This window comes from Erinaceus europaeus, chromosome 1, assembly GCF_950295315.1.
Source record: "Erinaceus europaeus chromosome 1, mEriEur2.1, whole genome shotgun sequence".
In the NCBI taxonomy this organism is placed as follows: Eukaryota; Metazoa; Chordata; class Mammalia; order Eulipotyphla; family Erinaceidae; genus Erinaceus; species Erinaceus europaeus.
The window spans coordinates 115,787,053-115,857,844 of record NC_080162.1 but is presented as its reverse complement, the minus strand read 5'-3'; the positions used below and the strand labels follow the sequence as shown (position 1 = coordinate 115,857,844).

Here is a 70,792-nt window from a genome sequence, read left to right as displayed (position 1 = left end):
TCTCTGTCCTATCCAACAACAATGACATCAATAACAACAACAGTAATAACTATAACAATAAAACAACAAAGGCAACAAAAGGGAGTAAATAAATAAATATTAAAAAAAAAAAGTGCAAGCCTTCTGCTGGACATTAGCCTGTGGGCTGGTTACCCCTGGGGCCTTGCCCAGTGCTGGTGCATCAGGTCACCTTTCTCTGCCTGACTCTCCTAAGACCTTAACCTCTACTTGCAGCCCATCCTGTCTGCCAGCCCCTCCCTGTAGGAAAGGTGTCTTGCAGGTTCGTTCTTCTGTTCCTGACAAACAAACATGGTTTCAACCTGCCGAGGTGTGTTAGTTCTGCTAGGGTAGGACCTGGTGTCCATTGTGCTGACCTGGCTACCTTAGGGACTCCCCAGAGTCTGCTTAATAAGGGGAGAAAGTCTTGACAGATCTTAGTTCATGCCAAACACTTGACACTTAGTTCTCTTACTCCGATGAGGCTCATGGGCCTCATTTTGTAGATAAGAAGACTGAAGTTAGAAACAACTTACCTTCCAACTGCAGGAGCATCCTGTACCTTGGAACACCAAATAAAAGCTAATGGTTCTTTCCTTTCTAAGTATAATAGATGCTCTGATATCTCTTTCCTCCATGCCAAGTCTCTCTCTCTCTCTCTTAAAGATTTTATTTTTTATTAATGAGAAAGATAGGAGAGAGAAAGAAGCAGACATCACTCTGGTACATGTGCTGCCAGGGACTGAACTCAGGACCTCATGCTTGAGAGACCAATGCTTTATCCACTGTATCATCTCCCAGACCACCCTCTATGCCAAGTCTTGCTCTGGAGTCTTCAGTTTTACTCTTCTTTCTCTCCTGTAGGACTCCCCACAGTTCCTTGACCTTAGGCCCAGATGGTTATCCATGTGTGTCCTGGTGCTTCCAGACCTGGTGCTGTTCAGGTCTTGTCACATCTGGATGTTCATCTGTCTGGATTCCCCCACCCTCCACCTCTCACCCCAAGGAATGCTCTAAACTCAGGAGCTGGAGCCTATTCTGGAAGGCCTATACCCAGTCCCACTTCACTGTGCCCCTCCTGGGACACCTAGTGTCTCTTATGTCTGGTGGGTGGACAGGAGGGCACAGAGGAATTACACTGAGAGCACCAAGGCTCGTGGGACACTGGGGAAGCTGTTAAAGATGAGCTCTATTGGTGGTCTGTCCTCTACTGCCGCCCAGTGTCTGTATGGGGAATTAGTACCTTTTTCTATTTGCTGGAAGCATCTTCAACCTAGAATAGTGCCTGGCACAGGGCAGGTTCCTGGTAATCCCCTACCCCCTGTAGAGAGACCAGATGAGAAAGTTTGTGAGGATGCACCGGGAAGAGGATTGTGGAGGGGTGCAGGAAGGAGCTAGGACTCCCAACTTAGGCGCCCTCTCTCCCGGCCTGCAGCTCCCAGGAGCCCACGTGCTGCGCTGGCTGGAGGCAGCAGGGCGAGGAGTGTGGGATCGGTGAGTGGGGCATCCTCGGGACCTAAGGGTGGGCTGCGCAGAGGAGGGGACAGCGTGGGCGCTGGACGCGCGGCGACTTGGGCCTCTCTCCTCCGCAGCGGTGTGCGAAGGCAACTCCACGTGTTCGGAAAACGAGGTGTGCGTGCGGCCGGGAGAGTGCCGCTGCCGCCACGGCTACTTCGGTGCTCATTGTGACACCAGTGAGCAGGGGTCCCTGCGGGTGCTGTGTTGCAGGGCGGGACCCTGGGGAGAAGGACCCGGCTTGAGCAAGGGGGGCGGCACCCTGGAAGAGCGGGGCTTGGGATAGGGGCGGGGCCTGGTCCCGGATGGAGCTCCAGCTTGAGGGCAACAGTCACCAAAGGTGGGACTTGGGGGTAGGAAAAAAGGACAATTTCCGTCTAGGTACCCGCTCCCTCTCGAGCACCCCTGCTTCCAGCCCTCATTGCCCCCCCCCACCCCCGCGCAGAGTGCCCGCGCCAATTCTGGGGCCCCGACTGCAAGGAGCTGTGCGTGTGCCACCCGCACGGGCAGTGTGAGGACGTGACAGGCCAGTGTACGTGCCACGCGCGGCGCTGGGGAGCGCGCTGCGAGCACGCGTGCCAGTGCCAGCACGGCGCCTGCCACCCACGGAGCGGCGCGTGTCGCTGCGAGCCCGGCTGGTGGGGCCCGCAGTGCGCCAGTGCGTGCTACTGCAGCGCCACCTCGCGCTGCGACCCGCAGACGGGCGCGTGCCTGTGCCACGCTGGTTGGTGGGGACGCAGTTGCAACAACCAGTGCGCCTGCAACACCTCGCCCTGTGAGCAGCAGAGCGGCCGCTGCCAGTGCCGCGAGCGCACCTTCGGGGCGCGCTGCGAGCGCTACTGTCAGTGCTTCCGCGGCCGCTGCAACCCAGTGGACGGCACGTGCGCCTGCGAGCCGGGCTACCGCGGCAAATACTGCCGGGAGCCGTGTCCCGCGGGCTTCTACGGCCTGGGTTGCCGCCGCCGGTAAGCGCGCCCCCGCCCCCACCTACCGCCCCCCCAACCGTGGAGGAGGGCGGACCCCTAGTCGATTCGCGTTCTTTCTGCAGATGCGGCCAGTGCAAGGGCCAGCAGCCGTGCACGGTGGCCGAGGGCCGATGCCTCACGTGCGAGCCCGGCTGGAACGGCACCAAGTGTGACCAGCCGTGCGCCACCGGTTTCTACGGCGAGGGCTGCGGTTCCCGCTGCCCGCCATGCCGTGACGGCCATGCCTGCAACCACGTCACTGGGAAGTGCACGCGCTGCAATGCGGGCTGGATTGGCGACCGGTGAGCCGTCCGAAGCCGCTCCCCACTCCACTCCCTTTCTCGACATGCATTCCACTGTGGGTTTTGGGTCCATTTAACCGCGTTTTCGTTGATGTCCCCTTTCTGAGGTGTGAGACCAAGTGCAGCAATGGCACTTATGGCGAGGATTGCGCATTCGTGTGTGCGGATTGTGGCAGCGGCCACTGTGACTTCCAGTCGGGGCGTTGCTTGTGTAGCCCTGGTGTGCACGGACTTCAGTGAGTGGGGACCCCCGAGGGGACCTAGGAGTACACACCCGACACAAGGTTCCAGTGAAACCTCAGCTTCCACTGTGTAGGCTAGGGATGTGGGGTCCAGACTTATCCCTCAAGCTTGACCCCAATTACCCCAGCTAGAAAGTGAAGCTGGGGCTGGTGGGGTAGGCAGTGGAGCACCTGGTTAAATACATTAATGAGTGTGCAGGGACCCAGCTTCAAGCCCCTGGTCCCACTTGCAGGGAGAAAGCTTCACGATAATGAAGCAGTGCTACAGGTGTCTGTCTCTCTATCTCCCCCTCTCCTCTCAATTTCTGTCTCTATCCAATAATTGCATATATATGTGTATACACACACACACACACACACACACACACACACACACACATATATATATATATATATATATATATATATATATATATATATATGAATAAGTGACAGCAGCAGGCTCTTTGGTGCCATTTCCTGCCCTGGTGTGAAGTTGTACTCCTCAGAGAAGGGTCAGGTGGTCAGTTCAGTCTGTGATCAGTGGGGCTCCTGCAGTTCAGAAGTGAACACCACCAACACGGTGGGTCCTCCACTTACAGACAGAGACCTGTTCCTTTACCTATCTACATGAGTCAGCCCCAAGAATGAGCACTACAGCCAGGTGACTGGCGGGTCCTAGCCCGCAGACCCCCTTCATTCCAGACACACATTCATTTCCAAACTGCAGGCCATCTGGTGTGTGCCAGGAGGTGGGGAGTGGGGTGGGCTTCAATCCCTAGAGAATGTCTCCAGAACCAGTTTTGCTATCAGCAGGGGCGAGGGCGGGAGCCATCTCCCTGACCCCACGCCCCTGCAGCTGTAACCTGACGTGCCCACCTGGACTCCATGGCGTGGACTGCGCCCAGGCGTGCAGCTGCCATGAGGACTCATGCGACCCAGTCACTGGTGCCTGCCGCCTGGGTGAGTAAATAAGGAGACACTGGGAGTCGGGAGGTAGCGCAGCAGGTTAAGCGGGTTAAGCACAAGGACCAGCGGAAGGATCCAGCCCCCAGCTCCCCACCTGCGGGGGGGGGAGTCGCTTCACAAGCAGTGAAGCAGGTCTGCTGGTGTCTTTCTCTCCCCCTCTCTGTCTTCCCCTCCTCTCTCCATCTCTCTGTCCTATCCAACAATGACGACATCAGTAATAACTACAACAATAAAATAAAAAGGGCAACAAAAGGAATAAATAAATAAAATATTTTTAAAAATAAGGAGACACTCCTTAGGGGTGCAGGCAGGGTCATTGGGTATCCACACTGATCACATTCCCCCTTGCAGAGACTAACCAGCGCAAGGGAGTGATGGGTGCTGGAGCGCTGCTCGCCTTGCTTCTTGGTCTGCTGCTCTCACTGTTGGGTTGCTGTTGCGCATGCAGAGGCGAGGATCCAGTGCGTCGGTAAGGACCCGCCACGTTCCTCCCCCCTGGAGAGTTCAGAACAGTGTTTTGATGTCTTTTAACCTGAGGAGGGAGACCTGCCCTCTCCAAGCCCGCCCTGCCCCTCACTCGGGCCCCGCCCCCACAGAGAGCTATCGCTGGGGAGGAAGAAGGCGCCCCACCGGCTGTGTGGACGCTTCAGCCGCATCAGTATGAAGCTGCCCCGGATCCCGCTCCGCAGGCAGAAGCTGCCCAAGGTCGTCGGTAAGGATTCGGCCTGTGGTTGGTGGGTGAAACACATCCGGACGTAGAGGCTGCTAGGAAATAGTTGTGAAGGAATCAGTGTAGGGGATGGAGGCTTTGAATTTTGATGTGGGAGAGACTGGGAGAAAGGCAGGGGTCCCAGGTATTCAGTGTGAGCGGTCGCCATCTCTGAGTGTGATTGAGTGCATCCATCAGGGCGGGGCTGGGGCACTGTGAGGCCTGGGGACCTGCAGGTCCACCAGGGCACCTGTGCACAGAAATGCAGTGGTCCAACACCCATCCTCAGCCCTTCCCCACCTGGATCCGCTGCAGCATCCTAGCTCCTTGCTGGAATGTGGGCATGCTGGTCCCCTGAGCACCTACCCTACCTTGGTTGCCTGTGTGGCAGTGCTGCTCCTCCTCTCTGTCTGCACTGACACACACAGAGGTGTTCTCTCCCTTCCCTCCCCCAACCTTATTCCCATGATGAGGGGGCAGCAGGGGGAGTTGAAGATGGCAAAGCTGAGAGACCTGTTGGGCCACCAGTAGAATGGGATCTATAGACACAGGTGTGTGGGGGCCAGATTCTACATCCCAGTCTGTGAAACGGGATAGACTAGCCAGCTTCTGGGATTTCCTCCACTATGTGTTCTGCATTCTTGGAACCCAGGCCTGGGGCTACAGCCTGATGAGGTGGGTGGGCTGCGCTAATGGGTACCCAACCACTGCGTATTTGGACTCAAAGCTGCGCCAAGGGCCCATAGGTTCCATGCAGCATCTGAAGCATGTTTTGGAGACTTTGGTGGCCTGTGCCAGCCAGATGTTCTCTTCAGCAATATCTTTTTCCAATACCTTAACCTCTTCCAGGACCTGGGCTCTCATACTAACTTGTACCTGTGTATTGTGTTATCTCATTATTGGGTTCACCTCTGCTCAGTCTTAAGTCCTGGCTTAGTGTTGCTCTTTGGTTGAATTACTTGTGTCCCCCCCCCCACCCCCGCAGTCTTGAGTAAGGCTGGTGTGGCCAGGAGTGCTCATGAGGGCACAGACCAGAGTAGGCTGAGCCTGCTGGCAGCTTTGCCCCTATTTTTCCTCAGTGGCCCATCACGATCTGGATAACACGCTCAACTGCAGTTATCTGGAGCCACCCTCGGGTCTGGAGCAACCCTCACCATCATGGTCCTCCAGGGCCTCCTTCTCATCCTTTGACACCACAGATGAAGGTCCTGTGTACTGTGTACCCCATGAGGGTGAGTATCATTGTGCCAGAGCCTTGAAGCATGGAGGTGACCAGTGGGGGTGGACATGCAGCTGAGGCTGTCAAATAGGGTTCTGTGCTGTTTAGCAAGTCTGGGGTGTGGTCTAAGGACACTGGTGGGCTCCCATCTATAGCCACAGCCAAGTTAATTTCTAGGGGAGACCAGGTGAAGTTTCTTTGCCTGGGTAGGAGGTGACAGAAGGGACAAGAGGAGGGGGTTTTCGACATGATGTGGGAGCACACCATTGCCCGAAATTTGGACCACAAACATCAGGAAGGAAGGAGCCTGACTGGCTGAAGTTCTAAGCATTCTGCATGCCTAAAGTGACCCAGGGTAGTGTCAGAGAAGTTGAGGTTAGTGATGCTGGGGATTGAACTGGGAGACTTGTGCTTGCACATCCATTGCTCTAGCCACTACTCCACTTCCTAGATCGATTGATTGATCTCTCCCTCTCTCTTTCTCCCTTTCATTCCCATCATCATCTCCCTTTCATTATTGCTGTGATTTGATGTCTTAATGGCTCCTAGTGGCCTTTCTTCTCCTTTTTCTAAGTGAGAGAGAGAGGGAGAGAGAGGGAACCAGAGCCATGTAATGATGGGGACCAAAATCAGGACCTCATGCTTGAGAATCCAACACTATCCACTGGGCCACTTCCCAGGCCAAGGCCATTTATTCCCCTCTAAATAGAGGGTGAGAGACCAAGGAGAGACACTGCAGCAACACTCCATCAGTGGTGAAGCTTTCCTCCTGCAGGCACTCACCTCACATGTGTTGGCTCAGGGCTCCAACTCTACCCCTCCCTTGTGGTAACATGGACATTTTACAGATCAACCAACCACCTGCTGCCCCTACAAGCTTTCTTTCTTTTTTTTTTTTTTGTTTGCCTCTAGGGTTATTGCTGGGGCTTGGTGCCTGCATTATGAATTCACTGCTGTTGGAAGCCATTTTTCCATTTTGTTGTCCTTGTTGTTATTATTGTTATTGCTACTGTTGTTGTTGGATAGGACAGAAAGAAACTGAGAGAGGAGGGGAAGACAGAGAGGGGGAGAGAGACATCTGCAGACCTGCTTCACCGATAGTGAAGCAACCTCCCTGTAGGTAGGGAGTCGGGGGCTCCGAACCGGGATCCTTACACTGGCCCCTGTGCTTCATGCTATGTGAGCTTAACCCACCACACTACTGTCTGGTCCCTCAAGCTTTATTTCTTAAAGGACAGTCAACTCCTTGGAGGTGTTTTGAAGGTCAAATCTGATGTATGTCATACCTTCCTGATGTGGCTGGTGAAGGGTAGGTGGAGGCTGGGACTTCAGTGGGTGTGCCTCTCACCACTCAAGTCCTATGCCCTGCAGCTCTGAGCTATTTTTATGGTTGCTGAATGGAACAAGTCTGAATACTAAGGCAAAATAAGGCGATAGGGCACTTGTAGGGGCTGGGGGAGGAAAAGTGAGATCAGTTAAATCTTTTTGGAGGGGGTGGTGGTACACTAGGTGAAGTGCACATGTTAAAATGTGGGAAAAGTAGGAATTTAAGGCCCCAGTCACACCTGCAGAGGGGAAAGCTTTATGAGTAGTGAAACAGTGCTGCAGGTGTCTCTCACAATTTCTTTTTTGCCTGCAGGATTATCGCTTGGGCTCCATGCCGGACTATGAATCCACTGCTCCTAGAGGCCATTTTTTCCATTTTGTGTTGGATAGGACAGAAACTGAGAGGGGAGGGAAAACTAGAAATGGAGAGAGGCACCCCTGCTTCACCACTTGTGAAACGACCCTTCTGCTGGTGGGGAGCTGGGGGATCGAACCGGGATCCTTGCACTTGGAGCTACGTGTGCTTAACCCGCTGCGCCACCGCCAGTGTCTCTGTCTTTCCTCCCTTCCCCTCAATTTATCTGTCCTATCAAATGTCACTAAATGAAAAATATGGCTACCCAGAGCAGTAGGCTGAGCCCCAGCAATAACTAACAAGCCAGCCTACGGAGAAAGTGACTGCTGTGCTCTCTCCGTAGAGGCGGCAGGCGAGAACCAGAGTTCCGAGCCCCCGGCAGCCCCGAGGCCCGCGTCGGCGGAGGAGGCGGTGGCCCCGCTCGCGTCATCAGACAGCGAGCGCTCGGCGTGCAGCGCGGAGGGGCCCGCGGGGGCGCTGTACGCGCGCGTGGCCCGGCGCGGGGCGGGGGCGGGGCCCGGGGCCTGGGGGGAGCCTGGCGGCCTGTCGCTGTCGCCCTTGCCAGAGCGCAGGAAGCCACCGCCACCTGACCCGGCCACCAAGCCCAAGGTGTCCTGGATCCACTGCAAGCACAGCGCCGCCGTGCGCTCGCCCACGCCGCCACCCCCGGGCCTGGAGGCGGCGCCCAGTCCCAGCAAGAGGAAACGGACGCCCAGCGACACGTCGGCGCGGCCGGAGGAGCCTGGCAGCCCCCGCGCCCGCGCCCCGACGCCGCGCACCCCGGGGCTGGCGGAGGAGCAGCCGGCGCTTGCCGCAGCCTCGCCACCCCGGGCTCGGGCACGTGGCCGTGGGCCTGGCCTCTCGGAGATCGCCCCGGAGGCGGCCTCCATGCTGGCGGCGGAGCTGCGCGACAAGACTCGCAGCCTGGGCCGAGCCGACGGGGCCCCGCGGGAGAAGCCGGCGCCGCCGCAGAAGGCCAAGCGCTCCGTGCCGCCCGCCTCGCCCGCCCACGCCGCGTCCGCGCCCGAGGCCCCGGGCCCTGAGAGGGCGAGGGCCGGCGCGCCCGGGCCCGGACCCGGGCACGACACTCCGCGGAAGAAGACTCCCATCCAGAAGCCGCCGCGCAAGAAGAGCCGGGAAGCGGCGGGCGAGCTGGGGCGGGGCGAGCTGGGGCGGGGCGCGCCCACCCTGTAGCGCCCGTAGCCGCTTCCGCGCCCGCAGCAGCGCCCAGGCTTTGCAGCGCCGCTTTTCACCCCGCCCCGCACGCACTGGGAGGCTCCCGCGGCGTCTGATTGGCTCAGCAGCGCGGGAAGGCCCGTCCCATTGGCCCAAGCCTGGCAGGCTCCTCGCTGGCCACGCTTTTCCGGTCCAGAGAGCGAGTTGCTCAGACCAGCATGGGTCTCCACGGAGGGTGCTGTGTCAACCCTGCGCTTGGCTGGGGCTCTCCACTCACTGGCTGAGGCCAGAAGCACTTCTACCCCGGTTGCCTCTTGCCGGCCGCGGCCTGGCGCCTCTGGCTGGAACATTCTTCCTTTGACAGTATTCCAAGCCTGTTCCCACTGACCAGGCAGCTGGTTGACCGCAGCCTGAGGAGGAGGGCTGGTCTCTGCTCCTCAAGAGGCTCAGTGCCTCCAGGCTCGGCTGTCCCTCTCCTGCACTCCCCAGCCCTGGCCCTTCAGCTGTCAGCTGGTTTTGATGGCCTCCTAGCACGCCACACGTGTGGAAACCCGAGGGGCAACTCCAGTGGCCAGAGGAAATGTATTTATAGGCCCCTGGCAGGGCTGCTCCCACCCCACCAGGGTACCCCAGGATAGGCTCATCCCGTCAGGAGCTTAGCCAAAGCTTTCTCAATAAAGTGCCTTCTTGTGTTTCTGAACTGCTTCCTGTCTAAGGGGCCTTGGACAAGAAAGGTTTGGGACTACTCGTGACCCCTTCTGGCATAACCTCACAGTCCTTAGACCCTGAGCCTAAGCAGAATCTGGGAATCCAGGTGTAAGTCTCTTATTGGGAACTGTGTTCGTTTGCATAGTTGTCAAACTTAGTGTGCACCTCCCTTGACTTGCCCCATTCGGGACTGATAATCAGAGACAAGAGCTGGACCAGAACAGAGGAGGTGGAGTCAGTCCTTTTTTTTTGTTTTTTTCCTCCAGGGTTATTGCTGGGCTCGGTGCCTGCACCATGAATCCACCGCTCCTGGAGGCCGTTTTTCCTCCTTTTGTTGCCCTTGTTCTTGTAGCCTCGTTGTGGTTATTATTATTAACATTGTTGATATTGTTCGTTGTTGGATAGGACAGAGAGAAATGAAGAGAGGAGGGGAAGACAGAGAGGGGGAGAGAAAGACACCCGCAGACCTGCTTCACCGCCTGTGAAGCGACTCCCCTGCAGGTGGGGAGCCAGGGGCTCGAACCGGGATTCTTACGCCGGTCCTTGAGCTTTGCGCCACTTGCGCTTAGCCCTCTGCGCCACCGCCTGACCCTGAGTCAGTCAGTCTTTAACCACAGCATGCTGCTACTTCTGACCTGTGTTTTCCCTACTGGTCTCTGCTGTTACACTTAGGGGCTCCAGGCTGTTTGGTGTGGCTGGGGAGAGTCAGAGGCTGGGGCCAGGGGGCAGTGGACCATGGATACAACCTCCAGCAGGGCCTCATCTGGCACAAACAAGACAGTCTGGCACTACACAGAGCTCTGCTGTCTGCCTCAATGGGCTCCTTGTCCTCAGCCGGAAACTCTCACCCCCCTACTCACCAACCCCTGACTGATGGAGGTGGGGCGAGAGGAAAGGGAGCAAGCCTGGCCTGGAGCCCTGGCTGGCTTTCTAGGCAGCTCCTTGCTGCCCAGCCTCTGCTAACATCCACTCTTGCCTGGTTGTCTGTAACTGTTCACCTCCCAGTGTCTCCATTGCTCCTGCACCTCTGGGAGGCCTTCCAAATGAGCTTTTGAAGCAACGGCCACATTTCTGTGGTGCCTACTGTCTTCCATGGTAGGTTCCAACAACCACATCCATCTGGGCTTCTCCTGTCTCTGCCTTTATCCAGGAGGTCTCAACTTCATCATTTCATGCCAGGCACTTTCAAACAGGTTATGCAAACAGACTCCCATGCCTGAGGCTCGGAAGTCTTAGCTTCAATCCCCCCCTGCCGCACCACCATAAGTCAGTGCTGATCAGTACGCTGGTAAAAAAAAAAAAAAAAAAATTCTGGGAGTCAAGTGGTAGCGCAGCAGGTTAAGCGCAGGTGGTGCAAAGTGCAAGGACTGGTATAAGGATCCTGATTCCAACTCCTGGCTCCCCCACCCGCAGGCGTCGAAGCAGGTCTGCAGGTGTCTACCTTTTCTCCTCTCTGTCTTCCCCTCCTCTCTCAATTTCTCGCTGTCCTATCCAGCAATGATGACATCAATAACAACAACAACAAAAAACAACAAGGGCAACAAAAGGGAAAATAAATAAATATAAAAAATTTCTAATCATCTCTGCATCCCTGCCCTCTAGCCCACAGCATGGCAGGGTCAGGAAGTGATTAGACTAGCACTGGCAGCTTAGAGATCTCACCAGGAACCCCCTCCCTCCATTGCCAGGGCTTTACTGCTCTAGGTGGACTTTTTTCAGGCAGACCATAGCACCAAAGCTTCTTCCATTGTGGTGGGGACTGACCTTGAACCTGGATCATGTGCATGCTAAAGCAGGTGCACTATTCAGGTGAACTGCTTTGCTGGTCCTCACCTGGAAACCCTGGTTTATCAGGCGGTGCTGAAAATCAAGCCTGGGTCCTCCAGGCATCAGGCATAAAAATCTTGCATGACTAGGAGTTGGGTGGTAGCACAGTGGGTTAATCGCATGTGGCGCAAAGCACAAGGACAGGCTTAAGGATCCCGGTTCGAGCCCCCGGCTCCCCACCTGTAAGGGAGTCGCTTCACAGGTGATGAAGCAGGTCTGCAGGTGTCTGTCTTTCTCTCCCCCTCTCTGTCTTCCCCTCCTCTCTCCATTTCTCTCTGTCCTATCTAACAATGGCATCATCATCAACAATAACTACAACAACAATGAAAAACAACAAGGGCAACAAAAGGGAAAATAAATATAAAAAAAATTTTGCTCGACCATTATGGTACTGCTCCAACCCTACCTGGCAAGTCATACTTTCTGGCCAGACACCACACTAAGGTAAACATCATTGATCTACACAGGGACTCATCCACCTGGTTGGGGCTGCCGTGGTGCCATGGGCAAGACAGACCCTGTCTCTGGCCTGGTCAGGCAGTGAGTGTAAGGGGAACTATGTTCCTCACCTCTGGCAGGCATCCTTGCAGCAGCAGCCTGGCATCTGGCAAGCCTCCTTTGGATTAAGGAACGCAACCATGTTCCTGCTGGGGTTTAGTACAAGAACTCAGAGCCAGTCAGGGGCAGAATCCTAGCTTGGTCCAGTAAAAGCAAGGCAGTTACTGAGGGGTGTGGGTGGGTGGTGCAGAGATTCAGGCTCACACTAGTACCACCGCACCTCCCTACCCCCACTCCGACTCTAATCCTAACTCTGTCTCCCCCCATATCAATGCAGACAGACCCAGGTTGTCACTTGGTGTTGGCCTTTGCTGGGCATTCTCCAGAATGGGAGGCCCTGCTCCTCGGGAGCCCCTCTGTGCCGGAGCGTTGCAGAGCAGGGCACTTTCAGCTATCCTCCAGGCCATACCCTGATGCCTGTCCTGCCTCGGCCAATTGCTGGAGTCTGAAGGCAGGATCCAGGTTGAGAAGCTTCCACCCCCATCTTGGTGATCTCCGTGGCAACCTGGGAGGGAGCTGCTGGGACCATTCAAGATCACTCAGCCCTAGGCACCCCCAGCCTCCCTTCCCCACCCCCTCGGGTCTGCAGTGGTGCCAGCTCCCAGGGCAGGCGCCACAAAAGGGAACTGTGGCTGCTGGAACCTCCGTTGCCATGGGGATGGGGACCACAGGACCCACATCTGGTAGCGATTGAGGAGGAAAAATTGTGAGTCGTGGAAAACGCAAATATTTTTTTGTAGCACAGAGCACAAAGGAACAGGAGGAATGTGGGACTGGAGACGGCCTGAGCCTGAGCCTGAGCCAGTTTTAAATGGGAGCACCACACACACACACACACACACACACACACACACACACACTACCAGAATCATGGAAACTCCAAGATACACACACACATACAACAATGTGTAACCACTCATACACTCAGACTCAACACAATCAAGACACACCCTCTCTACATACATAGAAGTGTCGAGACAGAAGCTCACCCTGTAGCCCTGCACATGTGTACACACACACACACACACACACACACACACACACACACACACACACACACATACACATCCAGAAACACCTGCAGGTGGGGAGTAGTGGCTCAAACCTGGATCCTTTTGAGGGTCCTTGCACATAGTACTATTTGTACTTAGCCGGGTTCACCACCTTCTGGTCCCCTTAGCTGATTTTTTCAGATAAAGAGACATAAATGCTGCAACACACAGCTCATGGAAGTGCAGGGCAGCATGCCCACCCTTTGTGTCAGTCACACACACACACGCACACATACACACACTCTTCAGTAGGGTTACAGAGACAAAAGATAAACAGTGCACACCATGTACCCCAGCCCCAGGGATGACAGAACAGAATCATGATCACTACAACACATCATAGACTGTGTCAGGACAGACACAGGCTACACCACAACAGTACATGGCACCAACTTACAGAACCAGAGGGAGAGATGCAGCCCCTGAAACATACATGCTCACATATGTTCATATACACACATGTTCACTCACTTGCACATGTGTGCACACAGTTGGACCCATAGAAACACTGAGCATCACCTTACAGTCACATACAGCTGCTACCAGATACACAGACACACAATTGAAGCACACATAGTCATGGTCTGGGAGGTGATAAAGCATTGGATTCTCAAGCATGAGGTCTCAAGTTCAACCCCTGGCAGCACATGTACCAAAGAGATGTCTGGTTCTCTTTCCTCCTACTTTTCTCATTAATAAATAAATAATTTTTTTTTAGTTTTAGGGTTATTGCTGGAGCTTGGTGCCAGCACTACGAATTCTCTGTTCCTGTTGGCTATTTTTTCCATTTTGTTGGATAGGACATAGAGAAATTGAGAAAGGAGGGGGAGACAGAGGGGAGAGAGAGAAAGGTAGACACCTGCAGACCTGCTTTGCTGCTTGTGAAGCATCCCCCTGCAGGTGGGGAGTAGTGGCTCAAACCTGGATCCTATTGAGGGTCCTTGCACATAGTACTATGTATGCTTAACCGGGTTCACCACCTTCTGGTCCCCTTAGCTGACTTTTTCAGATAAAGAGACAGAGAAAGGAATGGATGAAAACCACAGCACTGAAGCTTCCTCCAATGCTGTGGGGACCATGCTTGAACCTGGGTTTTGTACACTGCAAAGCATGCCTACTATCCATGTGAGCTATTTAAATGGAGGTGGCTAGGAGATGGCTCACTTGGTAGACTGACCACACACACCTTTCTTTCTTTCTTTCTTTCTTTCTTTCTTTCTTTCTTTCTTTCTTTCTTTCTTTCTATCATAGCTGCTCACTTCTAGCTTATGGTGGTGTAGGGGACTGAATTTCGAACTTTAGTCTCAGGCATGAAAATCTTTTGCATAACCATTATGCTGTCTCCCCCACTCCTGAGCCGAGCACTTTCCTGTGCACAAGGAACGGGTTCAAGCCCCTGACCACCACATGAAGCACAATGACAAGGGGGAAGCTTCACAAATGGTGGAGTGGTGCTGTAGTGTCTTTCCTCCTCTTCCTGTCTCTCAACCACTACTTGGGAAAGGAGGAGAAAGGGAGAGGAGGAGGGTGCACCACCACCTGGCCCCCCTTCTCTCCTTCCTTCTTTTCTCTAAATCTCTCTATATTTCTCCTTTTCTCTTATTTTTTTCTTTTTATTTTTTAAAAATTATTTCTTTATTGAGGAATTAATGTTTTACATTCAACAGTAAATACAATAGTTTGTACATGCAATAGTTTGCAAAATGTTTGTACATAACATTCCCCAGTTTCCCATTTAACAATACAACCCCCACTATGTCATTTATCACCCTTCATGGACCTGTATTCTCCCCACCCACCCACCCCAGAGTCTTTTACTTTGGTGCGATACGCCAATTCCATTTCAGGTTCTACTTGTGTTTTCGTTTCTGATCTTGTTTTTCAACTTCTGACTGAGAGTGAGATCATCCCATATTCATCCTTCTGTTTCTGACTTATTTCACTCAACATGATTTTTTTCTCTTATTTTTTACTCATTTTTTTTTTTTGCTAGGACAGAGAGAAATTGAGAGGGGGAAGGGGAGGCAGAGATGGAGAGAGAAAGAGAAGCACTTGCAGTTCTGCTTTATTGCTTGTGAAGCTTCCATCTGCAAGTGGGGATCAGGGGCTTGAACCTAGGCCCTTGCACTTGGTTAACCTGATACCACTACCTGCTACCTGCTTCTTAAGATAAAATAAAATAATTTATAAAATAAGATGAAGGACCACTCTGCTCTCAAGATGCCAAGACCCACCTCCACCCATCCTCTTGATGCCCCAGGGTACTAAAGAGTAAAACCCAGGTCCTTACTTTTCTTACAGATGTTCCTAATTAGTGAGCTTTCTTCCTGTCACTGTAACCAGAGTAAAGCCCTTTCTTAGTTTATGGATTCCCCTGCCATGCTATAGCTCATCATGGACTAGACTTTGCACGTCAGATTATTTTATTTTATTTATTTATTTTGGTGAAGCAGAGCTGTAGGTCTCTCTCTCTCTCTCTCTCTCTCTCTCTCTGTGTCTCTCTCCCTCTCTATCTCCCTTTTCCTCTTAGTTTCACTGTCTCTATCCAAAATAAATACTTTTAAAGAAGGAAGGAATGAAGGAGGAATGAAGGAGAAAGGAAGGAAGGAGAAAGGAAGTAAGGAGGAAGGAAGGAGAAAGGAAGGAAGGAGGAAGGAAGAGGAAGGAAAAGGAAGGAAGGAAAGAAGGAGGAAGGAAGGAAGGAGGAAGGAAGAGGAAGGAAGGAAAGAGGAAAGAAGGAGGAAGGAAGGGAGAAAGGAAGGAAGGAGGGAGGGAGGAAGGAAGGAAGGAAGAAGGAGAAAGGAGGAAGGAGGAAAGAAGGAGGAAGGAAGGAAGCCATCAGATTCTTATTTCGTGTGTGTGTGTGCGTGCGTGCGTGCGTGTGCGTGTGCGTGTGCATGTGTGTGTGTGTGTCTCCAGGGCTTTAAGCTTACACAACTTTACCACTCTGGGCTGACTGTTCAGATCTGAACTTTGGGTGGTAAGATGTAGGCTCATCAACTGTAACTTTCTGCAGGAGTGACCTCCCAACCATTTCAGGGTCTCTGTTAGTGTCTGATATAGTTTGAGAGCCTAGGTGGGCACACAACGATACTCATTTCAGAGAGCTCATGTAGGGTTTTCCCAGCACATCCCTCCCTGCCTTCTGATAGATCAACATATCTCAGAGAGGCAGAAACAGAACTATGGTGCCATCTAGAGGTTGGCTGTGGCAGCCAAGGGAAACGTCCAAATAAACCTGTCAATAGCTCAGTTACCTTGTTAGAATGTGAGTGTTCCAGGTCCAGATAGTTCCCCAAAGTGGGCTCAGTCACGTGAGAAAAGCCAAGTGGTGAAGTCAGCCTATCTGAAGGCGTTGGTGCTAGGAAACCACCTGCAGTGGCAGACCCATCCTGATTGGCATGGACATAACGTGTAAGAATTTAGGAGCTGGAGAAGTAGCTCAGTTGTGGAGTCATATTTATATCTATAGGATCTTGGGTTTTTCTTTCTTTCTTTTTTAAAAATAATCTTTATTTATTTGATAGGGACAGCCAGAAATTGAAAGGTAAGGAGGAGTTAGATAGGGAGAGAGAGACAGAGAGACACCTGCAGCCTTGCTTCACCACTCGTGAAGCTTTCTCCCTGCAGGTGGTGATCGGGGGCTTGAACCTGGGTCCTTGTGCACTGTAACATGTGCACTCAATCAGGTGCGCCACTGCCTGCCTCCTATTCTTTTCTTTAAATTAAATTAAATTAATTATTAGATAGAGATAGAGAGAAATTGAGGGAGGAGGTGCAGATAAACAGACACCTGCTGGTCCACTTGTGAAGCTTCCCTCCAGCATGTGGGGACTGGGGTCTTAAATCCAGGTTCTTGTGTATGGTAATGTGTGCATTTTGCTAGGTGAGCCATTTCTCAGTCCCCCAACCGCTATTTATTATTTTATTTTATTTTTTTGCCTCCAGGGTGATCAGTGGGGCTCCATATGAATCCACTGCTCCCAGTGGCCATTTTTTCCTAATTTATTGGATAGGACAGAGAGAAATTGAGAGAGGAGGGGGTGATAGAGAGGGATAAACACCTGCAGACATGCTTCACTGCTTGTGAAGCAGACGACGTGCAGGGAAGCCAGGGGCTCAAACTAGGGTCCTTGTGCATAGTATGTTAAGAAACTGGTGCACCATTGCCCCGCCCTCCACCAGTATTTTTTTATATTTATTTATTTTCCCTTTTGTTGTCCTTGTTGTTTTTTATTGTTGTTGTAGTTATTCCTGTTGTTATTGATGTCGTCGTTGTTGTATAGGACAGAGAGAAATGGAAAGAGATGGGGAAGACAGAGAGGGGGAGAGAAAGATAGACACCTGCAGACCTGCTTCACCGCTTGTGAAGCGACTCCTCTGCAGGTGGGGAGCCGGGGACTCAAACCGGGATCCTTACGCCAGTCCTTGCACTTTGTGCCAAATGCGCTTAACCTGCTGTGCTACTGCTCGACTCCCCCCGCCCAGTATTTTAAAAATCATTTATTTATTTATTTATTTATTTATTTATTTATTTATTGCCTTCAGGGTTATTGCTGGGGCTCAGTGCCTGAACTATGAATACATTGCTCCTGGAGGCTATTTTTTTCCTTTTGTTGCTCTTGTTATCGTTGTTATTATTATCATTGCTGTTCTTATTGCTGTTATTGTTGGCTAGGACAGAGAGAAATTGAGAGAGAAGGGGAAGATGGGGGGGAGAAGACAGACACATGCAGACCTGCTTTAACGATTGTGAAGTGACCCCCCCCCTGCAGGTGGAGAGCTGGGGGCTCGAACCAGGATCCTTATTCCTGTCCTTGTGCTTTGTGCCATGTGCGCTTGGCCCATTGCACTACTGCCTGGCCCCCTCCCCACCAGTATTTTAAATACTAATTTATTAATGAGAGAAAGAGAGAGCCAGAGCATCATTCTGGAATATGTGGTGCTGGGTCTCATGCTTGTGAGTCTTGTGTGCTACCATAGCACCGCTCCCCAGGCTACAGTCTGCTGTTTTTTCACTTCTTCTTCTAGCGTTTGCCCTTCTTCCGTAGCCAGTCAACAGCGTCAGGTTGAGCCTGATGTCTGCTTGTTGCTGGCTTTGAAAGTGACTGGGATCCATGTGGATTCAGTCGGCTAGGAAGGATCGTCAGTTTCCCCAATAAATGGATACTCACGGGATGCACCACGAGAAGGTCCATCCAACTACCACCATGCAATAAACTCAACTGACATTCTACCTGGAAATAGTGCCAGATCCCATAAATTAAAAGCTCAGCCCTCTAGACTGTCTCCACTTCAGATGCCAATTGTAAGATCAGACTGTCACTTGTACAAGTGGAGCCCATCTTTGGGTTCAGTTAATCTCTAGAACAAGGGTCAGGTGGTAACTACCCTGGCAGAAGGCATGTTATGTGCTAACATCAGGTTCAAGGGCCTACTTCCTACCTGTGGAGTAGAAGCTTCATGAGCAGTGTAACAGTAACGTAGTTGATTCTCTTCTCTTTCTCTGTCTATCTCATCCTCTATAAAAACAAACAAAAAAATCTTGCCACTGGGAGTAGAGGAGTTGTGTAGGCACCTAGTCTGACACAATCTGGTGGCAAAAATAAAACATAGTAACAAATACATTGGGGCTGGGTGATGATGCACATGGTTGAGTGCCTGTTATAGTGCTCAAGGACTTGGGTTCGAGCCCCCAGTCCCCACCTGCAGGGGGAAAGCTTCATAAGTGGTGAAGCAGTGCTGCAAGTGTCTCTCTGTCTCTTTTCCCCTTCCCTCTTGGTTTCTGGCTGTCTCTAGGCAATAAATAAAGAGAATAAAAAAATTTTAAAAAGAAAGTATATTTCAAAAATATATATATATTTAAAATGATGGCTGGGAGTCTGTGCAGAGATAAAATTCTGGACTACTAAGCATAAGATACTGAGTTTGATTTTTGGCATTGCATATGTCAGCTTCTCTCTTTTTATTAGTGAATTAATAACAATTAACAAGATTGTGAGATAGCAGGGGTATAATTCTATATAGTTCTTTCTCTTATGAAATATATATATTTTCTTTACCAGAGCACTGCTCAGCTCTGGCTTATGGTGGTGCAGGGGACTGAACCTGGGACTTCAGAGCCTCAGGCATGAGAGACTCTTTGCATAACCATTATGCTATCTACCCTTGCCCTATATATATTTTTTCCACCAAGTTTATTGCTGGGGCTCGGTGCTCGCACTACAAATCCACCACTCACAGTGGCCATTTCTCCCTTTTTTGTTGTTGTTGTTAGATAGGACAATGAGAAACAGAGAGGACTGGGAGATAGAAAGATAGACACCACTCATGGAGTGAACCCCCTGCAGTTGGGCAGTGGGGGCTGGAACCTGAGTCCTTTGTTTGGTAACATGTGTACTTAACTGGGTGGACCACTGCCCACCTCCAATTTTTTTTTTAAATATAGAAAATATACATTTTGGGGGCTGGGTGGTAGCCCAATGGGTTAAGTGCACATGGTGCCAAGCACAAGGACAGGTGTAAGGATCCCGGTTCGAACCCCTGGCTTCCCACCTGCAGGGGGTTGCTTCACAAGCAGTGAAGCAAGTCTGCAGGTGTCTATCTTTCTCTTCCCCCTCTGTCTTCCCCTCTTCTCTCGATTTCTCTCTGTCATATCCAACAACAATAACAATAACAACAACCCAAGGGCAACAACAAGGGCAACAATGGAAAAAATGGCCTCCAGGAGCAGTGGATTTGTAGGGCAGGCACTGAGCCCCAGAGATAACCCTGGAAGAAAAAAAGAAAAAGAAAATGTATGTGCCAGGGAGGTATATGTAGTATAAATGATGTGTGTGTGTGCATGTGAATATAAACAGGTAATGGAATAGCTGAAAAACACAAGAATACAATTCATAGGAAGAGAAAAAATGGTCAAAAGTCATGAACTAACAGTATTCTTTATCAAAGTGGCAAATGAGATGATGGTGTCAGCAAGGTGTGTGCAGGGACGGACTTTTGCAGAGCTGATAACCAAGGATGAGCACAACAAATTTATGCCCCAAAATTATTTATAGGTACAGATATTAATGAGATTTAGCAATAAAGGAACAAGTAAATTATGATACTATCAGGTAGAAAATGGTGCAACCATCAGTACTATTTTTTTTCTTTTAATATTTTATGGGGGTGGGTGGGTAGGAATTTAGTAGTGTGCCTGGTAGAGCACATGTTACAATGCTCAAGGACCTGCATTTTAGCCCCCAGACTGCATCTGCAGAGAGGGGAAGCTACATGAGTGGTGGAGCAGTGTTTATGTGTCTCTCTTTCTCCCTCTCCCTCCTCTATTTCTGAAACACATCTCCAACTAATGACTATGAGTCAATATTGAGGATCATTTTTTAAATATTTATTTTCCCTTTTGTTGCCCTTGTCTTTCATTGTTGTTGTGGTTATTATTGTTGTTGTTATTGTACAGGACAGAGAGAAATGGAGAGAGGAGGGGAAGACAGAGAGGGGGAGGGAAAGATAGACACTTGCAGACCTGCTTCACTGCCTGTGAAGCGACTCCCTTGCAGGTGGGGAGCTGGGGGCTGGAACCAGGATCCTTACACCTGTCCTTGTGCTTGGCACCATGTGCACTTAACCCGCTACGCTACCGCCTGACTCCTATGGACCATTTTTATTATTATTATTATCTTGGTGTTACTCTCGATTGCACCCTGTCATTTCACGAACATCTCATAAAAACTGCAGCAAAGGTGGGCGCGAGGAATAACATCATTGCAAGACTGGCCAGCTCCTCATGGGGCGCGAGCGCTTCCACACTACGATCATCATCTCTGGCATTATGCTATTCCACTGCAGAATACTGTGCTCCAGTATGGTTCCGTAGCTCCCATGTCCACTTGGTCGATTCCAAATTATATTCCTCCATGAGGATAATTTCTGGAACCATCCGTTCCACCCCGGTTCCATGGCTGCCAGTTCTTAGCAACATCGCCCCACCAGATATTCGTCGGGATGCGGCATCATCTAAGTTCATTTCCCCGTCTACGCTCGACCGGACCTGCCAACATACGCAGATATCTTCGCCCACCCTGTCCAATGCTTGACGACTCGTCACCCAATCTGGTCCCCTACGCCTAAACTGAACTTCTCTGTTCCAGACTCTTGGAAACAGAGTTGGCAGTCAGCTGAGGTAAAGAACAAACACCTCATCGCAGACCCCTGCAAGCGTCAACCCGGCTTTGACCTAGCACGTTATGATTGGGCCCTCCTCAATCGCTATCAAACAGGCCATGACCAGTGCGCCGCTATGTTCCATCGCTGGGGAGCCAGAGACGACCCGGACTGCCCCTGCGGCTACAGACAGACTATGACCCACATAGTCAACGACTGCCACCTCTCCAGATTCAAAGGAGGTCTCGAAACTTTACATCAGGTTCAACCTGACGCTGTTGACTGGCTACGGAAGGGCAAACGCTAGAAGAAGAAGAATTATTATTATCACCTGAATATTTTTAAGTTTCTTTAATATGCATGTATTCCTCACATACTCTGAAAAGAAAGTTTAATATCAACAAAAGAAAAGTATCAAAGAATCTAGTGGAAAGATGGACAGAGGATATATTCCAATAATTGTCAAGAATGCCAATAATAAAAACATGCTCAGTATTCAACTTTACTAGTTGTCAAAGGCACAAAGTAGAACAGGAGGTGCCTCTCAGTGCTGCCCTTAGTACCTCCAGGTCAGGCAGTAGGCACAGTGTCCTGAGTCAATGAAGATGCTTTCATTTTAGTTTCTTTTTAAAATGAGAAGAAAAATTAGTATGGTAATAATAATTCAATGCTGGATTATATTTGTAGAACAGAGCTTTTTCTTTATCTGCCCCCCCCAAACTCTTGGGTGCTGGGGATTGAACCCAGAGTTTCACATATATAAAGAACACATTTGGGAGTTTGGCAGTAACAAAGCGGGTTAAGCGCACGTGGCACAAAGCGCAAGGACCGGTGTAAGGATCCCAGGTTCGAGCTCCCGGCTCCCCACCTGCAGGGAAGTCGCTTCAAAGGCGGTAAAGCTGGCCTGCAGGTTTCTATCTTTCTCTCCCCCTCTTTGTCTTCCCCTCCTCTCTCCATTTCTCTCTGTCCAATTTAGCAACAACGACAACAATAGTAACTACAACAACAAAAAAAGGGCAACCAAAAGAGGAAAAAAAAAAAGAACGCATTCTACTGCCCAGCCCTATTAAAATAGAACCTTTCTATTCTAATCTTTTTTTCCCCAGAGCACTGCTCAGCTCTGGCTTATGGTAGTGCAGGGGATTGAATCTGGGACTTTGGAGCCTAGAACCTTTCTATTCTTTCTTTCTTATTTATTTATTTGCCTCCAGGGTTATTGCTAGGACTTGGTGCCTGCACCATGAATCCACTAGTCCTGGAGACTATTTTTTCCCCTTTTGTTGCCCTTGTTTTTTATTGTTGTTGTGATTATTATTGTTGTTGATGTCATTGTTGTTGGATAGGATACAGAGAAATGGATAGAGGAGGGGAAGACAGAGAGCGGGAGAGAAAGACACCTACAGACCTGCTTCACTTGTGAAGTGACCCTCCTGTAGGTGGGGAGCTGGGGGCTTGAACTGTGAAGCTTACACTGGTCCTTGAGCTTTGCACCATGTGCACTTAACCTGCTGAACTCCCACTCAGCCCCCAATTTAAAAAAAAAATTTATTACTATTATTATTTTTACCAGAGCACTACTCAGCTATGGCTGATGGCGGGGTGGAGGATTGAACCTGGGACTTCAGAGCCTCAGGCATGAGTCTCTTTGCATAACCATTTATGCTATCTCCCCACCCAAACCTTTCTATTCTTTATGAAGAGTCTGCGACTACCATGGGAACAGCCTTGGGAATAGTGTAATGGCAGAGAGGTTCATTACACTTGGAAGAATATATGATTGGCAGATGCCCGGGCTTGTTGCTTGTGGTATCCATTCCCTGAGCAAAGACCATCTGGACACTTAGCTCCTCAAAGCGACTGTCAGGGGGGCCAGGCAGTAGCGCAGCAGGTTAAGTGCACATGGCGCAAAGCACAAGGACCGGAACAAGGATCCTGGTTCGAGCCCCCCGCTCCCTACCTGCAGATGAGTCGCTTCACAAGCGGTGAAGCAGGTCTGCAGGTGTCTATCTTTCTCTCCCCCCTCTGTATTCCCTTCTCTCAATTTCTCTCTGTCCTATTCAACAAAATGATAGCAATAACAACAATAACAACAACAACGATAAACAAGGGGAACAAAAGGGAAAAATTGACCTCCAGGAGCACTGGATTCCTAGTGCAGGCACCGAGTCCCAGTGATAAAAAAAAAAAAAAAAAAGTGACTGTGTCTAGGAGACAGGCATACAGAGGATGGTGTGACCAGGACTGCTGGCTGATTTCTTTTAGGTATCTACTATAATAAAACATTAAAGATGCATGATGGGGGAAAAAGATGTGCATGAGGAATGATTTATAATAGCTGAAGGATATGTAATAGTGAAGTATATAAAAGATAGTATCAACATCCAAAAAAGATCTGATAGACCAGATAGAATATTAGGTTTCCATTTAGAAGTATGACTCCAAAGATAGTACTAGTTACTTGGGGGTCTGCTAGACAGCTATGTGGAAAAATATTTAAAATCATATATATACGATGTATAGATATAGTATATATGTAATGGCATATATATATATATATATATACACACACACACACACTATGCTCAGAGTCATATGAAATGTAATATGAAAGAAGCAGAAGGCAATATATCAAAGTACAAAATTTTATTAAGAATTATGGGCATTTTGGGAGTCGGGCGGTAGTGCAGCAAGTTAAGCACACGTGGTGCAAAGCACAAGGAGCGGCATAAGGATCCCGGTTCAAGCCCCCGGCTCCCCACTTGCAGGGGAGTCGCTTCACAAGCGGTGAAGCAGGTCTGCAGGTTTCTATTTCTCTCCCCGTCTGTCTTCCCCTCCTCTCTCCATTTCTCTCTGTCCTATCCAACAACGAAGACAGACAACAATAATAACTACAACAATAAAACAATAAGGGCAACAAAAAGGGAATAAATAAATAAATATTTAAAAAACATTAAAACATTAAAAAAAATTATGGACATTTCCCCCTTTAACTACATTTGCTGGAATATGATTATTTGCCTCATAAAAAGTATGCTAAAAGCATCTCATAAACTATGGAACTCTATAAAATGTAAGGTATTACTGGAAGGCAGTTTGTACTTGCTTATAATAGAGCAGAAATAAGGCTAATTCCAGATGAACACTGTCTTCCTGTCTCTACAGAAAGCATGGATGTGGGTCTTTGTGGAGGACTCCTTTTCCCAAGCTAAGCTGATGAGCTGAGCCAAACTATGCAGAGAAGCCCTATAGAGTAGCCTCAGCAGGGTTAGGGTGAAAGCACACTTCTAGAAACATTTTCCCTACACCAAGCCCATCTTCCCCGGCAAACAGGGTATCTGTGTGTGTGCCTTTGATTTTTCCCTACAGACCTGATGGCCAGGCATCGGGGCCAGGCTGATCTAAGGCTGTGTTTCTGTGATGCCAACACTGCCACTAACTGTGGGATGAGTCCAGGAGGTTTGCCTTTTCCCCAACTACCATCATCAAGATTATGCCCCCTCCTAGAATACAATAATACTCTTGAAACTTGGAAGTGCTACTATTCACAATTCTTCAGTTTTATTAGTAGCATGACTCTAAACACAACACATCACAGGAAATTCCTGATCAGAACCATGGCAGGATGCCATCTGAGAGCACAACAGACATACCTTTTAATCTGCTGAAAAGACCTATTCTTTTGCCAGTGACTTCCAAGCCCACCAAGGAAAACAGTATGGCTGGTCAACCTCAAATAGCCCTCAACTCTCCTCCCCTGAAGTATGTCCTTTTCAGGGGAGGTGACAATCCCTTTCTCATAGAGGTGTGTTATCAGGTAGGAGATGTTATGGGGCAGGAGGGCACACTTACTATCTGGAGGCCAATGGCCTTCATACAGCTTTTGTGTTTCCTCTACTCACAGTGGGGAGGGAGGGAGGAGTGGCCACTGTGTGGCAACACCACATTAATTTCCAGGTTTGGCACCTAAGGAGAAATTCCCGCTGGCTGAAGGTTGAACCACACACAGGAGCTTTGCCACATCCAGTGCATTTATTGGGTCCACACCACTCACCCCTGTGTCTGCTGCTCCCAACAAGCTGCTGGGCATGGACATGTAGTAAGTGTTTAGTAAGTGCTTGTTGAACTGAATGTCAAAGGGTTTCTCTTTGCTGTGTGTTCTCTGGTGTTCTCTGAGGTGGCTGCTCCAAATGAACACCTCACCACACTCCTTACATTTCAGTGACTTCTCCCCTGAATGGACTTTCTGGTGTTTGATGAGGCAATGGTTTTGGCTGAAAGCTTTGCCACACTCATTACATTTATAGGGTTTCTCCCCTGTGTGGATCCTCTGGTGCACAATGAGGGATGAATGACAGCTGAAGGCCTTCCAGCACTTACTGCAGTCAAATGGCTTCTCCCCTGTGTGGATCCGCTGGTGCACGATGAGGTAGGAGTGGGAGCTAAATGCCTTCCCACACTCATTGCACTTGAAGGGTTTCTCCCCTGTGTGGATCCGCTGGTGCACAATGAGGTAGGAATGGCAGCTGAAGCCTTTCCCACAGGCGCCACACTTGAAGGGTTTCTCCCCCGTGTGGATCCTTTGATGGAGAGTCAGGCGGGAACGGTTGTTAAAGGACTTCTCGCACGCGTTGCATTTGAATGGTTTGTCCCCATTGTGGATTTTCTCATGCACAGTCAGGGATGAGTGGCAAGTGAAGGCCTTCCCACACTCACTGCACTTATAGGGCTTCTCCCCCGTGTGGATTCTGTGGTGCCGGGTCAGGTGAGTCCTCTGGTTAAAGGCCTTCCCACACTCTGTGCACTTGTATGGCTTCTCCCCAGTGTGGACACGGAGATGCATGTTGAGCAGAGAGCTGCAGCTGAAAGCCTTCTCACAGGCATTGCATTTGTAGGGTCTCTCGCCAGTGTGAATTCTGTGATGCACATTAAGTGAGGAGTGACAGCTGAAAGCTTTCCCACACTCACCGCAGAAGAAGGGCTTCTCCCCTGTGTGGATTCTTTGGTGCTCAATGAGGTTAGTGCTCCAAGTGAAGGCCTTGCCGCACTCCTTACACTTGTAGGCTTTCTCTCTTGAATGCCAGCGCTGATGTAGAGTAAGGGATGAACTCTGATGGAAGGCTTTGCCACACTCACTGCAAACAAAGAGACTTCCCCCAGGGTCAGTACTCTGTGGTCTGTTGGCAGGTGGATGTTTTTCATGTTTAGTTGATTTGCATGTGCTCTGCCTTGTGTATGTTCTCTGGGGCTTGGTAACCACTTCTTTGTGTTGGGACTTCTCCATCTGCCTATCAGGAGAGCCTCTTTTTGAAGAAATGCTCTGCTGGGTGAGGACGACACACTTCAAGGGAGGCTCTTCTTCAGAAGCATTGTGTCTCTGACAGCACTTCTCTGAAGGAATGTCCCCACAGCTGTCAGGTGTTTGCCTCCAGAGCACAGTCTTGCCTCTGGATAGAGTCCCCACTGGGCCTTCCAAGGACCACCCAGTAGCTAGACTGCAGCCATGAAGACCAGGCCTCGCTAGCCACTCTGCCGAGGGTTCCTGTGATGGCTCTTCTTGGTAAACGCTCTCCTGCTGAGATGATCCCTTCATCTTGGGTCTAGGTCCCCATTCTGTGAGAAATGGAAAATGTAATTTTTCTGTAAGCAAGTAGAAAGCCTAACACTGTCAAGTATAAGGTCCCAAGTTTGATCCCTGCCATTGTTTGTGCTAGAGTGATAATGCTGATTCTTATCCTCTTACTAATAATTTTTAATTTATTTTTATTTTTTCATTTTATTATTATTATTATCATCATTACTATTTTTACCAAAGCACTGCTCAGCTCTGGCTTACAGTGGTGAACAGGCTTGAACCTGGGCCTTTTGGAGACTCAGGCGTGAGAGTCTCTTTGTGTAACCATTATGCTATCTACCCCCGCCCTAATTTTTTAATTTAATTTTTTTTTAGTTTAAAAAGAGACAACAGGGGTCTACGGCCATACCACCCTGAACACGCCCGATCTCGTCTGATCTAGGAAGCTAAGCAGGGTCGGGCCTGGTTAGTACTTGGATGGGAGACCGCCTGGGAATACCGGGTGCTGTAGGCTTTAAAAAAAAAAAAAAAAAAAAAGAGACAACAGGGGTGGGGGTAGATAGCATAATGGTTATGCAAAGAGACTCTTATGCCTGAGGCTCCAAAGTCCCAGGTTCAATCCCCTTGTACCACCAGAATCCAGAGCTGAACAGTGTTCTTGTAAAACAAACATACAAACAAACAAACAACAGGCTTAAGATGGACTTATTTGTGCTATGCCCACATTAGCCAAACCATGACTTATTAACTTAAGCTAATTGTAGTTTCAGTGTCTCCAGCAATCTTTTTTTTTTTTTTTTATAAAAAGGAAACACTTATGTGGTCAGGAAGGTGGTGCAGTGGTAAAGCTTTGGACTTTCAAGCATGAGGTCCTGAGTTTGATCCCCAACAGCACATGTGCTTTCCTCCTATCTTTCTCATAAATAAAATAAAATAAAATAAAAAGGAAACACTGACAAAACCATAGGATAAGAGGGATACAACTCCATACAATTCCAACCACCAGAACTCCGTATCCCATCCCTCCCTTGATAGCTTTCCTATTCTTTAACCCTCTGCGTGTATGGACACAAGGTCATTGTGGGATGCAGAAGGTGGAAGTTCTGACTTCTGTAATTGCTTCCCCATTGAATATGGGCGTTGACAGGTCCATCCATACGCCCAGCTTGTCTTTCTCTTTCCCTAGTGGGACAGAGTTCTGGGGAATCGGAGCTCCAGGACACATTGGTAGGGTTGTCTGTCCAGGGAAGTCTGGTTAGCATCATGCTAGAATCTGGAACCTGGTGGCTGAAAAGAGAGTTAGCATACAAAGCCAAACAAACTGTTGATTAATCATGAACCTAAAGGCTAGAATAGTACAGATGAAGAGTTGGGGGGGGTGTCTTCCATTTTGTAGATAGATAGTAGGCATATTTTAGTTATATTCCAAAGGGCCTGTGGCTATACTAGTTTTTTGTTATTTTTCCATGAGCCTGAAATCTGATATGCAGGTAGATCCAAGTTATTGTCTGGGGAGAGGATGTCATGGTAGGAAAAAGGACCAGAAATCTGGGTCAGGGAAGAGAGTAGCTCTCTAATATGGGGAAGGGATATAAATATTGTTGACTGTAAACCCCATCGATTTAATGTGATCTGGGGCCCATATTCAGCTTAGGAGCCTATGTGACCTCTGCATCCCTGTAGAGCTGAGCTCATATTCTGTGGTCATGATTAGGAACATTCCAAGCTGCCCCAATATCAGGACCCATCTTCCTCAGGTGTAGCATAGAGTATGTTGTCCAGCCTCCCTTCAGAGGATGGAACATTCTCTACTGTTGTTGATCCAAGTTGAGGGCAAGGTCCTATGGAGGACCACAGAGGGGTCTATTTTGTTGTTCCTGATAGAGATGACTGGTAACAATGGAGAGAGGGATTTATTCGAGGTCTAGGCCCATCATGTCTGTTTGGCACAATAGGGCCCTGTCTCCAGAAATTTTAACATTTTAACCAGTCATTCTGGAATTTCCTGTCAGGTAATCTGCTGACAGATCTCTTCTCTTGCCACCCACCCCCCAAAAAAAAAAAAAAAAGCTGACCTTACCTGAGAGAAACCATTATTTGCCATTACTTTCTCTACATTCTTCTGCCTATAAAATACCCCTCCTTCCTTTCTTCCTCAGAGCTCAGCTCTGGCTTATGGTAGTATAGGGAGTTGAACCTGGAACTTTGGAGTCTTAGGTATAAGAGTCTCTGTGGGGGGTGGGCAGTAGTGCACTGGGTTAAGTGCACATACTGTGAAGCACATGGATCCTGGTGAGCCTCTTGGCTTCTTCACAAGCAGTGAAGCAGATCTGCAGGTGTCTTTCTCTCCCCATCTATGTCTTCCTCCTCTCTCAATTTCTCTGTCTTATCCAACAACAACAATAGCAGCAACAACAACAACAATGGAAAAAAGATGACCTGGGGAGGGGTGGTGGTGTACCTGTTTGAGTGCACATGCTACAATACACAAGGACTCAGGTTCAAGCCCCCGGTTCCCACCTACAGGGGAAAAGCTTTGCGAGTGGTGAAGCATTTTTGCAGGTGTCTCTCTCCCTCTCTATCAACCCCATTCCTCTTGACTTCTGGCTGTCTCTAATTAATAAAATGCAACTGTGAGTCTCCATTGCTACTGCCTTCAGAGACTGGAAGAGCAAGGGGGAGGCCCTGTGCTGACACTGGGGGACAGAGAACTAACCAGGAAACTCAGGAGAAGATCTACACCTTGATGGCCTAGCGGTGGGGCTGTGTGGTGGGAGCCTTTCCATGTTGTTCTCCTGATGAGAATATAGTGAATAGTTGCCTCAGAACCTACAGACTATAAACAGGACTTATTTAGAAACTCACAGGGCCCAGCAGTGCTGCCCGGCTTAGCAGAGAAGCTGAATAGAGCCCAGAGCTATGGATCCTTGAGGTGTGAGAGTCTCTGCATAGCCACTGTATTTTCTCTTCCCCAGCCTGCTTTATCTATTGGTCAGGAGTGAGGGATTAAACCAAGAAGCCTACTTATACTTTAAAAATCCTCAGGCTCCCATAGCCTACACGGAAGAAAAAGAACAAAAGAGGCTTTAAAAGGCACTGTGCTCCAACTCAGGGATTAAAATAATATTGAAACAACTGTAAACTGTTAATTTCCACAACTGTGAACCCTTTAAGTATCTTACTTAGACATAAGTCAATCCAGGCAAGAGTGATCAGTAATTTGAATAGTACTGAGAGAGGGACCATATAACATACTATATAGAATGGTTAAACCAACAAGAAGAAATATTGGAGAAATGAACCAGGACAAGAGTCCAGCTAAAAGCCCCACAAAGGTTGAAGCACAAAATAAGGAAGTCAACATCCAAACACTAGTTAAGGAAATAATCACAGGAGTGAGTAAAGAGTTTGAAAGAATTGTCATCAGAAATGCAGAAACAACAAATGAGACTCTGGAAGAAAACACTAATTATCTCCAGGTTATTAGAGATCTGAAAGCTGAAATCGCTGAGCTAAGAACACAACTACCTGAACAAGCTAAAACAGGATCAGAACAGGGTAACAAAATAGATGAACCGCCCGACTCCACTCAATGTATATTTTCAAAAGCTAAATACAACTCTAGTTAGTTTTTCATCCCCCCCAAAAAACTGCCTGAAAACTATCTTTGTGAAGTATGAACACAGGGGAGGGATGGAGGTCCTGTTCTGTGTCTTCCTGCTCCTCAAGTCCATGATCCTCTTTTCAGTGAGCAAAGCCCTCAACCTCCATTCCGCACCCTCTACTTTGTTTTTCTTGGTGCCATCTAACAATGGGCACTTGTTAAATGTTTCTACACAAAGGTAATTTCTGTCTCCTGCCAGCCGAGGGTTGCTATCTTTGTGGTGTTCCCAGCATAGTTTTTGTCATAGAGTCAATGCACAATGTGTGTTCAAAGAAGGAAGGGAGGAGGGTAGAGGGCCACCTCATCAGGGAGAGCACACATTTTACCACATGTAAGCTCTGGGTTCAAGCCTGCACCACATGTGGGGGCATCACAGAGAACACCATGAATGAAGTGGTGTCTTGGTGTTTTGTCTATTTCTTCTCTTCCTACCTCCCCTTCCTGGTCTAAGTATTTCCTTTCCCTCTCCCTGAGTGTATAGAATTAAAATTTTGGGCCTTGGAGGCCCTTGCACCACAGAGAAAAAGAAGGAAGAAAGGAAGAAAGAAAGAGGGAGGGAAAGAGAGAAAGGAAAGGAAGAGAGGTAGGTAGAGAGAGAAAGAGAGGAAGAGAGAACAGAAGGCAGGAAGAAGGGAGAGTGCTGTGCAGATGTCCCCTCAGGCTAGTGCCAGTTCCTGCGAGAATCTCGGAGTGCCTGTTCCACCATGTTGTTCCCTCAGGCTAGTGCCAGTTCCCATGAGAGTTAATACGATATTCTTGAAGTGCCCTTCCCTAATAATCTTGTCCCAGCTCGTCACTCCCGGTTTTTGCCTTTCTTTTTCCACCCCTCTCTCTCTTGCCTGGTTTTCACCTCAGTGGTTAGACGCAGAAAAGGGTGCTATGTGAGGTGGCCATTTTGGCTAGCTCCACGTGGCCCAAACCACTGTGCTCTCACCCAAATCTGAGGTGCCAGCGTGAATAAAGAATTGTGTTCCCTCTCTGCTCCGGATCTCCTCTCTCTCTCTCCTCCGCAGTGCAGCATGACAGAAGAGAAGCACAGAAGGGTCTATCAACACAAGGGGCATGAACACTTGAATGGAGACTGGGCACTGCAACTACAGAAGGGATGTGGGCTGAGATCAAGGACACACTGGAAGGTGAGGCAGGACAACAAGAGAGATGCTCCATATCCTTTGACTGTGATCCCTGCTCACCTGTATGTGGACCTCCAGGGACTCCCCTGGGTATATGCCATGGCTCCTCGCCTCGTTCCAGGTGAGAGATGACATCTGGCTTGCAGACCAGAGGCCCTGTTCAAGGAAGGAAACAACACAGTTCTGTATGCTGCAGCATTCCAAGCAAACAGCATTAGCCAAGTAGTCAGACTCCAACAAGGGTGTGTCATACCCAGGGACAGGGAGTTTTCAGATAAGGAACTCAAACTGGGGCATGTACTCTCAACTCTCCATAGGTCCTAATATCTAGTTCCCACTTCCATTTCCCTGGAATGCTCCAGGGCACACTAGGACACCAGTACTCTTCTCCCTCTCCTCTGGATCAGCCATGCCTCCAAGCAAGGCGCCCCACTGGTATTCTTGAGCTCTGACACATGCTCTTGGGGCCAGAGACCATATTCTCCACAGTCTTCCAGGTCTGGCATTGGATTGGTTCTGAAGGGAGGCTTAGTGATTTGCCTGGACTGGCGGAATGCCAGGACTGCAGACTCTTGAGCCTTGGGGAACCATCTTACCTAGAGCGAGAAGGTTCTGATAGTTCTCCAACATCACATCGCAATACAGGGCCCTCTGTGGGGAGTCCAGCTGGCCCCACTCCTCTCGAGTGAAGTCCACAGCCACATCCTTGAAAGTCACCAGTTCCTGGAGTGACAGACACATTCTCACTTAGCACTAGAGTAATGCTGATTGTGCTTGTGGTCACACATTGATTGAAAACCTTAGGGATAGAGGGCTAGCCTCAGGTGACCTTCACCTAAACATCAAAGGTGGCACTGTGGATGCTATCTTTTGCATAACCATTTAATATATATTATTGGATAAAGAGGGAAAGAGATTAAGAAGGGAAGGGAAGATAGAGAGGGAGAGAGACTGAGAGACATATGCAGCCCTGCTTCACCACTGCTGAAGCTTTCCCCCTGCAGGTGGGGTCCAGGGGCTTGAACCTGGGTCCTTGCACACTGTAATGTGAGCACTTAACCAGGTATGTCACTGCCTCCCTCCCCTTTTTAAAAAATATTTTATTTATTTATTTGTTTTCCTTTTGTTGCCCTTGTTTTTATCATTGTTGTGATTATTATTATTGTTTTTGATGTCATTGCTGGATAGGACAGAGAGAAATGGAGAGGGGAGGGGAAGACAGAAAGGGGGAGAAAAAGATAGACACCTGCAGACCTGCTTCACTGTTTGTGAGGCAACTCCCCTGCAGGTGGGGAGCCAGAGGCTTGAACCGGGATCCTTATGCTGGTCCTCAAGTTTCACCATGTGCGCTTAACCTGCTGCACTACAGTTTTCCATCTACACCATGCCTCGGCCTCGCGTGAGCTTAATGTGCAGCTTGGCGATACGAGAATCTGGCATGAAGCCCAGTCAGTCTATCTTGGCGTTACTCTCGATTGCACTCTGTCATTTCACGAACATCTCATAAAAACTGCAGCAAAGGTGGGCGCGAGGAATAACATCATCGCAAGACTGGCCAGCTCCTCATGGGGCGCGAGCGCTTCCACACTACGATCATCATCTCTGGCATTATGCTATTCCACTGCAGAATACTGTGCTCCAGTATGGTTCCGTAGCTCCCATGTCCACTTGGTCGATTCCAAATTATATTCCTCCATGAGGATAATTTCTGGAACCATCCGTTCCACCCCGGTTCCATGGCTGCCAGTTCTTAGCAACATCGCCCCGCCAGATATTTGTCAGGATGCGGCATCATCTAAGTTCATTTCCCACATCTACGCTTGACTGGACCTGCCAATATACGCGGATATCTTTGCCCACCCTGTCCAACGCTTGACGACTCGTCACCCAATCTGGTCCCCTATGCCTACACTGAACTTCTCTGTTCCAGTCTCTTGGAAACAGAGCTGGCAGTCAGCTGAGGTAAAGAACAAATACCTCATCACAGACCCCTGCAAGCGTCAACCCGGCTTTGACCTAGCACGTTATGATTGGGCCCTCCTCAATCGCTATCGAACAGGCCATGGCCAGTGCGCCGCTATGTTCCATCGCTGGGGAGCCAGAGACGACCTGGACTGCCCCTGCGGCTACAGACAGACTATGACCCACATAGTCAACGACTGCCACCTCTCCAGATTCAAAGGAGGTCTCGAAACTTTACATCAGGTTCAACCTGACGCTGTTGACTGGCTACGGAAGAAGGGCAAACGATAGAAGAACAGTCCCCCCCCCCCCCCGCTTTTTTTTTCACCCAAGCACTGCTAAGCTCTGGCTTATGGTGGGGCAGGGGGTTGAACCTGGGACTTTAGAGCTTCAGGCATGAGAGTCTCTTTGCATAACCAATATGCTATCTATTCCTACCTGATGCTATCTTTTGTAAAATCCCCAACAGGCTGAAGACCCTCTAAACAAGTGACCCTCTAAACTTCTGGACTAAAGGTTTAGCTAACATGAGGGTAACATGAAGCATCTGTAGACTGCTCTAGTAAGTTCTGACTACACTCAAGGAACACAGTTCAAGTCCCTACTTCCCATCTGCAGGAGGGAACTCCACAAGCAGAAGGGAAACTTCATGAGCAGTGCTCCAGATGTATCTCTTTCTCTCTACCCTCCTGCTCTATTTCTCTCTGTCTCAGAAAAGAAATAACAGAGGGGAAAAATGACCAAGAGTGATGGGGTTGTCATGCAGGCACCAAGCTCCAACAATGACCATGGTAGGTGAAAAAAAAAGGGGGTGGGGATGCCAGTCTTTTTAAAAAACTTTTTAAAATTATATTTATTTATTTATTGAATAGAGACATCCAGAAATTGAGAGGAAAGGGGGAGACAGAGAGGGAGAGAGACAGACAGACACCTGCAGCCCTGCTTCACCACTTGTGCAGCTTTGCCTCTGCAGGTTGGGACTGGGGGCTCAAACCTGGGTCCTTGTGCATTGTAACATGTGCGCTCAACCAGATACGCTACCACCCGGTCCTCTTTTTATTTTTAATTAATTAATTAATTCCCTTTTGTTGCCATTGTTGCTTTATTGTTGTAATTATTATTGTTGTCATTGTTGTTGGATAGGACAGAGAGAAATGGAGAGAGGAAGGGAAGACAGAAAGCAGGAGAGAAAAATAGACACCTGCAGACTTGCTTCACTGCTTGTGAAGCGGCTCCCCTGCAGGTGGGGATCTGGGTGCTTGAACTGGGATCATTCCGCCGTTCCTTGCGCTTTGTGCTACTTCTGCTTAACCCGCTGCACTACCTCCCGACTCCCTATTTTTATTATCTTTATTTATTTATTAGATAGAGACAGCCAGAAATTGAGAGGGAAGGAGGGATAGAGAGGAAGAGAGACAGAGAGACACCTACAGCACTGCTTTACCACTCTTGAAGCTTTCTCTCTGCACATGGGGACTGGGGGATTGAACCTGGGTCTTTGTGCAGTATAACATGTGAGCTCAACCAGGTGCATCACCACCCAGCCCCGGATGCCAGTCTTAGATACCAATCAAGGTTTTCCAGTTTCTGTCTGCCTCATCATGGTCTCCTCCACCCACTGGGCTAGTGACACCAAGAAGTCTGAGACCCAGCTCTTGTTCCTAGAATCCTAACAGTGATGTCTGCTATCTCAGTAAGTAGATGGGTGGAGCAGGTCACAGAAATGCAGCAAGTCAGGCCTAGACTCCAAAAAGGAGCAGGGCTGGATATGGGGAGGGCATGCTGGTAGTTTGTGTCTGGAGAGCTTTGGCAAAGTGGCAGACTGCAGTGGACAAGGAGCATCAGAGCAGTGGCAGGAGCTGCTGTGGCCAAAGCATGAGCCCATTTACTCAAAGGTGATGGGGATTATACAGCAGGCATGATTGAGGGAAGGCAGGAAGGAGGGATGGAGCGAAAGGAGGAGAGTGGTCCAGGAGATGGTGCAGTGGATAAAGCATTGGACTCTCAAGCATGAGGTCCAGTTTGATCCCCAGCAGCACATGTACCAGAGTGATGTCTGGTCCTCTCTCTCTCTCTTTCTTACTTCTCATTAATAAATAAGTAAAATCTTAAAAGAGGGAGAGAGAAAGAGAAAGAGAAAGGAGGAGACAAACAGATTGAGGGTATGCTGAATGAGTGAAGCAGCAGCATGGAAAAACGGTGCTTTCAATTTCTGCTTCCAACCACAAAGGGGTAACGGGGATCAAATGTATTGTCACAACCCAATCAGCTAGGAAATTGCTTGCTTCCCAGATATTGGACAAGGGGCAAACTCAGCACAGACACTTGGAGACAGAGTCCCCTGCCTACCTGGTGGCAGTGACTAGACTGTGGTGTGGGGAGTGGAATCCTAGACTTTAGGGGAGACAAAGGAGACATCTTACAGAGTAAGATGTCAGATCAGAACTCTGTACAGACTTGGAACTCTGAATTCACTCAAGGTTTACAGAATCACTGTCCTAAATGACACTTAAGCAGGCCAGAGAGAAGTAAGCAGAAGGGGATGGGTGGTGGTACACCTGGTTGAGTGCACATGTTACGATGTGTAAGGACCCGGTTTGAGGCCCCAGTCCCCATCTGCAGGGGGAAAGCTTTGCCAGTGGTGAAGCAGGACTGCAAGTGTCTGTCTCTTTCCCTCTTGATTTCTGGCTGTCTCTATTAAACAAAAAATTTTTAAAAGAGAGAGAAGTAAGCAGAAAAATCATTAAAACTCACAGACTTGGGCGTCCTGCGGTAGTGCAGCGGATTAAGCACACGTGGCATGAAGTGCAAGAGTAAAGATCTGGTTCAAGGCTCCCCGCTCACCACCTGCTGGGGAATCGCTTCACAGGTGGTGAAGCAGGTCTGCAGATGTCTATCTTCCCCTCCTCTCTCCATTTCTCTCTGTCCTATCCAACAACAACGATATCAATAACAACAATAATAACCACAACAATAAAACAACAGGGGCAACAAAAGGGAATAAATATATAAATAAAAAAAACCTCAGACTCCCTGGATGAAGGAAGATTCTGGACAGGGAAGGTGGCAGCTAAATTCATGAAGAATGAGGTGGGTGCTCTAAAGGAAGAAAATATAGTCACTCACCTTGCACTTGGCTTTCAGGAGGTCCTGACCCACTGTGTCCTTTGGATTCTTGTCAAGGAGAAGCACTGGGTCCTGAGAACGTGGACCTGGGCAGGAGAAGCGAGTCAGGGGTGCCGACCAGCCCTTTCCCCTACCCAGGCTAAAGCCCACTCCCCACCTGCATGGGGAAGAGTCCGAGAGAAACCAGGAGCGACTCCCACCTTGGGGTGGGGAATGGCCCAGTTAGCCTATAGTGTGATACAGCTGCGGGGGTCAATTCAGATGGTCAGGGGGCTCAGATGGACAGTGCTTGTGCAATATTCAAACAAGAGGCCCACTTCTGCTGGGTGCTCTTGGGAAACCAGCCTGATCTCTAATGACAGACTCCAGGCTGGAAAGACCCACTGTACCTGTGCCCTCGGGCTTCACGCTATAGGTGTCCATGGTGCCCCTAGGCGGTGCCCCGGGACGCAAGTCCCGCTCCAGGGGCTCTGGGACCACGAGGCTGAGCGCCCGGGGTTGCAGGGGGCGCGAGATTAGAAGTGCCCCGCTGGGGCACCCCACCCCTTGCTGCACCCACTACCCATACTTCTCCGGTGACCGCGGCTTCGAGCTCAGTCCCCAGGAGTCAGCGGGCAAGTCTCAAGGAACATTGACAGGCCAATCACCAGCCGGGTGGAAACGCAGAAGAGTGGTGGGTCTCCAGCAAAGGACTGCGACCTCCACAAAGGAGTAGCCCTGTAGCGCCTGCGCAGAGCGGACACGAACTACAACTCCCAGAAGCCTTTGTGCGGGGAAAGATGGGGCCTCCATTTCCCAGAAGGCACCTGAAGGGCTAGAGCGGCTCTGATTTATGTAATCCTTTTTTTTTTTTTTTTTTAAACTTTATTTATCTGATAGGACAGAGAGATTTAGATATAAGAAAGATAGAGGGGGCCAGGTGGTGGCGCACCTGGTTGAATGCACATGTTACATGCGCAAGGACCTGGATTCGAGCCTCTGGCCCCACCTGTAGGGGGAAGGCTTCACAAGTGGTGAGGCAAGTTTGCAGTCGTCTCTACCCCAACCTCCTCCTTCCTCTCAATTTCTGGCTGTTTCTATCCAATAAATAAGTAAAGATAAAAAAGTTAAAAAAAGGTAGTTGGGCTGTAGCGCAGCGGGTTAAGCGCAGGTGGCGCAAAGCACAAGGACCGGCATTAAGGATCCCGGTTCGAACCCCGGCTCCCCACCTGCAGGGGAGTCGCTTCACAGGTGGTGAAGCAGGTCTGCAGGTGTCTATCTTTCTCTCCTCCTCTCTGTCTTCCCCTCCTCTCTCCATTTCTCTGTCCTATCCAACAATGACAACAACAATAATAATTATAACAATAAAACAACAAGGGCAACAAAAGGGAATAAATAAATAAAATAAAATTTAAAAAAAAGTTAAAAAAAAAGAAATAAAGGTGTAGGAGGATGAAGAAAAGGAAGGGAAATAGAGGGGGCCCGATTGTGTTGCATCTAGTTAAACACACATAGAGTAAGGATACTCTGGATTGAGCTCCCGCTCCCCACCTGCAGAGGAGACACTTAATAAGTGGCGAAGCAGGTCTACAGGCGTCTCTCTTTCTCTGCCTCTCTTTATCTCAATTTCTGTCCTATCGAATAATTAAAAAAAAAAAAAGCTGCCAGAAGGGGAGAGAGAAAGGGCATCCAGAGTGAGAGAAGGGGCTAGGTGGTGGTGCACCTGGTTGAGCGTACATATTACAGTGCTCAAGGATCCAATTTCGAGTCCCTGGTCTCCACATGCTGGGGGAGAGCTTCACAAGTGTTGAAGCAGGGCTGCACTTCCCTGGGCAGAGGATCTCACCAATGTGTCCAGAAACCTCCCCTCCCTAGAGTCGTATTCCACTAGGGAAAGATAGAAACAGGCTGGGGGCATGGCTTGACCTGCCAACGTCCATGTCCAGGGGAGAAGGAATTAGAAAAGCCAGACCTTCCACCTTCTTTTGGTGATGTAATGTGTGTGCTCAACCAGGTGTGCTACTGCCTGGCCCCTTCACCTACTTTTTTTATTTTATTTTATTTTTCATCACCTACTTTTTAATTTTATTTATTTTCTTACCAGAGCACAGTTCAGCTCTGGCTTGTGGTGGTTCCCACTCCATCACCTACATTTTAACCATTAACTCATTTTTGTGAACCCCACTCAAGAGGGGGTCAAGGGATTATCACCAATATTATACTTAATATTCAGCCAAAGGACAGATGTGATAGCTTATTGATATTTCTTAGAATAGTGATACTGAGACCTTCATGTCATCGTGATTTCTTCTCAAAAAATTTCTGCTGGGGGCTGGGTGGTGGTGCACCTGGTTGAGTGCACAAGTTACAGTGCATAAGGACCTGGGTTTGAGCCCCCAGTCCCCACCTGCAGGGGAAAAGCTTCACAAGTGGTGAAGCAGGGCTGCAGGTCTCTCTCTCTCCCACCCCGTCTCCCCTTTCCACTAAATTTCTAGCTATCTCTATCCAATAAATAAAGATAACAAAAAATTTTTTAAAAAGTTTCTACTTCACTTTTCAATAATTAGGCAATTGCTCTGTTCACAAAGGGTATGAGAGAGAATTTCCCTATCAACTTTTTTTTTAATTGGGGGATTAATGTTTTGCCCTATCAATTTTTAAAGCAGGACCCAGAATCTAGGGAACAGTGATCAGAAATGATTGGTTAGTGGGAAGAAAGAGGGTCAAACCAAGGAGAAATGTAGGCATTATGAGGACTCACACCATGTGGGAACAGGAAGGGCCTGTCTTAAATGCCAGACTGTGTGCACTGAAGTAATTGAACATGAAGTGACAGGTAAAGTCAGAACATTTCCTCTTTTTATTATATTTATTTATTTGATAGAGACAGCCAGAAATTGAGAGGGGAGAGGGTAAGAGACAGACAGAGAGACACCTGCAGCCCTGCTATATTACTCATAAGGTTTCCCCCCTGCAGGTGGCAACTAGGGGCTCAAACCAGGGCCCTTGTGCACTGTAACATGTGTGCTCAACAAGGTGTGCCACCACCCGGCCCCAGAACATTTTTCCATAATTCATAAATGGTCATTTAGAGAATTTACTAAATGAGACAACAAGCTTGAATTCTAGAGTCAGGAGTAAACCCCATATCATAAAAGTAAGAGACCAAGGCGGGAATTCATGTGGAGGTCAGTGTGAATGAAGGTATGAGAGGGTTCAGCAGGAGGAGACAGAAGACTGCCAAAGTGTTTGAGTCCATTGGCAAGTTTGGCTTGGCTTTAGCTGTTGCCGGAGGCATGGTGAACTCTGCCTTGTATAATGTGGATGCTGACCACAGAGGTGTCATTTTTTATCGGTTTCGTGGCATACAAGACATTGTGATAGGAGAAGGCATTCACTTTCTCATCCCATGGGTACAAAAACTGATTATCTTTGACTGTCGCTCTCGGCCACGAACTGTGCCAGTAATTACTGGCAGCAAAAATTTACAGAACATCAACCTATCCCTGCACATCCTTTTCCGGCCAGTTGCTAGCCAGCTTCCTCGCATCTTCACCAGCATCGGGGAGGACTATGATGAGCGCGTGCTGCTGTGCATCACCACAGAGATCCTCAAGTCAGTGGTGGCTCGCTTTGATGCTGGAGAACTAATCACACAGAGAGTTGGTTACCAGACAGGTGAGTGGTGACCTTACAGATGTAAGGTTTAATGTGTTTCTCAACCTTTTGGATCTCTTCTGTGGTGAATATTCTGTCCATGTCATCCGCCCATTTTTGGATGGGGTCATTTGTTTTCCTGTGGTTGAGTTTGGCAAGCTTTTTATATATTTTGGTTATTAGCCTCTTGTCTGATGTATGGCATGTAAGATATTCTCCCATTCTGTGAGGGGTTGCTTTGTTAGCGTAGTGGTTTCTTTTGCTGTGCAGAAGCTTTTAATTTGATGTAGTCCCATAAGTTTATACTTGCCTTAGTCTTCTTTGTAATTGTATTAGTTCCATTGAAGATGTCTTTAAAATTTATGCAGAAAAGAGTTTTGCCAATATTTTCCTCTAAGTATCTGATAGTTTCAGGTCTAACATCCAAGTCCTTGATCCACTTGGAATTTACTTTCGTGCTTGGTGAAATATAATGGTTCAGTTTCATTCTTCTGCATGTTTCAACCCATTTTTTCCAACACCATTTGTTGAAGAGACTCTGGTTTTCCCATTTAATAGTCTGGGCACCATTGTCACAGATTGGATATCCATAGGTGTGGGGGCTTACTTCTGGGCTCTCAATTCTATTCCTCTGGTCAGTGTGTCTATTCATGTTCCAGTACCAAGCAGTTTTGATGACAATGGCCCTATAATACAATTTGATATCTGGGAGTGTGATGCCTACAGGTCTATTCTTTCTTCTCAAGATTGTTTTGGCAATTCTGGGTCTTTTCTGGTTCCAGATAAACATTTGTAGCATTTGTTCTATTCTCCTGAAAAATATGGTTGGGATCTTGATGGGGACAGCATTAAATTTGTAGATGGCTCTGGGTAGTAAATTCATTCTGATGATGTTAATTCTTCCAACTCATGAACATGGAATATCTTTCCACTTCTTTGTGTCCTTTCCTTTTTTAAATGTTTATTTTATTCATTTATTCATTTTTATTTTATTTTATTTTATTTTATTTTATTTTATTTTATTTTATTTTATTATTTGTCAGTGAGAGGGATATGAAGAGAGAGAGAAAGAACCAGACATCACTCTGATACATGTGCTGCTGGGGATCGAACTCAGGATTTCATGCTTGAGAGTCCAGTGCACCACCTCCCAGACCACTGTGTCCTTTTCTATTTCCTTGAATAGTGACTCATAATTTTCTGTATACAAGTCTTTCAATTCTTTGGTTAGGTTTATTCCTAGATATTTGATTGCTTTTGTGGCTATTAGTAAAAGGAATTGATTTCTGGACTTCATCTTCTTCTAACTTAGTGTTTGCATAGAGGAATGCCACTGACTTTTGAATGTTAATTTTGTAGCCTGACACCTTACTGTATTGCCTGATGATTTCCAAAAGTTCTTGCTGGATTTTTTGGATTTTCTATGTATGCTATTATGTCATGTGCAAATAGGCAGAGTTTGACTTCTTCTCTTCCAATCTGTATGCCTTTAATTTCTTGCTCCTGCCTGATTGCTATGGCAAGAACTTCCAACACTATGATGAATAGTAATGGTGATAGTGGGCAGCCCTGTCTAGTACCTGATATGAGGGAAAATGTTTTTCACAATTGAGTTTTTCACAAAATGTTTTTCACAATTGAGTATGATGTTGGCTATAGGTTTGCGATATATAGACTCCACTATCTTCAGGAATTTTCCATCTATTTCCATTTTTTTGTAGCGTTTTGATCATGAAGGGATGTTGTATTTTGTCAAAGGCCTTCTCTGTATCTATTGATATGACCATGTGGTTTTTGGTCTTGCTTTTATTGATGTGGTGGATTACATTGATTGAATTTAAGTATATTAAACTGACCTTGCATCCCTGGGATAATCCCCACTTGGTCATGATGAACAATCTTTTTAATATACTACTGTATCTAGTTGGCTAGAATTTTGTTCAATATTTTAGCATCTATGTTCATCAGAGATATTGGTCTGTAGCTTTCTTTTTTGGTTGTGTCCCTGTCTGCTTTTGGTATTAGAGTGATGTTGGCTTCATAGAAGCTGGCAGGGAGTATTCCAGTGTCTTCAATCTTCTGGAAGACTTTTAAAAGTAGAGGTATTAGTTCTTCTTTGAAGGGTTTGTAGAATTCATTTGTAAAACCATCTGGTCCAGGACTTTTATTCTTGGGAAGGTTTTTGATAACTGTCTCAATTTCCTTAGCTGTGATGGGCCTGTTCATATTATCTAGTTCCTCTTTATTTAATTTTAAGTTTGTAATTATCTAAGAAATCATCTATTTCTTCCAAGTTCTCTAGCTTGGTAGTATATAGTTGTTCATAGAAGTCTTGCATGATATGGTGAATTTTTGCAGTGTCTGTTGTGATGTCTCCTTCTTTCATTTACAATCCTATTTATTTGGGTCTTCTCCCTTTCTTGTTTTGTGAGTCTGCTAAAGGTTTGTCGATTTTGTTCACTCTTTCAAAACATTTACTTTCATTGATATTTTTGTGTGGTTTTCTTATTCTCAATGTTATTTATTTCTGCCCTAACTTTAGTGATTTCAGTCCTTTTGGTTGCTTTAGGGTTCCTTTCTTCTTCTTCCTCTTCTTTTTTTAAAATTATTATTATTATTTTAATATTTTATTTAATTTATTTATTCCCTTTTGTTGCCCTTGTTGTTTTATTGTTGTAGTTATTATTGTTATTGTCGTTGTTGTTGGATAGGACAGAGAGAAATGGAGAGAGGAGGGGAAGACAGAGAGGAGGAGAGAAAGATAGACACCTGCAGACCTGCTTCACCTGCAGGTGGGGAGCCGGGGTTCGAACCAGGATCCTTATGCCAGTCCTTGTGCTTTGCGCCACCTGCGCTTAACCCGCTGCGCTACAGCCCGACTCCCCTTCTTCTTCTCCTTCTTCTTCTTCTTCTCCTTCTCCTCCTCCTCCTCCTCCTTCTTCTTCGTCTTTAAGATGTGCAATCAGGTTGTTTATTTGTGCTTTTTCTTTTTTTCCTAATGTGTGCTTGTATGGCTATGAACTTCCCTCTCAGTACTGCCTTAGCTGTGTCCCAAATATTTTGATAGCTTGTATCTTCAGTTTCACTGAACTCTCGAAACATTTTGATTTCTTCCTTTATTTCCTCTTTGACCCAGTAGTTGTTAAGTAGTGTACTGTTGAGCTTCCACATTTTGGGACTGTTACTAGTCTTTTGTTGATTGTTAAGTGTTAGTTTAATTCCACTGTGGTCTGAGAAGATGCTTGGGATGATTTCAATGCTCTTGAATTTGCTGATGCTGTCTTTGTGGCCTAACCTATGGTTTATCCTTGAGAATGACCTATGTGGACTTGAGTAAAATGTGTATTCCAGTTTGTTGGTGTGAATGACTCTGAAAATGTCCAATAGTTCTAGTTTATCTATCTTCTCATTTAGCTCCCTTATGTCTTTATTGATTTTCTGCCTGGATGATCTGTCAAGTAAATTTAATAGGTGAATTCAGGCCATTGACATTTATTGATATCAAAGATTTAAGATATTTTAACACCATTCTTGTAGATTTTTAGAGTGTTCTGAATAATGGCATATTTATGGTGGTCTGACTATTTATAGGAGAACTTTCAAAACTTCTTTTAGGACAGGCTTGTTGATAGTTGATTCTTTCAACTGTTGCTTGTCTGAGAAGGTTTTTATGCTTCCATCTAGTCTGAATTACAGTCTAGTAGGATATAGTATTCTTGGTTGAAAGCCTTTCTCATTGAGCACTCGATAGATATCTTGCTGTTCTCTTCTGGCCTGTAGTGTTTGTGTGGAGAAGTCTGCTGCTAATCTTATGGGTTTTCCTCTGTAGGTGACTCTTTGTTTTTCTCTTGCAGCCTTCAGGATCCTTTCTTTATCCTTATTCCTTTCCATTCTCAATATGTTGTGTCTTGGTGTCTGGGTTAATTCTGTTTGGGACCCTCTGGGCTTCTTGATCCTTTATGTCTTTGATTTTGTCTAGACTAGAGAAGTTCTCAGCTATTATGTACTGAAGAATGCCTTCTTCCCCTCCCTCTCTTTCTTCCTCTGGTAAGCCAATAATGTTTATATTATTTCTTTTGAAATCATCCCATAGGTCTCTGTTGTTGTTTTCAGTATCTCTTAATCTCTTTTTGAGATCTCTTACTTCTTTTTTAGTTGTCTCTAATTCATCCTTGATTTTGCTAATTCTATCTTCAGCCTCATTTATCCTATTCTCTCTTTCCTCTACTGTTTTCAGGAGTTCATCTATTTTGTTACCCTGTTTTGATACTTTTTTTTTTTTAATGTGGAAGAAAGCCAGGAAGTTTATTTTAGGCTTATTTCTTTTTCCCTTTATTGGGGTATTAGTGTTTTACATTTGACAGTGAATACAATAGTTTGTACATGCATAACATTTCTCAGTTTTCACATAACAATAAGCCCCTCCACTAGGGCCCCTGCCATCCTTTTCCAGGACCTGTACTCTTCCCCCCTCCTCAACCCCTGAGTCTTTAACTTGGTGCAATACACCAACTCCAGTTCAGGTTCTACTTGTGTTCTCCTGATTTTGTTTTTCAACTTCTGCCTGAGAGTGAGATCATCCCATATTCATCCTTCTGTTTCTGCCTTATTTCACTTAACATGATTTCTTCAAGCTCCATCCAAGATGTGCTGAAAATGGTGAATTCACTATTTTTAACAGTTGAGTAGTATTCCATTATGTATATATACCACAATTTACTCAGCCTATCATCTGTCATTGGACACCTGGATTGCTTCCAGGTTTTGGCTGTTACAAATTGTGCTGCTAAGAACATAGGTATACACAAATCTTTTTGGATGGGTATGTTGGGTTCCTTAGGATGTGTCCTTAGGAGAGGAGTTGCAGGATCATAGAGTAGGTCCATTTCTAGCCTTCTGAGAGTTCTCCAGACAGCTCTCCACAGGTATTGGACCAATTTACATTTCCATCAGCAGTGAAGGAGGGTTCCTTTGACCCCACAACCTCTCCAGTATTTGTTGCACTACCTTTTCTGGTGTATGGCATTCTCACAGGAGTGAAGTGGTATCTTATTGTTGTCTTTATTTGCATTCCTCTGACAATCAAAGACTTGGGGCATTTTTTCATGTGTTTCTCAGCCTTTTGGATCTCTTCTGTGGTGAATATTCTGCCATGTCCTGTCCCCATTTTTGGATGGGGTTGTTTTCTTGTGGTTGAGTTTGGCAAACTCTTTATATATTTTGGTTATTAGCCTCTTGTCGGATGTATGGCATGTAAAGATCTTCTCCCATTCTGTGAGGGGTCTCTTTGTTTGGGTACTGGTTTCTTTTGCTGTGCAGAAGCTTTTTAGTTTGATGTAGTTCCATAGGCTTATACTTGCCTTAGTCTTCTTTGTAATTGGATTCGTTTCATTGCAGATGTCTTTAAAATTTATGTGGAAAAGAGTCCTGCCAATATTTTCCTCTAAGTATTTGATAGTTTCTGATCTAACTTTTGTGTTTGGTGAAATATGGTGGTTCAGTTTCAGTCTTCTGCATGTTTAAACCCATTTTTTCCAACACCATTTGTTTAAGAGACTCACTTTTCCCCATTTAATAGTCTGAGCCCCTTTGTCAAAGATTAGATGTCTATAGATATGGGAGCTTTAGACTTATTTCTTTTTTTGTTATCAATTAATTTTAATAATAAAAATTGATCACATAGATTACTATTTATTTTATTTATTTTCCCTTTTGTTGTCCTTGTTTTTCATTGTTGTTGTTCTGATACTGTTTTAGCTTGTTCAGCTAGTTGTGTTCTTTTTTTAAAAAAAAAAATTTATCTATTTATTCTCTTTTGTTGCCCTTGTTTTATTGTTGTAGTTGTTATTGATGTCATTTTTGTTGGATAGGACAGAGAGAAATGGAGAGAGGAAGGGAAGATAGAGAGAGGAGGGGGATAGGAAGACAGACACCTGCAGACCTGCTTCACCACTTGTGAATTGACTACCCTGCAGGTGGGGAGCTAGTTGTGTTCTTAGCTCAGCTATTTCAGATTTCAGCTCTCTAATAACCTTGAGATACTTAGTGTTTTCTTCCATGGTCTCATTTGTTGTTTCTGCATTTCTGATGACAATTCTTTCAAACTCTTTGCTCACTCCTGTGATTATTTCCTAAACTAGTGTTTGGATGTTGACTTCCTTATTTTGTGCTTTAACTTTTGTGGGGCTTTTAATTGGACTCTTGTCCTGGTTCATTTCTCTAATATTCTTCTCCTTCTTCTTCTTCTTCTTCTTCTTCTTCTTCTTCTTCTTCTTCTTCTTCTTCTTCTTCTTCTTCTTTTAAATAAATATGTCTTCTTCTTTTTAAAATATTTATTTATTTACTTTTTCCTTTTTGTTGCCCTTGTTGTTTTATTTTTGTAGTTATTATTGTTGTTGTTATTTTTGGATAGGACAGAGAGAAATTGAGAGAGGAGGGGAAGATAGAGAGGGGAGAGAAAGATAGACACCTGCAGACCTGCTTCTCCGCTTGTGAAGTAACTCCCCTGCAGGTGGGGAGCCAGGGGCTCGAACCAGAATCCTTATGCAGGTCCTTTCGCTTTGCGCCACCTGCACTTAACCCACTGTGCTACTGCCCAACTCCCAATATTTCTATATAGTATGTTATGAGGTCCCTCTCTCTGTATTTCTCAAATTACTGATAACTCTTGCCTGGATTGACTTGTGAACTTAAAAGGTTCACAGTTGTGGATATTAACAGTTGTTTCAATATTACTTCAATCCCTATGTTGGAGCACAGTGGTTGTTAAAACCTCTTTTGTTCTTCTTCTTCCCTGTAAGCTATGGGAGCCTGAGGGCTTTTAAACTGTAAGTAGGCTTTTTAGCTTAATCCCTCACTAGTGAACAAGAGATAATGCAGGGTCTGGGGGAGATAGCACAGTGGTTATGTAAAGAGACCTCAAGGATCCAAAGCTCTGGGCTCTATTCAGCTTCTCTGCCAACCCGGGCAGAGTGCTGGGCCCTGTGAATCTAAACAAGTTCCGTTTATAGTCTGTAGGTTCTGAGGCAATTATTCACTATCTTCTCATCAGGAGTACAAAGTGGAAAGGTTCCCACTATACATCCCCACTGCTAGGCCACTGAGGTGTCAAGCTTCTCCTGAGTTTCCTGGACTGTTCTCTGTTCTCAGATGTCAGCTCAGGGGCTCCCCCGTGCTGCTCCAGTCTCTGAAGGCAGTAGCAATGGAGACTCACAGTTGCATTTGGTGAGTCTTAGGGGGTCCTCTCCTCCCTTCATCAGTTTTTTTGTTGGTAAAACAGACTGGAGGTGGTGCTTCAACTGGTAAACTGCCGGACTGTTAACAGCCGCTCAATCTCTCTTTAGGCCCCCTCTTTGTCCACGAGCCACTTGTGTTTGTACTTACAAGTGATTTGGTGGGTTCCTGAAGGCATTCTAGTCCTGCCTTGTTGTAGTCCCAGGTGATCTCCACACACTAGAATTTTGTATTCAACAAATATAGGAAAGGGAGAACATGTCAATTTTAAAAAATATTTATTTATTTTCCCTTTTGTTGCCCTTGTGGTTTTTTTATTGCTGTTGTAGTTATTATTGTTGTTATTGATGTCATTGTTGTTATAAAGGACAGAAAGAAATGGAGAGGAGGAGAAGACAGAGACGGGGAGCGAAAGAGATACCTGCAGACCTGCTTCACCACTTGTGAGTGACTCCCCTGCAGGTGGGGAGCCTGGGCTCAAACCGGGATACTTAACACTGATCCTTGCTCTTTGCATGGCCACGTGAGCTTAACCTGCTGTGCTACTGCCCGACTCCCGCAAATTTTAAAAAATATTTTATTTGTTTATTTATTTATTTATTTATGAGGAAGATCAAAGAGAAAGAACTAGACATCACTCTGATACATGTGCTGTTGGGGGTTAAACTCAGGTTCTCATGCTTGAGAGTCTGGTGCCTTAGCTATTGCGCCACCTCCCAGACCACAACAAATTTTTGTGTTGCTTGTGACTCTGTGAGGAAATTATCTTTGAGTTTCTCCTTAAATCATACACTAAGGGGGTCAGCGGTCGTGCAGCGGGTTAAGCACACGTAGCGCAAAGCCCCTGGATCCCCACCTGCAGGGAGTCACTTCACAGGCAGTGAAGCAGGTCTGCAGGTGTCTATCTTTCTCTCCCCCTCTCTGTCTTCCCCTCCTCTCTCCGTCTCTCTCTGTCCTGTCTAACAATGATGACATCAATAACAACAATAACAACTACAACAACACTAAAAAAACCAACAAGGGCAACAAAAGGAAAAATAAAGAAATAAAAATAAAGCATACACTAAACTTCTAAATGAATCATACGGCTACATGTAAAGATATTAAATTCCAATTATAGAAAAATAAGACTAAGAAATTGAGTATCAAGTATGCAAATTTAGAAGAAATCACAAGGATAGATCATCAGATTTTATTACATACAATTAAATTTCTGCAGAGTGAAAGAAACCAAAGTAAAAAGGCAGATGAGGGAAAGCTGGTTGATCAAGTGTCCACAGTTTACAAGATGCAGCTTTAGGGGCTGAGCAGTGACCACATGGTAGAGCATGCACATTACCACTGCAAGGATCTGGGTTCAAGCCTCCTGGCCCCATCTGCCGGAGGGAAACTTCAAGAGTGGTGAAGCAGGGCTGCAGGTGTCTCACTTTCTCTCTCTCTATTACTCCTTTCCTTCTCAATTTCTCTTCCTGTCTCTGTTCAAAAAAGAAGGGGGGAAAGTCACCAGGAAGAATGGGTTGGGGGGAAGGACTAAAAAAAAGAATGGCTTCATAGTGCAGGCATTGAGCCCCAGGCATAATCCAGCAGGTAAATAAATAAATCTTTAAAAATGTAACTCCTGGAGTGAGTTAAGCATGTTATGTGATGCAAAGCACAAGGACTGGCTTAAGGATCCCGGTTTGAGCCCCCGGCTCCCCACCTGCAGGGAAGTCGCTGTGAAGCAGGTCTGCAGGTGTCTTTCTCTCCCTCTCTCTGTCTTCCCCTCCTCTCTCCATTTCTCTCTGTCCTATCCAACAACAACAACATCATCAACAACAATAACTACAACAATAAAACAAGAATGGTGACAAAAAGGGAAAATAAATATAAAAAATGCAACTCCTAATGTATATATATATATATATATATATATATATACACATTACCAGGGCGTCACTCACATAGGCCAACTTCTTCCCCCCAGAAAATGAGAGAAAGAGAGGAAAGACACCACAGCACTGAAGTTTACCCAGTGTGGTGGAAGCTGGACTTGAACCTGGGCTGCTCGCCTGACAAAGCAGACATACTACTCACATGAGCTATTTGACCAGCCCTACCACCCATCATAATTTCGTAATTCTTGTCCTTGGGAAGTTGTTTTGAGAAGGACAGTGTCATGCAATAGAGAAAGTTTAATATGAATATATTTATTTATTTATTTGTTTATTTATTTATTTTGCCTCCCAGGTTATCACTGGGGCTCAGTGCCAGCACAACAAATCCTGGAGGCCATTTTCTCCATTTGGTTGTGCTTGTTGTTACCCTTGCTGTTTTCATTATTATTATTGTTGTCATTGCTATTATTGATGGATAGGACAGAGAGAAATGGAGAGAGGAGGGGAAGACAGAGAGGAGGAGAGAAAGACAGACACCTGCAGACCTGCTTCACCGCCTGTGAGGCGACTCCCCTGCAGGTGGGGAGCCGGGGGCTCGAACCGGGATCCTTATGCCGGCCTTTGCACTTTGTGCCATGTGCACTTGACCCATGTGCAGCTCCTGATGTGAATATATTCTTACCTTTAGTTTCCTGATTATTAAGCAACTTGTTCTGCTATATACAAATATTTAAGTAAAAAAGACCTTGGGCTTCTGTGATATCTGAGAAGTTCTGCAAAAGACTTTCATGTCTGTGGCCTCAAGAACCCAGTTTCAGCCTCTGGCACCACCGTTAGCTTGAGCTGAGCAGTGTTGTGGTATTCCTATGTGTGTCTTTCTCACTGGATCTGTGTCAGGAAAAGAAAATAAAGAGAATATTTGGAGAAATACAGGAGCCCTTTGGTTGGCTCTACTATATCAGATAGTCTCTGCTAAGGTGCATTCTGCTCCGTGACCACAAGGTGATGACATACGCAGCAGGGTCCCTGGAAGGCGCCTGGGTCTAGACTAATTGTTGATTTAGGGAGGGTGTTTGCAGTCTGTTCACAGGATCTGTTCTTGGACGCTTCCTTCTCAGGAGATAGAGAGAGGCAGGAGACAGAGTTCACTGGGCAGAGCACCAGGCTTGCATGGTTGAGGCACCAGGTTCCCTGGCCTGCTGGGGTGGCTGCTGAGACAGAAGGGCCCTGGAGCTTTGCCTTTGCTCCCCCTCTCTCCAGGGGTCATTCCCTTTCTGTCTCCTGCACTGTTCAGACCCCCTCTAGGAAAAAAGAGATTTGAGAATCTCTGCTGGGGTGCTGGGCAGTGAGGATCCCATTGGAGTTCCCAGACTTCCCTGCACAAGGACCAGAGTTTGAGCCCTGGTGTTCCCCACCCCCTGCAGGGGGAGGAGAGTTAAGCAGGTCTGCAGAGGTCTGTCTTTCTCTTCACCTCTCTATCTCACACTCCCTCTCAATTTCTCAGTGTACTTTAAAATCAGAGACAGAGGGAGTCGGGCAGTAGTGCAGCGGGTTAAGTGCAGGTGGTACAAAGCACAAGGACCGGCGTAAGGATACAGGTTTGAGCCCCCGGCTCCCCACCTGCAGGGAAGTTGCTTCACAAGTGGTGTAGCAGGTCTATCTTTCTCTCCCCCTCTCTGTCTTCCCCTCCTATCTCCATTTCTCTCTGTCCTATCCAACAATGATGACATCAATAACAACAACAATAATAACTACAACAATAAAAAAAAACAAGGACAACAAAAGGGAATAAATAAATAAATATTAAAAAATTAAGTAGAGGGGAATTTGGTTGTGCTCATGGTTATATGCACACGTTACTATGCAAGGGCCTGAGTTTGAGCCCCCAGTCCTCACCTGCAGTGGGAGACTTCACGAGTGGTGAAGCTGGGCTTCAGGTGTCTCTCTTCCTCTCTATACCCTGCTCCTCTCTCAGTTTCTCTCTATCCTATTAAACAAAATGCAATGAAAGAAAATGGAAGAAATGGTCACTGGGAGAGGTGGATTCATAGTGATGACATGAGCTCCAGTGATAACCCTGGTGGCAATAACAGAAAGAGAGAAAGAGAGAGAATAGCTGGGGGGGGGGTGTCAGTGGTGGTGGCAGGTCTTCAAAGCCTGTGGTTCCAGAGCCAAGCACCTGGCCACCACTTGAGAGGACCTGCAGAAGGGAGGACTCACCAGTGCTAGATGCATGCTGCTATGTCTCTCCTCTATATACATCTGCCTGTTTCCTTCTTTGACTCACACTTTTTTTTTCCAAAACTTTCTTTTTCAAAAATGCTTTTTTTTTTATTTGCTTATTTGTTTTTACCAGAGCACTGCTCAGCTCTACTTTATGGTGGTGCAGAGGATTGAACCTGGGATATTGGAGTGTCAGGCATGAGAGTCTCTTTGCATAACCATTATGCTATCTACCCTTGCCATTCAAAGAAAAGTTTTTTTTTTAAAAAAGATTTTATTTATTTATTTATGAGAAAGATAGGAGAGAGAGAAAGAACCAGATATCACTCTGGCACATGTGCTGCCGGGGATTGAACTCAGGACCTCATGCTTGAGAATCCAGTGCTTTATCCATTGCGCCTCTTCCCAGACCATTCAAAAAAGTTTTTATTCATTTATTTTGGATAGAGACAGAAAAATTGAAAGGGAAGAAGAAGGGGAGGACAGGAGGGGAAATTGACTTTCAGCCCTGTTTCAGTGCTTGTGAAGCGTCCTCCCTGCAGACAGGGGGCAGAGCTGGAGCCCCGGTCCTTGCACACGCTGATGTGTGCACTCAACCTGCTGTACCAGCTCCCTGACTCCCACTTTCTATCTCACATAAAGAGAAAACGGATCCATGGGGATCTGTGGAATTCTGCAGGCAGCTAGAGATACACTGATGGCTCAGTAAATAGTAAATAATAAGTAAATAAGTAAAAGTAAAATGTCAAGGCAATTACTTTAATGCATCAGAGGAAAAAGAACTGAGCTTTGAATAATTTGCACTAAAAGTGCACTAAAAGTCCACTGCGGACACAGCCTGAGCTCTCCTTCCTCCACAACATGCTCAGAAACAGCCTGGATTGCGGCATGCTGCTGCCACCTTGTGGGCACACAGAAGAATGCTCCTGGAGACACAGAAATTCAAAAACTCCCAATATTCACAGACACACGTCACTTCACTGAAAGATAACGGATCTGTTGGGGAGATATTTCAGTGGTGAGAGCAGATCTTGGTTGTGTGAGGTCCGAGGTTCAATCTCTGCCCCTCTTGTGCTGCCTGCTGCTGTGGAGCCCTGTTCCTCATGACACGATGATGGTGTTGATATGGATGGATACAGGCCCTTGGCAGGTGTGGACTGTTCAGAAAAGGGGGCGGACTCTTTCTACCAAAAAACCAAACAACAACAACAAATTAAAAAATGATGGGGCTGGACAGTTAAGTGTATATGTTACAACGTACAAGGACCCAGGTCCAAGCGCCCAGGCCCCACCTGCAGTGGGAAGTTCCTTAGTGGTGAAGCAGGGCTGTATATGTCTGTCTGTCTCTACTGAGCTATATCCCCTTCCCTCTCAACTTTTCTCTGTCTTTATCCAATAAATAAAATAAAATAAAATAAAATAAAAAGAAATGGGGAAAGGAAAAAAGGTCGCTAGGAGTGATGGAGTCAAGCCCCAGACATATCTCTGGTGGCAAACATAATAAATAAATAAATAAGAAAGAAAATCAAAGCAGCCCAGAGGGAGCAGCACCCTCCCGGTGGGTCTGTGCCCACAGAAAGCCCAGACGTCAGAGAGGACACAGAAGAGCTGTCAGGCACACACTGTGTGATACTCTCACTCCCATCACTTCTTCTTCTAGCGTTTGCCACTCCCATCACTGACATTGCATGATTAATTGGAAGTTATCTGTGAGGAAAATTGGGAGATTTCCATAAAAGACAAAATCAAGGAGAAAATTTAAACCCTTTGCTGTCAGTAGAGTCAAATGTAATTTGCCTGGTGTGTATATAGATCCAACTTAAAGATTCAAGGAGAAGGACTTGCTTTCTTGCAGGGGAGTGTGTGTGTGTGTGTGTGTGTGTGTGTGTGTGTGTGTGTGATACACCCATCTAATATTCCAAAATTCAGGGACGCCAGAGCCGTCTATGTCAAGTCAGCTTCCTGTGTGAGGTGGTGCAGTGCCAGGAGAGAAACTGGGGGCCCAGAGCCAGATGAAGAGCAGATGCCAGGGTCTCTCTTATTCTCATATCTGTCTTAAGTTATAAGTTATATGTGTGGCTGGGGAGGTGGTGCAGTCGGTCAAGCATGAGGTCCTGACTTAGAGCCCCAGCATCACATGTGCCAGAGTGAAGCTCTGATTCTCTTTCCTCTTCCTCTCTTCTGTCTTTGTCATTAATAAAAAGTTATTAAAAGGGAGTCAGGCAGTACACTGTTAAGTGCATGTGGCGCAAGCGCAAGGACCGGTGTAAGGATCCCGGTTTGAGCCCCCAGCTCCCCACCTGCAGGGGAGTCACTTCACAGGCAGTGAAGCAGGTCTGCAGGTGTCTCTTTCTCTCCCCCTCTCTGTCTTCCCCTCCTCTCTCTCCATTTCTCTCTGGCCTATCCAACAGCAATGACATCAATAACAACAACAACAATAAAAACAAGGGCAACAAAAGGAAAAATAAATAAATATAATAATAAAAAAAGAAAAAAGTCATTAAAAATAAATAAAACTGAAAAGAACTCATTGACAGAAGAAGATAAAAGGAAGGACACCTGGAAGTAGTAATAGGTATAAGTGTGACAGAAAGTGAAGGCAGACCATAGAAAAAATAGACAAAAAAAATATGTAGATATCTAGATATACTTATGGATATAAAGTCAACCCATACTGGCGACCTTGGGAGAACTACTGCATTCTCCAATGAAAGGGGTTGGGGATACAGAACTCTGGTGGGGAGAAAAGTATGGAGGTATATCTCTAGTCTTGAAATTTTGTAAATCAATATTAAATCAATAATAAAAAAGTGTAATAAAGAATTAATGAGGTTCATCTGGGAGATGGCACAGTGGATAAAGTACTGGACTCTCAAGCATGAGATCCTGAGTTCAGTCCCTGGCTGCACTCTGGCTATAAGAGTGATGTCTGGTTCTTTCTCTCTCCTCATACCTTTCTTATTGTGAGAAACGGTCCATTTGGTTGTAGTCCTTCACTGTGTATCCAGTCCATCTGCTCGTAGATGTTTATCATCCCGTCTGGCTGCAGACCCCTGATCCTCACAAGTCTGTGTGACTATAGCCATGTCCTGTTTTTCTCCCAAGTTAGCTCAGACCACCCGGCCCCCTCCTCACTTCCTATGCATCTGTTCCTCTCTCCTTTCCCGAATATGGTTAGATTGTGAGTTGATTCTCACTTGCCAAATGGGAAAAGGACAGATTGTTGCTCTCTCCCAGTAAAGTATAAAAAACCCTGAAGATTGCCGTTGGTGTGCTTGCTGTCTTATACCCCTGCACCATATTTATATAAAACTTTTGCCTTGCTCGTGATTCTTGGTGTCTCAGTCCTTGTTTAAGGCTTGAGCAGAGTGCTTTTCTGCACTGTTTCCCACATCATTAATAAATAAACAAAATCTTAAACAACAAGAAAGAATTAACGAGGCATTAAAAAATAAGAAAAAAAAACACAGAAAACAAAACAACCACCTCACAGCAGCGGCGGAGTAACATGGAGACTGTGCAGCACGTACTGTGAGCAACACAGCAAACACATGACCAATTTCTTTCTAATTTAAGAGCGGTTATTTCATTTACATGTATATTTTGTCATGTAAATTTTTTTAATGTCAGAAAGAAGTATAAAGAAACAAAGGTGCTGCTCAGCTCTAGGGTGAGGTGGTGCTGGATGGGGAACTTGGAACCTCAGCGCTGATCACTGTGTGTGTTGTGGTCTCCACAGACCACAACAATGTTTAACATTTTGTAAATGTTCATTTGTGTAAGTGGAATAAGGGACCAGGGGAGAGAGGGAGAGAGATTGAGAGCGAGAGCGAGAGCAAGAGAGAGAGAGAGAGAGAGAGAGAGAGAGAGCGAGCCAGGCCATCACTCTGGCACATGGAATACCAGGAATCAAACTCAGGGCCTCTTGCTTCCAAGTCCAGCACAGCACTCACTGCACCAGCTCCAGGTCACAGCTGATTTTTTAAAACAAAAAATATATTTTTTATTTATCCCATTTTGTTGCCCTTGTTGTTTTATTGTTGTAGTTATTATTGTTGTTATTGATGTCACTGGATAGGATAGAGAGAAATGGAGAGAGGAGGGAAAGACAAGGGAGAGAGAAAGACACCTGCAGACCTGCTTCACTGCTTGTGAAGTGACTCCTCTGCAGGTGGGGAGCCGGGGCTCCAACTGGGATCCTTAAGCCGGTCCCTGCGCTTTGCACCACCTGCGTTTAACCTGCGGCACTACCTCCGGACTCCCCCAGCTGATTTTTTAAAAAAATATTTATTTATTTTTCCCTTTTGCTGCCCTTTTTTTTCATTGTTGTTGTAGTTATTATTGTTGTTATTGATGTTGTCGTTGCAGGATAGGACAGAGAGAAATGGAGAGAGGAGGGGAAGACGGGGAGAGAAAGATAGACACCTGCAGACCTGCTTCACAGCCTGTGAAGTGACCCCCCTGCAGGTGGGGAGTCGGGGGCTCGAACTGGGATCCTTATGCCGGTCCTTGCGCTTTGCGCCACATGCGTTTAACCCGCTGTGCTACCCCCCGACTCCCCTGATTTTTTAAGACTTCAATTTCAAGGTATACAGATTTTTTTTTTTTTTGCCTCCAGGGTTATTGCTGGGGCTCAGTGCCTGCACCATGAATCCACTGCTCCTGGAGGCCATTTCCCCCCTTTTTGTTGCCTTGTTGTTGTAGCCTTGTTGTGGTTATTATTGTTATTGTTGATGTCGTTCGTTGTTGAATAGGACAGAAAGAAATAGAGAGAGGAGGGGAAGAAAAAGATAGACAACAGCAGACCTGCTTCATCGTCTGTGAAGCGACTTCCCTGTAGGTGGGGAGCCAGGGCTGGAACCGGGATCCTTAGGCTGGTCCTTGCGCTTTGTGCCACGTGCGCTTAACCTACTGCGCAACCGCCCGACCCCCATACATATGGTTTTTAAGTAAACCCTTGAGTTCAAAACTTTCATCAGCCCACTTAGTTTTCAGCTTTGGCCTTGGACAATGTGTGTCAAACCCCCCCCCCCCCCCAGACCTGCTTACCTCTCCTCCCCCTGCAGGGGGTGGGGAACACCAGGGCTCTGGGAGCTCCACTGGGATCCTTACTGCCCAGCACCTCAGCAGAGGTTCTCAAATCTCTCCCATTATTTATTTTTTCCCTGGAAGTGGGTTTGAACAGTGCTGGAGACAGAAAGGGAATGACACCTGGCACAGAGAGGGGGAGCAAAGGCAGAGCTCCAGGGCCCTTCTGTCTCAGCAGCCACCCCAGCAGGCCAGGGAACCTGGTGCCTCAACCATGCAAGCCTGGTGCTCTGCCCACTGAACTCTGTCTCCTGCCTCTCTCTATCTCCTGAGAAGGAAGCGTCCAAGAACAGATCCTGTGAACAGACTAACAACATCCTCCCAAATCAACAAGTCCAGACCAAGTGGCAGTCCAGGGACCCTGCTGTGTGATGTCGCCGCCTTGTGGGTACTAAGAAGAATGCACCTTATGGGAGTTCCAAGTCAACCTAAGGGCTCCCATATTTCTCCAAATATTCTCTTCATTTTTTTTTCTTTTCCTTTCTTTTTTTTTCACCCTGAGCCTGAAATCTGATATGCAGATGGATCCAATTTATTGTCTGGGGAGATGATGTCATGGCTGAAAAAAGATCAGAAATCTGGATCAGGGAAGAGAGTAGCTCCCAAATATGGGAAAAGTGTATAAATATTGTTGACTGTAAACCTCATCGATTTAATGTGACCTGGGGCCCATATTCAGCTTAGGAGCCTATGTGACCTCTGAATCCCTGTAGAGCTGAGCTCACATTCTGTGGTCATGAGTAGGAACATTCCAAGCTGCCCCAATATCAGGACCCATCTTCTTCAGGTATAGCATAGAGTATGTTGTCCAGCCTCCCTTCAGAGGATGGAACATTCTCTAACGTTGTGGATCCAAGTTGAGGACAAGGACCTATGCGGGCCCACAGAGGGGTCTATTTTGTTGTTCCTGATAGAGATGACTGGTAACAGTGGAGAGAGGGATTTATTCAAGGTCTAGGCCCATCATGTCTGTTTGGGAATCTCAGGACCCCCCCAGTAGGGTCCCAGCTGATGGGGTGGCCTGATAGTGACTAAAGAATCATCATTAAAGTATGCCAGTCTCTTGCCCTTATTCAGCTTTTGCAGTCTGTGCTTTGCTAAGGTTAGCTTTGGAGTGAGGGAAGTATAATAGGAAATAGGTGAGGAGGATATTTAAGTCTAAGTAGACACTATTTCATTATGCAGTTTATACTGTCTCATTGTAGACTATTGTGTACTTTTGCTTTCAGGTATATATTTTGCCCTAATTTATGGATACTTGTGAACATATGCCATATCTCATGGGACCTGATCTATATCTAGGTTTTAGGACTTTGTTAGGAAGTGAACCATCTGGAATGAAATTAGAGAATCCTATGAAAGGAAAGGTCTCACCCAAGTAATGAAGCTGAAGGGTGGACACTCATGCCTCATGTCTCTGGACACAGTCTGAAGTGAAACATGCTGAGGTGGTACTCGTTGCATTGATTAGGTTGGGATCAGTGGATGCAGTATCATTTGGTATGAATTGAGAGAAGCATGCAGGAAAGTGAGCCCCACCCTAGAGGTTTTAGGACTGGGGGAAATATAGGCTCTATAGAGGAAGTGGGAGGTTCCTGCCTTCTTAAGCTTTAAGAAGGCAATAGATAGTTATTGCTATAATCATATTATTTGGAAATTGGGTTAACTATGAAAAGTCCCTTTGTTAGGATTTGCTGTATCATACACAACATCACCATAGTTTATGTCCTTTGACATTATTTGTGCCACCGGTTGCTTCTGTTCTCCCTGGTCTAAGCTTTTTTTTTTAAAAAATATTTTTTTAGTATTTATTTATTCCCTTTTGTTGTCCTTATTATTTTATTGTTTTAGTTATTGTTGATGTCGTTGTTGGAGAGGACAGAGAGAAATGGAGAGAGGAGGGGGAAGACAGAAGGGGGAGAGAAAGATAGACACCTGCAGACCTGCTTCACTGCCTGTGAAGTGACTCCTTTGCAGGTGGGGAGCCGGGAGCTCAAACTGGGATCCTAAACACCGGTCCTTCCACTTTGCGCCACCTGTGCTTAACCTGCTGTGCTACTACCTGACTCCCTGGTCTAAGCTTTTAAGAGAGTCACCATATCAAAGTCTCTAACAGATTCTTCTCATCACTATCACTGGTCATCTCCATCAGGAACAATATAATGAACCCCTTTGTGGGCCCCTATATGACCTTGCCCTCAATATGGATCGACAATGGTCGGGAATGTTTCTTTTTATGAAGAGAAGGTGGGCAACATACTCTACCTATCACCCGAGGAAGATAGGTTCCGAAATTAGTGCAGCCTGGAATGTTCCTATCCATGACCACAGAATGTGAACTCAGACCTACAGAGATGCAGAGGTTACATAGCCTCCTGTGTTGAATATGGGCCCCAGATCAAATTGATGGGCTTTATAATTAACAGTATTTATATACATTTCCCTGATCTAGCTTTCTAGTCCTTATTCCAACTATAATACCATCTCTTCAGACAATACCTTGGGTTCACCTGCATGATAGATGTCAGACTTAGGAAAAAAACTAGTAAAATCATGGGCCCCTTGGAAAATACCAGAAACAGACCTACTAGTCTTTTCCAAAACGGAGACCCCAAATCTTCATCTGTAATATTCTTGCCTTTAGGTTCATGATTAGTCAACAATTTGTTCTGCTTTATATTTTAACTTTTTCTCAGTCACTAGGTTCCAGATGCTACCATGATGTCAACCTGACTTCACTGGGCAGATGACCTCACCAGTGTGTCCCATAACCTCACCTCTCCAGATCCTTACCCCACTAGGGAAAGAGAGGCAGGCTGGGAGTATGGCTCGACCTGCCAATGCCCATATCCAGTGGAGAAGCAGTTACAGAAGCCAGACCTCCTACCTTTTGCAACCCACAATGATCCTGGCTCCATATTCCCAGAGGGATAAAGAATGGGAAAGCTAGCAAGGGAGGGGACTGGATATGGAGTTCTGGTGGTGGCAATTGTATAGAATTGTAGCCCTCTTTTCCTATGGTCTGGTCAGTATTTCCATTTTACAAATAAAAAAATAAAAAATTAAGTAAAAATCTAACAAATAAAAAAATAAAAACAAAAAACCAAAACAAACAAACACCCCAAAAACTGAGAGTGATACCAGAGCACTGCTCAGCTCAGGCTTATATTGGATGCTGAACCTGAAGCCTGGGAACCTCAAGCACCAAAGATTTTTGTATAACTATTATTCTATCTCCCCAGGCCACAGATCTTCTTTCAACATGAGCTCATAGAGTGTTGATCCAGGCCAAGAATGGAATTGTCTGCCAGGTGGCTCAATGGAGGGCAGGTTTTCTTACACCTGAGAGCCCCAGTTTGATTCCCTGCCCTTCCCAGGCCTAACTGCTGTGATCACCTCTCTCTACTTAAGTGGCTGAATACAGAAACCTGTTTCCCCCTGTAGAAAAGTGTGAATTCCTGTGCAGCATGGAAAATGCAAACTCTCCAGATCCCTGGCCAAAGAGGGGAAGTAGAGGCAGCTCCTCGTTCAGCATTCAAATCTCTGTTTCTGCTACATGGATTGTCCAATTTCCTAGCACTGAGCAATCTCCAAGCCAACTTGATTTCTCTCTCCTCTGATTTTGTTCAACATGACATCAATTTAGGTTGCAAAATTTGCAAGATGCTATTTATTACCTATCACACACCAACAGGGAGAGAGACAGAGAGAGAGATGAGAGGAAGAGATAGATTCAGAGCATTTCTTGCTCAAAGGTCTGAGGAACTCAGACATGAGTTGTCTGAGAATGTGTATGCTCAACCAGGTGCACAACTACTTCATATTGTATTATATTAATTATAATATATTTATTATTTATCCAAGGCCCTGTGCACTGACCCACCTCCTGGGACAGCAGAGGACTTTGTAGAAATGAGGGGGACAGGAGTTGGGCAGTAGCACAGCGGGTTAAGCGCAGGTGGCACAAAGCGCAAGGACCAGCATAAGGATCCCGGTTCGAGCCCCTCCTCCCTACCTGCAGGGGAGTTGCTTCACAGGCAGTGAAGCAGGTCTGCAGGTGTCTATCTTTCTCTCCTCCTCTCTGTCTTCCCCTCCTCTTTCCATTTCTCTCTGTCCTATCCAACAACGACGATATCAATAATAATAACTACAACAACAATAAAAAAAACAAGAGCAACAAAAAGGAAAGAAAGAAAGAAAGGAAGGAATGAATGAATGAATGAATGAATGAATAAATAAATAAATAAATAAATAAATGATGGGGACAACTTGGAGCCTTCCTGGGTCAACAGATGGAAGGGAAGGAATCTCCGTGAAGGAGTCCTGCTTGTGTGACCTCCACCCTGACCCCAGGCACTGTGCTCAGCTTTGAAACTTTGAAGCAGTTTCTGATGACTGGCCCAATGACAAGCATCAGCCTTGTCCTTCATTCTGCCACTTCAATCCCCAGCACCACCAGTGTGGGTTCCTGCATATGTGCTTTACCTCCATTTTCTTTCTTTAAATTTTTTTATTATAGCTATTTTATTTTATTGTATAGATACAGCCAGAAACCAAGAGGGAAGGGGTGATAGAGAGGGAGAGAGACAGAGAGACACCTACAGAACTGCTTCACCACTTGTGAAGTTTACCCCCAAAGGTGGGGACCAGGGGCTTGAAACTGGCAGCTTATGTGGTGTAGGGCATTGTACTTGGCACTTCAGAGCCTCACCTTCTTCTTCTTTTTAAAATTTATTTATTTATTTTCCCCTTTTTGTTGCCCTTGTTTTTTTATTGTTGTAGTTATTATTGTTGTTGTTATTGCTGTTGTTGTTGGATAGGACAGAGAGGAATGGAGAGAGGAGGGGAAGACAGAGAGCGGGAGAGAAAGATAGACACCTGCAGACCTGCTTCACCGCCTGTGAAGCGACTCCCCTGCAGGTGGGGAGCCGGGGGCTCGAACTAGGATCCTTACGCCAGTCCTTGCACTTTGCGCCACATGCACTTAATCTGCTGTGCTACTGCCCGACTCCCAGAGCCTCAGCTTCTTTATCTATCATCAAGCTATTCTGTGCATACAAACCTCTACTGTTTTGAGCCTGTTCATACAACACATTGTTTGAAGGATCTCTCTTTAAATTTCATTTTGTAGTTAGTTATTTTTCTTGGGAGAGTGAGAGAGACAATACATAATGTCCAGCTCCCAGACTTATATCTCTGCCATGTTCAAGACTTAGCTGCTCTGTAGTTACTGATTGTCAGAGAAATCAAATATATACAACACTGAGATACCACTTCACCCCTGTGAGAATGTCATACATCAGAAAGGACAGCAATAACAAATGCTGGAGAAGTTGTGGGGCCATAGGAACCCTCCTGCACTGCTTGTGGGTATGTAAATTGGTTCAGCCCCTGTGGAGGGTAGTCTGGAGAACCCTCAAAAGGCTAGAAATGGACCTTCCTATAACCCTGCAATTTCTCTCCTGGGATATAGCCTAAGGAGACAAACACACTCATGCAGAAAGATATATGTACACCTATGTTCATAGCAGCACAATTTCTAGTAGATAAAACCTGGAAACAACCCAGGTGTTCCAAGAACAGATGAGTGGCTGATCAGGTTGTGGTCTATATACACACTGAATACTACTCAGCTATTAATAATAATGAATCTACCTTCTTTGACCCATCTTGGATGGAACTTGAAGGAATTATGTTAAGTGAGATAAGCCAGAAAGAGAAAGATGAATGTGGGATGATCCCACACATAAGCAGATTCTGAGAAAGAAGAATAGAAAGGGAAACACAAAACAGAATTTGACTGGGTTTGAAGTGTTGCACCAAAGTAAGACTATGGGGGGGTAGATTTTTCAGATTTATTGTTGAGGTGTGGGAGTAGGAACATGGACCTTTGGTGGCAGGAATGGTGTTATTACATACTGCTAGTAACTTGAGTCTTATAAATCACCATTCAGTAGATTGAATGTTTTGAGTTCTTTAAATGCATCAGTTTCAGTTCAGAGTATATATTCTTCTAGTCTAAGCATGTAATGCTTAAAAATTGTAAACTGGGGGGTCAGGTGGTAGCTCAGTGGGTTAAGCACACATGGCGCCAAGTGCAAGGACCGGCATAAGGATTCCGGTTCAAGCCCCCGGGTCCCCATCTGCAGGGAAGTTGCTTCACAGGCGGTGAAGCAGGTCTGCAGCTGTCTATCTTTCTCTCCCCCCTCTGTCTACCCCTCCTCTCTCCATTTCTCTCTGTCCTATCCAACGACGACAATATCAGTAACAACAACAATAATAACTACAACAACAATAAAACAAGGGCAACAGAAGGGAAAATAAAAAAATATAAAACAATAAAAAAAAAGAATCTCTCACAAATTGCACATACCAGGCTGGGGAGACAGCATGATGGTTCTGCAAAAGACTTTCATGCCTGAGGCTCTGAGTTCCCAGGTTTAATCCCCAGCACCTCCATAAACCAGAGCTGAGCAATGATCTGGTTCATTTCCATCTCCCATTCTCTCTCCCTCTCCCTCTCCCTCTCCCTGTCTCTCTCTCTCTTCCCCCTCCATAACTCTCTCTCTGTGTATATCTCTCTATCTCATTAAAATAAAAAATAAAATAACAAATTGCACACAGCAATGCACAGGAAATATCTACTATGTTTCCTCTCAGTGTTGAAGAACCCTAAGCCAAGAGATATAAGAATAAGATTTCCCTCAGGAACAGCATGATGGACCCCTTTGTGGGCCCCTAGAGGACCTTGCTCTCTGTGGATCAAGTGGTAGGGAATGTTCCATTCTTCAAAAAGAGGGTGGGCAACATACTCTACCACTTGATGATGAGGAGGAAACAGCAGAATAATGGTTGTGCAAACAGACTCTGAGGTCCCAGCTTCAATACCCCAGCACCACCATCAACCAGAGTTGAGCAGTGCTCTGGTAAAAAACAAACAAACAAACAAACCCCAAAGTACCACTTTAGGAAGATGGGTCCTGAAATTAGTGCACCCTGGAATGTTTCTAGCCATGAATGTGAGCTCAGACCTACAGGGATGCAGAGGTTACATAGGCCCTGTGCTGAATATGGACACCAGATCAAATTGATGGGCTTTACAGTTAACAATATTTACATAAATTCCCCATATTTGGGAGCTACTCTCTACCCTGATCCAGCTTTCTAGTCCTTATTCCAACTATGACATAATCTCTTCAGACAATACCTTGGGTTCACCTGCATGATAGATGTCAGGCTCAGGAAAAAAAACTAGTAAAATCATGGGCCCCTTGGAAAATACCTAAAATAGACCTACTAGTCTTTTCCAAAACGGAGACCTCAAATCTTCATCTGCAATATTCTTGCCTTTTGGTTCATGATTAGTCAACAATTTGTTCTGCTTTACATCTTAACTCTTTTTCAGCCACCAGGTTCCAGATGCTACCATGATGTCAACCTGACTTCACTGGGCAGATGACCTCACCGGTGTGTCCCATAACCTCACCTCTCCAGATCCTTACCCCACTAGGGAAAGAGAGGCAGGCTGGGAGTATGGCTCGACCTGCCAATGCCCATGTTCAGCGTGGAAGCAATTACAGAAGCCAGACCTCCTACCTTCTGCATTTCATAATGACCCTGGGTCCATACTCCCAGAGGGATAAAGAATAGGGAAGCTTTCAAGGGAGGGGGTGGGATACGGGGTTCTGGTGGTAGGGATTGTGTGGAGTTGTACTCCTCTTATCCTATAGTCTTGTCAATATTTCCATTTTATAAACAAACAAATAAATAAATAAATATGTTAAAAAAAAGAACAAGATTTTCCATAGGCTTGGTGGTGATGCACCCAATTGAGTGCACATGTTACCATCTGTAAGGACATCATTGAATTCCAACCTCCAATACCAACTTTCAAGGTGAAGCATCATGAGCAATGAAGCAAAGATGCATGTGTCTCTCTATCTTTCTCCCTTTCTCCCTCCCCCTTCTCTCTCAATTTCTCTCTGTTCTATCAAATTGAAAAAAAAAAGGTGGTCTGGGAGTTGGTGCAGTGGATAGGGCACTGGACTCTCAAGCATTAGGTCTTGAGTTCAAACCCTGGTAGCACATGTACCAGAGTGATATCTGACTCTTTCTCTCCTATCATTTCTCATGAATAAATAAATAAAATCTTAAATAAAAAAGGACTGTAATATACATTCTTTTCAAGTCCACATAGTACATTTGCAAGGATAGATCATATGTTAGGCCACAAAGACAGTATCAGAAAATTCAAGAGCATTGAAATCATCCCAAGCATCTACTCAGACCTCATGTTAACTAACACTTAACAACAAACAGAAAATTAGTAAAATCCCAAAGTATGGAAAATCAACACAAAAGTAAGTCCCAAATGGATCAAGGATTTGGATGTTAGACCAGAAACTATCAAATATGTAAAGGAAAATATTAGCAGAACTTTTTTTCATCTAAACCTTATAGTCATCTTCAATGACACAAGTGCAATTGCAAGAAAGGCAAAATCAAAATAAACCCATGGGACTACATCAAATTAAAACGCTTCTGCACAGAAAAAGAGACCTCCTCCCAAACAAAGAGATCACTTACAGAATGAGAGAAGATCTTTACATATCATACATCAGAGAAAAAGCTAATAGCCAAAATATGTAAAGAGCTCACCAAACTCAGCAGCAACAAGAAAAATGATCCCACCCAAAAGTGGAGAGAGGATACTAACAGACTGTTTGCCAAAGATGAGATCCAAAACGCCAATAGCCATGAAAAATGTTCCAAGTCATTCATTCATTGTCAGAGAAATGTAAATTAACTTAACAATGAGATACCACTTCATTTCTATGAGAATGTCATGCATCAGAAAGGACAGTAACAACAAATGCTGGAGAGGGGGATATATATTCCCTGAAATTGAATGAAATAGTATGAGAGATCACCCACATGTCTAAACCTGGAGACTTTATCCAGAGAATATTTTAGCCACCAAATCTACCTGTACTGACTTCTCAAGGAGAAGTAGCTTCTCCTTTAGTTGAAAAAGTAGAAAGTTTTCTTAGACCCTCTTTGGAGAAGAGTTATAAATAATAGAAGACAAAGACCTCAAGTGTCAACATTAAAACGGCAGAAATAGTGCCCTGGTTAGTCAGAGGAAGAGATTGCACTGACTCAAACACACCCTCCCCAATACCAAATCACAACTGTGTGGACATGGACACAGGGCTCACTAAGCCAGACACCACCTCTTACCTTGGGTTGATGCTAGACTCCCAAGAAATTGTGAAGAAAGTTTCCCTATGCAGTATACAAATGTATCACCTAGTAAATAGAAATATGTAGCATCAACAGTGGGAGAGAGAGAGAGAGAGGCAAATCTATAGTCAAGAAGTGATTTAGTGTTGAATGTAAAACATTAATTCCCCAATAAAAAAATAAATTTAAAAAAATAATAAAGTTATCAACATTCCTGTACAAGTTCTTTTTTAAAATATATATATAAAAAAGAAGTGATTTAGAGTTCCCCTATTAGTTGACTGCAGTGGAAAAGAATTGTTTTTGATTTTTATTTTCTTTTTTGCCTCCAGGTTTATTGCTGGGGCTCGGTACCTGCATTATGAATTCACTACTCCTGGAGGCCATTTTCCTCCTTTTGTTGCCTTTGTTTTGTTGTTATTGTTGTTGTTGTTACTGCTGTCATTGTTGTTGAATAAGACAGAGAAACTGAGAGAGGACGGGAAGACAGAGAGGAGAAGAGAAGGACAGACACCTGCAGACCTGCTTCACCGCTTATGAAGCTATCCCCCTGCACGCAGGGAGTAGGGGCTCCAACGGGATCCAGACTGTGGTCCTTGTGCTTTGCACCATGTGTGCTTATCCCTGCACTATGCACAGCCCCCAAAACAATTATTTTCTTCTTTTTTTATTTTTTAAATTTATTTCTTTATTGGGGAATTTATGTTTTACATTCAACAGTAAATACAATAGTTTGTACATGCATAACATTCCCCAGTTTCCCATTTAACAATACAACCCCCACTATGTCATTTATCATCCTTCATGGACCTGTATTCTCCCACCCACCCACCCCAGAGTCTTTTACTTTGGTGCAATACGCCAATTCCATTTCAGGTTCTACTTGTGTTTTCTTTTCTGATCTTGTTTTTCAACTTCTGCCTGAGAGTGAGATCATCCCATTTCTTCTTTTTTTTTTTTAAAGTCTTTTTTTTTTTTTTTTTTTGCCTCCAGGGCTATCACTGGGGCTCGGTGCCTGCACCACAAATCCACTGCTCCTGGAGGCCATTTTTTCCCATTTTGTTGCCCTTGTTGTAGTTGTTATTGCTATTGTTGTCATAGCTATTGTTGTTGTTGGATAGGACAGAGAGAAATCAAGAAAGGAGGGGAAGACAGAGAGGAGTAAAGAAAGATAGACACCTGCAGACCTGTTTCACCGCCTGTGAAGCAACCTCCTGCAGGTGGGGAGCTGGGGGCTCGAACCAGGATACTTACTTTGGCCCTTGTGCTTTGCCATGTGCGCTTAACCCGTTGCACTACTGCCTAGCCCCCAAGAATTATTTTCTATGAGAGACTCCACTGGTACCCACACTCCCATATACCTAGAAATCATTCATAGACTTATGTGGCTGATGTCAGGTGTAGCTTGTAGTAGCTAAGATATAGGATTCATCCATATTCCCTGCATCCTTGGAGGGAAGTGACAGCATTTCCAACAGCTCTATTTGGATAATATATCACACAGCATGACCCACTGACAGCTACAGCAGAGTGGCATCTACCACAAATGGACCCAAAGTGGAGCTAAAATGTAGCATTAATCATGTAGAAGATGTCTGGGAAGGCCTATAAGAAATGCCTAGGGGGCTGGGTGTTGGCACACCTGGTTGAGCGCACATGTTACAGTGCACAAGGACCCAGGTTAGAGCCTCCAGTCCCCACTTGCAAGAGGAATGCTTTGCAAGTAGTGAAGCAGTGTTGCAGGTGTCTTTCTGTCTCTCTCTATCACCCCATTCCTCTTGATTTCTGGCTGTCTCTGTCCAGTAAATAAAATAAAGATAATAAAAAAATTTAAAAAAAGAAAAGAAATGCCTAGGGGAGTCTGGCAGTAGTGCAGCAGGTTAAGCACATGTGGCATGAAGCACAAGGACTGGAGTAAGGATCCTGGTTTGAGCACCCTGGGTCCCTACCTTCAGGGGAGTCGCTTCACAGGCGGTGAAGCAGGTCTGCAGGTGTCTATCTTTCTCTCCCTCTCTCTGTCTTCCCCTCCTCTCTCCATTTCTCTCTGTCCTAACAACGATGACATCAATAAGAACAACGATAAGAACTACAACAACAATGAAAAACAACAAGGGCAACAAAAAAGGAAATAAATTAATTTAAAAAAAAAAGAAATGCCTAGTCTAGAGGCCGGGAGGTGGTGCCGGGAGGTGGCACACTTGGTTGAGAGCACATGTTACAGTGCGCAAGGACCCAGATTCAAGCCCCTGGCCCCACTTGTAGGGGGAAAGTTTCACAAGTGGTGAAGCAGGGCTGCAGTCGTCTCTCTGTGTCTCTCCCTCCCTCTTTATCATCCCCTTTCCTCTTGATATCTAGCTGTCTCTTTCCAATAAATAAAGATAATAATAAAAAAAATAAATGCTTACTCTAGTTGGACAAGTGAGTATTTTTAAAAAAGCATTTTATTTATTTATTAATAGGAGAAAGGAAGGACCAGACATCACTTTGCTACATGTGCTGCCAGGGGTTGAGTTAATGACCTCTTGCTTGAGAGTTCAATGCTTTATGCACTGCACCATCTCCTAGAGCACAGCAAGTAAGTATTTTGAAGCTGTTGTCCATTCATTGGGATCTGTGGAAATTCAAAAACTCGGAGCAAAGAAAGTTTTCATCCAAAATATGGGATGAATCCTGTCATTTTAAAGGTGCTTCTCAATTCCTAATAATAATTTTAAAAGATTTTTAAAAAGTTGGAATTCCTTTGCTATTTCTTTTCATGTAAGACTCCTTTCAGTAATTCTTTCAAGGCAGGATTTGTAGTGGCAAATTCTTTCAGTTTCTAAATGTTTGAAAAAAAGCCTTTATTTCTAAGGGTTGAATAAATATTACGCTGAGCTCTTGTAAAAACTACCTGATAAGAGTTTAATTCTCAAGAAATGATGAAAATTAAAATCACATATGAAAAGTGGTAGTAAAAGATTAGAGGTGACGATTTAATCCATTTAATAGACTAATACCAAACAACTACAGAATTTAAAGGCTAAGATGTAAATATTACAAATCTTAACCAAGTAAAAGTAATATCATGATAAAGAAAGGTATGAAGGAAGTGGAGGTAGACAAAGTAGAAAAAAGAGCTAATTTTTTTCCTTTATAACAAGCTGGTTGATCAAGCGTCTACAGTTTACAAGATGCAACTTTAGGGGCTGGTAGAGCATGCACATTACCACTGCAAGGACCTGGGTTCATGCCTCCTGGCCCCATCTGCAGGAGAGAAGCCTCAAGAGCGGTGAAGCAGGGCTGCAGGTGTCTCACTTTCTCCCTATTACCCCTTTCCTTCTCAATTTCTCTCCGTCTCTGTCCAAAAAAGAAAGGGGGGGGGAAGCCACCAAAAGAATGAATTCATTGCAGGCATTGAGCCCCAGCCATAATCTTGCTGACAAACAAATAAATAAATCTTTATAAAAAATGTAACTCGTGGGGGGGGGGGGTTGGGCAGTAGCGTAGCGGGTTAACTGCACATGGTGCAAAATGTAAGGACTGGCGTAAGGATCCTGGTGCCAGCCCCCCGGCTCCTCACCTGCAGGGAGGGTTGTTTCACAAGTGGTGAAGCAGGTCTGCAGGTATTTATCTTTCTTTCTTCCTCTCTGTCTTCCCCTTCTCTCTTGATTTCTCTCTGTCTTATCCAACAACAATGACATCAGTAACTACAACAATAACAATAACCACAACAATGATAAAAAAAAAAAACACCAGGGCAACAAAAGGGAAAAAAATAGCCTCCAGGAGCAGTGGATTCATGGTGCAGGCACTGAGCCTCAGCAATAACCCTAGAGGCAAAAAAAAATGTAACTCGAATTTCCTAAATTTTTTTTGTCATTACCAGGGCTTCACCCATATAGACCAACTTTTTTTCCCAGAATGAGAGCGAGAGAGAGATAAGAGACATCACAACACTGAAGTTTCCCCAGTATGGTGGAAGCTGTACTTGAACCTGGGCCACTTGCCTGACAAAGCAGACATACTACCCACATGAGCTATTTGACAAGCCCATCATTATTCTGTAAGTTATATCCCTGAAAAGTTGTTCTGAGAAGGAGAGTGCCATGCAATAGAGAAAGGTTGATATGAGAGCAAACTCCTCAGCTGAGCTGTGCATTCCCCAGGTATGACCACTTCTGGGGTCAGCAGCTGCTGCTAGTCAGCTTCCTTTCCTCTGGTGGAGGTGGGTCAGAGTCGGGAGAGGGTCCACATGCACACACAATTGTTTGACTGGCGTTCTTCTAAACAGAGAAACAGCCCAGTTTCTGAGAAGGTCTGCTACTTGGTCTGTACCGTAATATTTATAAAAAAAAAAAAAATGACTCTTCCTTGTCTCCAGAGACAAAGAGCAGGCTAAAACTACTCTTTGGATTTCTCAATGCCCATTTCCAAAAGCCTAATTAAAGAGAGAGAGAGAGATTGGGAGAGAGAAAAGAAAAGTAAAGAAACAGTACTATGCAGCTATTAAGAACAATGAACCCACCTTCTCTGACCTATCTTGGATGGAGCTAGAAGGGATTATGTTAAGTGAGCTAAGTCAGAAAGATAAAGATGAGTATGGGATGATCCCACTTATCAACAGAAGTTGAGAAAGAAGAACAGAAAGGGAAACTTGCTGGGCTAGCATGGGGTGCCTTTTCCCAGGCACATACTCTCTGGGTTGGAGAGAACTCGACCGGAACCAACCTGGGCTGCTACTCACTCAGCGACGTGGGGGAGATGACTCAGGAACCAAACAATGCAATTGTTTATTGATCAAAGAGCCAAGGCTTTTAAAGGGCAGACCTGGAAGTGGCAAGTCGCAAACGGAAATGGCTAGGAAAGGGGTGTAGAAAGGCAAAAGGGGGCTGGGAAGGTAGGAACATCCTTAGCAACTGTTGCGAGGGTTTTAACTGGTAGGATTAATAATATCCTGCAGGCAGGGAGGGTCTTGAGGGTAGAAATAAGATAGGTCA

The 70,792-nt window shown here is 46.1% G+C and overlaps 2 protein-coding genes and 1 non-coding gene across 4 annotated transcripts in view; 2 read left to right on the top strand and 1 right to left on the bottom strand.

Annotated features, from left to right (window-relative positions):
* Positions 1 to 9,454, top strand: part of SCARF2 (scavenger receptor class F member 2) — a 12,909-nt gene extending 3,455 nt beyond the window's left edge. The window contains exons 2-11 of the mRNA XM_060193906.1: positions 1,433 to 1,491; positions 1,590 to 1,691; positions 1,958 to 2,477; positions 2,561 to 2,779; positions 2,887 to 3,015; positions 3,860 to 3,963; positions 4,321 to 4,438; positions 4,566 to 4,681; positions 5,758 to 5,910; positions 7,922 to 9,454. Of these exons, the coding sequence (XP_060049889.1) occupies positions 1,433 to 1,491; positions 1,590 to 1,691; positions 1,958 to 2,477; positions 2,561 to 2,779; positions 2,887 to 3,015; positions 3,860 to 3,963; positions 4,321 to 4,438; positions 4,566 to 4,681; positions 5,758 to 5,910; positions 7,922 to 8,772 (2,371 nt within the window). The 3' untranslated portion in view covers positions 8,773 to 9,454. The remainder of the gene's footprint in view (positions 1 to 1,432; positions 1,492 to 1,589; positions 1,692 to 1,957; positions 2,478 to 2,560; positions 2,780 to 2,886; positions 3,016 to 3,859; positions 3,964 to 4,320; positions 4,439 to 4,565; positions 4,682 to 5,757; positions 5,911 to 7,921) is intronic.
* Positions 9,455 to 24,598: 15,144 nt separating this feature from the next.
* ZNF74 (zinc finger protein 74) lies at positions 24,599 to 38,216 on the bottom strand. 2 transcript variants are annotated; one of them, XM_016192831.2, is made up of 5 exons: positions 36,909 to 38,216; positions 36,520 to 36,605; positions 32,028 to 32,154; positions 31,492 to 31,587; positions 24,599 to 26,672 (listed from the first exon to the last, which is right to left on the bottom strand). In XM_016192831.2, the coding sequence occupies exons 1-5, from the start codon at positions 36,940 to 36,942 to the stop codon at positions 25,006 to 25,008; spliced, it is 2,010 nt and encodes a 669-aa protein (XP_016048317.1). In that variant the 5' UTR covers positions 36,943 to 38,216; the 3' UTR covers positions 24,599 to 25,005. The 2 variants fall into 2 exon arrangements, with proteins under 2 accessions (XP_016048317.1, XP_060049961.1); XM_060193978.1 differs by having other exon boundaries at positions 37,088 to 38,214.
* LOC132542451 (5S ribosomal RNA) lies at positions 27,030 to 27,148 on the top strand. The gene has a single exon (XR_009553468.1). It is a non-coding gene; the product is annotated as a 5S ribosomal RNA (ribosomal RNA).
* Positions 38,217 to 70,792: the final 32,576 nt, after the last annotated feature.

What these genes read in the sequence shown, in the direction of transcription:
- ZNF74 (XM_016192831.2), bottom strand. Translation starts at nt 36,942, where the DNA reads ATGGACACCTATAGCGTGAAGCCCGAGGGCACAG. An exon ending in TCCTGAAAGCCAAGTGCAAG is followed by an intron (nt 32,155 to 36,519) that starts GTGAGTGACTAT and finishes CTGTCACTCCAG; the next exon opens with GAACTGGTGACTTTCAAGGA. An exon ending in TCAGAACCTTCTCGCTCTAG is followed by an intron (nt 31,588 to 32,027) that starts GTAAGATGGTTC and finishes TTCCTTGAACAG; the next exon opens with GGCCTCTGGTCTGCAAGCCA.